A 72,089-nucleotide genomic window follows, 5' to 3' on the forward strand; every position below is an offset into this window, starting at 1 on the left:
TGGTGCAAGTAACAGGATTTCAAAAAAGTTCAAAGCTCAATGTCAAGAGAATGTTGTCAGAAAAGACCAGGTAACCTAATAGTGAAGAGTGTGGGTCCCTGGGGTCTCTGCCAGGGTTTCTCATTCTGGCCTTGCCACTCACAAGGCATGTGACCTGAAGCAGGTTACTTAGTCTGTCTGTGCCCTAATTTCCTCTGAGTCTTTTCTTTTTTTTAATATTCTTTTCTTTTGGGCCTGAAATATTACAGGTCTCTTAAATCCTTTAGGAACTTCTATATCTTCAGATGATCTCTACAACCAAAAACTTCTTCCTGTAAGTATCCCCAAAATAGGATTTTTCTCTTCATTACAAAGTTGTATCTCAGGTTCTGAATTCCCTTCTACTTTGAAACCTTACTTTTTTTTTAACAACACATGTTGAGAATTTTAATAGTCTTCTCTGACACAAATATATTTTACCTTCTTCTAGAAGCCCCATCACCTTACATAAAAAGACAATCTTCTTTTCTATGTTCACAAGGTACGTTTTCAGAAGAATCTAAAACCCTCACATTTCTTCAATGTTTCTGATCTGACTGTCCTATTCTGTTCTAGTTCTCCCTTTTCTATTCTCTTTTACTCAAAGTTTCCTTCATCCTCTTTATTCATTTCACCCAGATTAATCCAATTTCACCCACACTTTCAGCTCCACAGCTTTTCACATCAGTTTGGCTGATATTTAAGCATGGTGGATACAGAAACAATGTCCCTAAACTCACAAAGCTTGTATTTTGTCTGGGAAGGGCAGACAACAAATCAGGAAATATGTAATGCATAGGTGATAATATGCTTGTAAAGAAAATTAAGCAGGCTAAGAGGACACTATCTACAGGTAGAACTATCCAGGTAGCTTGGTTAAAGGGGTCCTTTCTGATAAAATGATATTTGAGTAGATACTTGAATAAAGGGAGGGAGTAAAAATATTAAAAATCTGATTTCTTGTTCTAGGTAAAAGCCCAGGCATCAGCGTTTTTTAAATCAGAAAAATTATTTCTATTAGCTTCAATTTCCCTCTCTGTAAAATGATGATAATAATTAGGGTTGCTGTAAACATTAGAAATAATGTTTAACAAAAGATTAGAAAAACCTGGTGCAGTAAGTGGCAGTTATTATTATCTCGCATAGTATGCAAACTTGTTGAGTGTCAAAATTTAGTAAACACACCTATTACTTTCTGAAAACCACCTAAAAAGCATTTCAGAGTTTATAGCAAATTATGTCAAGCTGATAATACATAAGGCAGCATAATACACTGAAAGGAATACAAGTTTGAAAAAAACAGAAAAATCTCTGAATCCAAGCACTGAATATTACTGGATCTAAGATCTTGGGAAAGTTATACAATCTTTCCAAGTTTCACTTTCAACTGTATAATGGGTTGTGTTAAGGATTAAATAAATTGAAATATGAAAAAGGCTTAGCATAATCGTTGACCTAAGCAAAAGCTGGTTTCTTTCTGCATACCTTCTCCTACACTTACTTAGGTAAAGTCACACCATTTGGTCATATAGTCGGATGCATAGAATTAAACATGTCACCTCTTATAAGAGAAATATTTAAAATATGATCACACGTGATCATGATAATCGTGAGGTCATAGGGGTATGAAGGGATAGCAAGGAGAACAGAAAATATAAGGGCTTATAATCAACTGCTTCTACCAAATTCCCTAAAATTCTATATAGAGAGAAGCTTTTTACAGAAATTTTTTGCTCAGTAAAGTTTTCCCAAATCAGGAGTGCTTTTTTATTTTGCCAAAAGTGAGAAAGTCCCTCTTAATGGGATTTGACTTTCCTAAGCCCCAATAATCAAAAACCCCACTTATAAAACCCCCTCCAAAGGAAAACAAAAAGGCCCTGAAGTCTAACAAATTATTGCATCAGATATTTATTTTTTTTTATTTTATTATTTTTTTTAACGTTTATTTATTTTTGAGACAGAGACAGAGCATGAATGGGGGAGGGGCAGAGAGAGAGGGAGACACAGAATCTGAAACAGGCTCCAGGCTCTGAGCCATCAGCACAGAGCCCGACTCGGGGCTGGAACTCACGGACCGCGAGATCGTGACCCGAGCTGACGTCGGACGCTTAACCGACTGAGCCACCCAGGCGCCCCGCATCAGATATTTATTAAATGTAAAAGCAAAAAGATGTTCCAAGTCAATGAAAGAGAACAACCAAAGATACCAACACAAAATAAAGTGGCATCGCTTTGAAAAATTCTTTTAAATCAGAAAGCAAGTTGTAAAACAGAAAAGACAGAATACAATCCAAATCCTGACTGGATCCCAAATCTGGACATTTGTCCCCTCACAGATGATAGACTAAAATGGTTCATTCATTTAGCAAATTTTCCTGAGAGTCTACCACGTGTCAACTGTCTTTCTAGGCAGTGGGGATGCCACAGCAGACACATATGAAAACACCTGCCCCTGGAACACACATACCAATGGGGTAACGATGACTGGTAAGTGAATATCTGGTAGGCAGATGATGATAATGAGAAGTGCTACAGAAAAAAAATAATAAAGGCAGAAAGTAGGGATACAAAATGCTGGGTCCAGGAGAGTGGGCTTCCTATTTTAAATAGGGTAGCCAGGGAAATCCTCCCCACTCTTAAGGGAATGTTAGGGGAAAGATCTCACAGACATGAAGGAGTGAGTCATAAAGACACCAGGGAGAAGAGCACTCCAGACAGAGGTAATCACAAGTGAAGAGCTTCTGAGGAAGGACTTAATAAGGATCATTAAGCAAGTGCGAGGATGTATGTGTGGCTGACATGAAGTGGGCCAGAGAGAAGAGTAGGGGACAAAACCAAGAGGTTTCTCATGGGCCAGATCCCATAGGTAGGGGGGCATTAATAGGGCTGTGGCTTTTACTGTGAGATGGGGAGCCACTGAGGAAAAGACTGAAATGAGCTGACATTAAACCACTGCTGTATTGATTGATGTAGGTATGTACTGGAATGGACAGCAGCAGGGAGACAATAATCAAGATGAATGATGACAGTGGCATGGACTGTCATCTAGACTGAGGTTTTATCCTGAAAAAACTCCCCTTTGTAAGATGGGAAGACTGAAGAAGTGGGTTTGTTTGTTTGTTTGCTTGCTGTATATGCGGGTGGAATGGAGATCAGTTTAAGGAGTCTAGTAAACATCCAAATAGCAACACCCAGTAGAGACTGCAGTTGAATATACATGTCAGAGTTCAGGGGAGTGGTCCTGGCTAAAATATAAATGGAGGATTTTTCAGAGTATGGATAGCATTACTGAGAGAAGATGAGATAAGCCTAGAGAGAGTGTGTGCAGATGATGAAGAAGAGGGGCCTGAGGACAGTCCCCCCAGGGGTTCAAGGAGATAACACACAACTATTGGAGGAGCAGAGAAGCTGTTGGTGAGTTCGGAGGACAAGAAGAGAGTCTATCTCCTAGGAGCTCCATGAAAAGAATATTTTAAGGTGGAGGGAATGATCCACAGTGGCGAGGGGGCGGGGATGTTGCCTCTGTGTCAATGAAGATCAGGGCTGAGTACTGATCATTAGCTACAGCTAATGCAACAGGGAGGTCACTAGTGAAGAGTCAGTGGAGCAAGTAGTGGGAGGGAAGAAAAGGAGGGGCAGGAATTAGTGATATCAAATAAGGACATCTCTTTGAGGGGCTTTGCTATAAAAGGAAACTGAGGAAAGACTGCAGATTGGAGAAGTGGAGTGAAGAGAGGGATTCTTTTAAAGTAGGAGGAATTACAACATCGAGAAGAAAAGTTTGATGACAAGGAGGGAGAGGAGACCACTGCTGAGGCAGCAGCCAGAGTCTGGAAGAGTGAGGGAGTCTTAGTCCCAAGCAAAGGGGCTGGTCCCAGACAGGAGTAAAGAGTGGGGTCCTGGAGAGCTGCACTCCCTAACAGGAAGACAGGGAGGGGAACATGCCCAGAGGCAAGAAAGAGGCTGATGTAGAAGAAAAATAAGTCCCCCTAACATATCAGAGGAGTTAATGCTATTGGTCTCTCAGTGAACTAAGTATGGAGAGCTATAAAGAGCCTGAAGCTGCTGCCCCAGCTGCTGATGTGAACCCAGAAGGTATAGACACGTGAGAGGCCCAGGTCATTATGGATCTTAGGGTTGCCACACAAGTAGTCTGTTTGGGATCGGGCAAGCAAGGGACGTGAAAGTGGAGGGAAGGGAGTGGAGGAAAGGCCACACACAATCTTAAATTCAATATTTCACTCCCATTAAAGATAAGCTGTTTATAAGCTTCAGTGTAGGGCACATAATTCTATGTAAAAACTCTGTGGTTCCTCTTCCCAAACATAAATCATGATCATTCCACACCCTGCTCTCTGGGAGTCCTCAAGGCAAAGAGACAAGACTCGAGGTATAGTAATAAAAATCTGGGTATTATAAAATCCACCCTGAGCTCCAAGAAGAAAAGAATAACAAGAAGAGAGCTCTGAAAAGTACTTATTTACCCAGGCACATTTCAGTATTATAAAATTTTATTAACATCCTCAGGAACCCAAACGCCCACTTTGATACCTATGGGAGATTTTTTTTTTTACTCAATTATGAATATACGTGCTTTAAGGATGAGCTATGAAGTCTTTTTAGACTAAATGCCTTGATAAAATAATGAATATTAAATACGTCTCCGAGCCACAAAAAGGACTGATCACAAGACAGTGTCTGTAGTAGCTGAGGAGTGCCCCCTACAGTCGAACGTGCACAACGCAAGCAGATGACCAGGAAACAACAGAGCCGCAGTGTTTGAGGATTCTCAGTAAGGCGGCAGTGAAAGAAAGGTAAGAAACCTCGGCTGAGAAAATGGGACTTTAAAGCCTAAGAAATATGCGGACACTATGAATGCCTATTTTTACATATTTGTGAACAGCAAGGAATGAAAAACTTTTGCATGATTTTAACTGTCACCACCTATTGCCTACACCTAAAGAAAATATAACCTGTTAGTCAAGTCTGTCTTTATTCTTTGGTTATTTTACAACAGTATTTGAATATACATGAAAATAATAGTGAAAAGAAACATTACATTTTGCTACGCAAAAGAAAATTGTATCTGGGATCAGAGATCATTTGATGTCAGTAACATAAAAAGAAAATACAACATATTTATTAAAATGAAGTTCTGGTTTGAGGTTTTATTCCTTTTTTATAAAGACTTTATAGAGAAGTATTTACTTTCTGTGAACATTATCTCTTAAAATATTAATGATTTTGAAAATAAAAATCATAAGAAGACATGAAAGACATATCCCGTGGTTATCAATATATTTTAAAATGCTATATAAGGGTATACAAAAATATCATGTCAAATATGTTACACTGATATTCAGTATTATACACTGTATAAAATATATTAAAATATTATTTGAGGTGCATAAAGTTTTATGGTATATCAACAAATCAAAGTAAATAAATTTCATATGTAATAATATACTCCAGTTGCAATTTCTAAGAAAAAGGAGAGACAAAAATATATACCAAAAACCTTTGAAATTTTTTAAGGGAAATGTTCTGAATACTACTATAGGTGCAATCTAAGTGTACCAATGTATTGGATGTTTGTAACTATTAAATTAAAACCCAGAAGTATACAAATAGTTAGCAGTGGACACAGCAATATTTATCGAAGTTAATAGCCTTCTACATGATCTTTGAATAAATACAGATCTTTGGAAAACTGTGTTAAACATAAAATGTCCATTTAAATTCAATTTCACATACATTCACGAGATATACTTAAGTATATATGATTAAATTGATAGGTTATACTTTAAGAATTTTCCTAAAGAATGTTTCTCACTCTCAGGAAGAGGCAATGGGGGCCATATGGTTTAAATACTTGTCTTTTTCTTATGAATTTAATAAAATATAATCTTACATCAATATATCATTGCTCCCTTTAAAATTTTAAATAAAATTGTGAAATGATGAAAATTACAAAATATATTATTCCCCATAGGTTATAAAAGCTCCAATATTTAAGAAAAATTGCTTGATACGTAAATCTTTCCAGGTATTCTAGTTATTGACCTAAAAACCACAATTGTCTCTTCCCACCTTGTAATAATATATATGTGATGCATTCAGATGGTAAAACACTTGTGGAAATGTCTGCTAAAAAAAATATCAGTATGCAGACCCCGCAAATGTACATTCAAATTAATTAATCTGGCTGTTTTCGTATTTAATTATTCTTTTGACTTCACTCACCCACTTATAGAATCCTTGCCAAAATACAGTTTAAAATTAAAATGATACTTTTCTAATATGAAATAATTACAATATTTCAACAGTATAATGATTTCTCAAGCTTTAATTCAAAAAAAGGGAAGAAAAAAATAAAGAAAGAAGGATAGAAAGAAAGGAAGGAATAAATAAATCCCACTGATGGATTAAATAAATTAACATTTATAAAATAACATTTATAAAATTAACAATTTCCAGAAGAAATTGAAATTAACAACTTTCAAAAATAGCACTGACCCAGAACGAAATTTAATGTCCCTAGATAACAATTATAAATAAGAAACTAAAATGCACCCCAGCTGCAAATATTATATATGTCGAGTATACAGACTGAACTTGTAGAAATGTACCAAAGAGCAATTAAGACAATTTTAAAGAAACTTTTATTCAGATTGAAAATACCACTGTAGGTTGTATATATTCTCTTGGTGTTTAGAAGATATCATAAATCCAGTCACTTCCTCATGCCCCAGAAAATTCGAACATTTTTTAGAAAGGCGATTGCTTTCATACTATTCCTACCATGAAAAATGCTACCTTTTTTGGCTAATACAAAGAAACCACAATTAACAGTGAAACCATAAATACTTTCTGTGTTAACCACAAATGGCCTTTCCCATAGAGAAATGGCTTACATGTGTTCTAAATGTGTTTGGTTTCATTTTGTATGGAAGGAGCTGTGGGTATGTTTTTATCTAAGAAAAGAACATGGCATGCACATGCACAGCTTTCTAAAATGAGAAACACTCATTGAATTTAATCGGAGTTTTGTCTGGGCCGGAAATTCAGAATTAAGCTCCATGGGTGATGATTTTGGATTCTCTGGACAGGACTTGAGGTTCTACTTGCCAAACTTTCTTGGACTCTCAGTGCAACACAAGGCAGGAGGACTTGTGCCTGTGTCATATTACCATATCTTGGGTAACTGTGGTGGATCTCACAAACGCGTAGTCTTCACACATTTCCCCTTGATTAACAGTTCAGTTTGGGTCAGTCCCACACAGCCCTGTCAACTGCTCTGGTTCAGTCCTCTGTGTGTGCCTGTATGTGTGTAGTTGTACCTATTTTTTTTTTTTTTGAGTATTTACTCATTATGTGAACATCATAAAGTCTGTGGAAATCTACGTGTGTTGATGTTAAAAATGATTTCTCTATTTAGATACATGTGCTGGGTCATTTTTTTTTAAATGTTGCCCACACTCTGAGAATACAGAGGAAAGAGGAAGGCCCTCACACAATATGACCTTTTGCTCACATCCATAACTGAGTCTCTACTTGGAAAAGGTCAAAATGGAAATTAAATCAAATTTTATTCTGTAGATTTTCAGCACTCATGTACAAAATAAAATAAGGAAATCCAATTGAAAATCAGAAATTGTTCAGAGTACTCTTTACCCAGCTGAATTTATACCTACAAAATAAACACATTTGAGCAAAAGATTTTCCCCATACAAATTATCTTTGGAAAACTTTTTGAAAAAATGTGTCCCAATAAAGATGCACCTAGTCCTCCATTTTAAGTTGATCTTAGTAACTCATGGGACTATCACAAAACATAAAAAGGCATCATTTTCCCATCATTTGGAAGCTTAAAACAGTAAACTGAACATTTGTTTTTGCATTCTGTTTAAATGTGCTAAGAGAATTATTAGTTTTAAAAGAAGGAAAGCTACAATCTTCAGGGCTCTATAAATTCTCTCATAAAAAAAAAAAATCTGAGTGTCCATTGCACTAAAACCAGCTAAAAAAGAAAAAAAATCAGTTCAGAAAATTAATAAACTCAATTGTTTAAGCATCATGAAGACAGAACTATTGATTGAGCTATCAGTTGATTGCTTTTTATAATTTTTGAGTTTGTGATTGATTTGAATATAAAATCAATTATATAAAAATCAATTATAAAAAAAGGCAGATGATCTGTGATTCAGAATTAGGATTCTGTGTTTGGTCGATTAATTTGCATGAAGATGAAGTTTAGAGAGGGTGTGGCAGGGAGTTTTTGTTGGGATGGGGGCCTCAGTCCCCCAAGGAAGAAGCAATGCAATTATCCTCAACTGTATGTCTTTATTTACCAGAATTTTAACTGTTTCCCCTTTATTTTGTGCTACTTGGTAAAATAAAATTTGGAAAGTCTTTTATTCTGCTTCCACCCATTATCTTTTTAAAAAGTGGATTCAAATATATAAAGTCAAAAACCCGTATTAATCTTTGGAATATTGAGAATTAAGCTTCTCTGTAACCAAGGCAGCTACTCCATATTTCAGATGAACCTGGTTGGCTCAGTCAGTTAAGTGTCCGACTTCCGCTCAGGTCATGATCTCAGGGCTCATGAGTTCCAGCCTCATGTCGGTCTCTGTGCTGACAGCTCAGAGCCTGAAGCCTGCTTTGGATTCTGTGTCTCCCTCTCTCTGCTCCCCTCCCCACTCATGTTCTGTCTGTCTCTCTCTCTCCTTCAAAAATAAATAGACGTTACAATTTATTTTTTAATTTTTATCAGATGTATACTATTAGAAGGGCATGTGTCATGAGAAACACTATGATTTTAATTATAAAAAAACTTCAAACAAGGTAATGAAAATAAAATACTAACCTAATGAGAAAACTTATAAATACTTTTGGTTAATCCTTTAGTGTTTCTTCAAAAAGAAATTGAAAAGCAATAAAAAAATTCCTAGAAATAATTTTAGTATAACATGGTGTTAAGAAGACAACTTTTCAGGTTGCTAATGAAAGATATAACTAATTTGTTCTATCACATAATGATTCATATCATCATTTAAGTCAAAATAGCTTTTATAAAGATGGCAGGGAGCAGGAAACAAAAGAGAAAAAAATTGATTTTAAATATTTAAAGATCTCTCCCCACACACACAAAAAAATATATTTCAAAACAGAACTATTTCTCTCCTCAATATATTTCCATCCTCAATACATTTCGATTTGCAATACCAGCAAAAGAAAACAGATATAATTGCACCACCTATAATCAAGACTATTTTTACTGCCACAAGAATGTTAAAACAATAGTATTTTACAAACAGCATCAGTCTTATAATGATGTCTTAAAAAAATACTCTCTCATCTTTTACATTCACTTATTTATGAAATGACTATGAGAAGTTTCCTTTCAAGACGATTCTCGAAATTCACCCAAGGATTGCCATTCATTTTCCAAATGCTGAAAATTCTCAGGAGAAACATATTGGGTTCTTTGCCTACCCGTATCTGATGTTTCTTAAAGTGAGACTCATGAATTACATTATAATTTATCTCTAACACTTGCTTAAAATGCAGATTGAAATAGCCCAGGTCGGGCCTGGGAATAGGCAGTTAACCATTCCTCCAGAGCTTCTGACACTCACAGAAGTTGGAAATGCCCTAGAATGGAAACCCTGGGAGCACAGGGCCTTAGTAATCTGTCTTCCCTCTGCACCTGGACCAGCGCTACTTTGACCAGACACCACTGTAAACGCATAAATGCACTGCTGCCCTAATGTCTGAGACCCACAGCAGTCCTCAGGTTCTGCCTGCAGAGGGTGGGTCCCCTCTTCCTTAAATTCCTGCAGCACACACCATGCGCCCAGTTCTTGGAACGCGTGGGAAGCCAACGCCTTGCATTGTGTTACTGAACTGAACTGCCATTCCAACTAGATTATGAATTCCTGAAGGAGAAGATTTGGATTTGGGTTTTTTCTTTTCCTTTTTCCTCATTCAACATTCACTATAGAAATATTGAGCACTTAGTCCATGCCAAATACCATGTCTAGAACTGGATATAGAAGAAAAAAGAAAACAGGTATGTTCCCACAGGTCTGGGAACTCCGTGAATGGATATCAGGAGGGATGACCCCACAACCTAGAGGGCAATGCGGACATTTTGATGGGTGCTTTGTCAGTGAACACAGTGGTGTCAGAGCATTTATAATTACATACATATTATTTCATTATATACTTCTCTTTTATATCTCCTATGTATTATAATTATGGCATAACAGATTTTTTTAAAAGACGTGTGTAAGTAGATATTATCTGTGAATTCCATTGATTACTAAATTAAGCATCACAGAATACACATTATCAAAAGGGGGCATACGTTTGAAAATCACTAACCTGGTGACCATTTTAATATTAACTTGAAGATTCCCATAATAAAAGCAGAGTGATATTTCAAAGTAATTGCTTAAGAAAAATGGATAACTTAATGGAATAAGGATTACAATTTTGCCAATGACTTGATTCTACTGTAAACTTTCCTTTAGTCAATAAGAGTTTTCACATTCTCACATTTCAGATGCATACACTACTGGTCTGTAGTTAAATACTATTCTACATGACAGCATGTGACCAAAAGATTTAAAGACACATCACCTATATTAGTTGGCTATGGTTAGCACCTACTCTATCACACTGAGGACATTCTGACCAAGTAGGTGACTATCTTTCTCTAAATGACTTTAAAAAAAAAATCAGGGGCGCCTGGGTGGCGCAGTCGGTTAAGCGTCCGACTTCAGCCAGGTCACGATCTCGCGGTCCGTGAGTTCGAGCCCCGCGTCGGGCTCTGGGCTGATGGCTCGGAGCCTGGAACCTGTTTCCGATTCTGTGTCTCCCTCTCTCTCTGCCCCTCCCCCGTTCATGCTCTGTCTCTCTCTGTCCCAAAAATAAATAAAAAACGTTGAAAAAAAAATTAAAAAAAAAAATCAAACTGTCATGGCACTGTAGCTATATAATCTAGACTCAGCCCCATCCCAAAAGAAGCAAACAAACAAACAAACAAACAAAAAGTGAGATTTATCCTGTTAGTAGGAACATTCTTAATCTTTTCTCACACTTGAAAGACAAAGAAATAAAAATTACTCAGATGCTAATAAAGAGCAATAACAATTAAAGACTTCAGGAGCTCTTTTTTTCATCTGAATGCTAAATCACAGGGACACTAAGTTCTACCTTCTTTATATGAATTGTCATGATTGTGCAAAATCTTTAAACAATTATCCCATTCTAGCATATATTGGTGATGAAATGCACCTGATACAACTCTTTGTTTGCAAATTCAAGTACAGCAAGAGAAATCAATCTTTACCATCAAGAGAAGCTCTTATCAGCAAATGAAGAGGCAAAATGACACCAAAAGGCAATTAAGTAATGACCCATAGAGTTCCAACAAGCTCTTTTATCACCACACTGTGTGAAGACCATCAATGTATAAGGAATGGCCCTACTCACCCAAGCTGCCCCCTCTAATCAAAACTGTCTCCCCTCTTAATGAGCAGTAACCACCAGGTCGCTTATAATTTGGCTTGCCAGAATGACTACAGATTTATAGGAAAGAGGTTAAAATAAACACAAATAATTTAAAATGCAGTAAGTAGGAAATGCCTCTTTGGACTAAACTATGTTGTAAATTTTACAAAAAATGTCAGAAAATATTTATAAATCTTATTTTCTCCTTTCTGCAAGAAAAAGTGACATCCATTTTTCTTAGCAGTATGAATCGTTACATGAGACTAAAAACTTTTTAAAACAGTGAATAGCTTTTATAAAACTAAAAGGTCCCTAATGTAAAAGAATTTATATAAATTGTGGTTTTTTTCTTAAAACTACTGTTTTAAGAGTTTTGATTCCCTGGGCCACAATTAATTTAATATATGCTTTAATATAAGCATTTCTTTCTATATAACCAGCAAAAAGCAGAAACAATAGATGTAACATATTAAGACACAGGCCTAGGACAGTGTGACATTTAGACCATAAACATGTCCATTTGTAAAATCAGAATTGTTTAGAAGGATGATGTAGAATATAAGACAAACTCCTATATTGTAGAGTGATGTCTAAGCCATATTATAAGTAAAGTGCTTAAGATTCTGCAGGATTAGATTGATTTTCACTTATTCCAACACCTCTTCCTATGGCTATTGTTTTGTTCTGAGCTCCAGTACAAAATAGAGCTGCAATCCAGGAGGGGTAGAGATTGCAAAGTGCTTCTGAGCCATTTATTGTAGGAATGGTGCAGAGAATTGGAAACTTTGGGAAGTCTATAAACCACAAAGAGTCCCATTTCAGCTCAGTCCACCATTCTGCCTGCTTCAGCCCAGGATTTCCAATGCTTTCCTTTCCTTCCTTCCCTGGGAGGATGATGGGAGAAAGAAGGTTAATGTATTTCCATGTACTTACACTTACGTGTCTCAAAAAGAAAAAATGAGAGCACAGGAGAAAAGAAGAGGTAGGTCACTGGCTCTATTACACCTCCAGCTTAGATTGCCCTGACCCCAGAGGCAAAATCCCACTGCTTCAATTGGGATGCAAGGACAAAAGATGGCTCATCAAGGGACTTTGTATCCTTACCCACCACAGAGCCCTGGTGAAGGGCAACCATGGCGCTTGCACAGCAGCTGGGGGTGGAGTGGCCCAGGCTACACTGTGTGTGTGAGGATGAGCTATTTCACAAAGAAGTCTCCTTCCATAAACTACATGTATTCCTACGGAGGAAAATTGTACAAAGGTAACCACCTTATCCAGGATTGAGCAAAAACATACTAGTTTTCACTGTCAGCTAGAAAGTTGCTGAGGTTTCAAGCCCCACATTTTCTTTGTCCTTAACCTTACCTCCTGCCACTTTCTTCCTCACTGTCTATAGTGGATATCTTGTGATTCTTAACTCTAGTCTTCCTTGGTACCACAACTTCAATCACTTCTCCAGGAAGCATCCCACTAAAATGGCTCCCGGGTCATAAACCCTGTGTTTCCTCTTTTATAACACTTGGTACACCTGTATTTATTCATAGTTTATCTTTCCTGATAGACTGAAAGTTCCATGAGAGCAGAGACTACATTCATGTGGATCACTGCTATATTCCCAATGCCTATTCCTTGCATGGCATAGGTGTCTAATAAAATATCAGTTCAAGGAATGAATAATTTATTAGCAACTGATGGCAAATATTTTCTGCCACGGGACTCTGTAATAAGTTCTCCAAGCAATGAGCAATATAGTCATGCATGATATGGACTGACCATAACATTGCTCTAAAGACCAAACCCTACCAAGTTCTCTGGCTTCATCTTTCACCATATTTCTCTTGCTAACTACCATCTAACGACACTACTCTTTCAGTTCTTTGCATGCGCCATGGATTCCTTTATCACTGTGGGTGTTTTAAAGGGCTATTTCTTGGGGCGCCTGGGTGGCTCAGTCGGTTGGGCGGCCGACTTTGGCTCAGGTCATGATCTCGCAGCCTGTGAGTTCGAGCCCCGCATCGGGCTCTGTGCTGACCTGCTCAGAGCCTGGAGCCTGTTTCGGATTCTGTGTCTCCCTCTCTCTCTGACCCTCCCCCGTTCATGCTCTCTCTCTGTCTCAAAAATAAATAAACGTTAAAAAAATTTAAAAAAAAAAAAAAAAAAAAAAAAAGGGCTATTTCTTTTGTTTGAAATGTTCTCCCCCACCTCCATCTTATATCCATCCTATATAGTCCTTTTCTTGGTTGAATTTTGCATTTATTTGCATAACCTTTCAACTCCCCATAGGATTATGTGTTCCATGAAACTGGGACACTATTTCCTTGTGCTCACCATTATATCCCAATGCCTAGCACAATGTAGGCACCTGATAAATATTGCTGTGTGACTGAATGAACAAATAAATGTATTTTACTGTGGCAAAATAATCCAACTGAAACTACCATGTCCTTATTGGTATTTATTGTACTATTATCTTTGGACTTCTTCTATTCCTTGTGAAGAGAAAAGAAAGATAAAAATGTGCCACCTCTTTCATAATTGTTCTTCTTTACCAAGCCAAGAATTTTCCACAGATATACATCAGATTTACCAATTCCTGGATTTCTCTGAGAGTACCCCTAGCCTATGGAAAAGGTTTGTCCTTGCCTCCGTGGCTTTGACATTATAACCTTGAATTGTGGTCTGTCATGCTCAGTGGTCCTTGATATTGGTTCTTAGCAGATATAACCTAAACCACTGCTCCTTTAAAACTGGGCCCTAAGGACTAGATCAAGACTATTTGTTTAGGCGCTGTGTCCTACCAATGCATTCAAAAATGTCCAAATTATTCACGTTGTATTGGAGGCCCACTCTCCCTCTCTTTTATGCACAGGCTCGTTGTTACCCATTGCGGGATGGATGATTGGAATTGGTATTTTGATTTCCTGCCTCAAAATGGTAAGGCCTGACATCACCCCTCATCAGAAATATCTAAAATTGATTTCTTAAAATGGAATGAAAGTGACTTTATGGATTATACAATGGAGGGCTAGACACTGAATCAGACTCAGAACAAACAGATAAAAATTTACTTGGCCTAATCTCAGGAGTCTCCTGGGTGTTAGCCACTTGATGGGATGCAGTTTGTTTGCTGGCATTCCTCTATTTTTGCTGTTTTAAACCACAGGTCATCTTAAAGTAGATATAATTAGTTAGCCAATCCAACAGCCTTTTTGCTGATCTGGGCCTGGTTGTGACAGAATACGTGGGAAGTTGACTCTGGTCACCAAACCCAAGCTATTCAAAACTGCTGATGCGCCAGATGTAGCTTTACTTATAGGCATATGTCAGAGGCACACTGCGTGCTCTGGCTCCCAAACAGAAGGGTTTTAGATTTGTTGGCTCCCTAGCTTGCAATTTAAACCCTGGAACAAAAGTATTCTTCTGGGTAGTGTGGGTGCAGTGTTTGCAAGCTTTAAGTTGTTTAAGCTGGGTTGCCCCACAAGGCAATTACTGGCACTATTTCACTATCTTTCTGTCCTTTTGATGTGGTATTCATTTTGTTTGAGGCATTTGCCTAATTTAGGAGGTACAGTGATTCTGTTAGGATTACCCCTGAACCCTCCTAGGTTTGGGGAATGGGTAGTCTCTGTGCAAACCACAGAGCCCACTGCATAAACTGAAATCTAAAAAAAAAGAGAGAAATGTGTACATCTAGAATAATGGAACCCACATCTAGGAAGGAAAGCTGACGTCTGTGAATTACATATGGGATCTTACCCCTTCTTGAGGTATCACACTTTGGCCTCCTTCTCTGGTGAAACTCATAAATAAATGTTTGGACGACAACAGCAAAACAAAACAAAACACACTCAGCTTTTAGATTGACAGCTGAAAGGGATATCAGCATCTCTCTGCCCTTGTTATTTGAACTTTACAAAGATCTCTCAGCCATGGGAAACATCAAAGTGTGAACACACAAGTCATCACTAGAAAAGAGTATACCAGGTAGGTCTCAGTGCTGCATGAGCAGCTGTAGAAGCAAGGTCTGGAGAAGGAGCCAATGTTGCCCACAGCCACAGGCCAGTGCCTGCCATCTCCATTGCTTGTAAATTACATCAGGGTTGAGCCTTGGTAAAAACCAGAAGTCCTACGGGCACAGGAAGAAGGGAAGGTTTAAGCTTCATGACAAGGAGTCTTCAACATGGAAGTGAACCACACTGATGCTCAAAAGTAGACCTGCATTCAAAGATTAATAAAGGTCATTCCTTAGATATGAATAAAGACTGGTTTGTTTTGTTCTGTTTCTCTTTTCAATGAAACTTTGTTTTTGGAAAGCCAACTGTGGACAGACAGACTTTTAATACAAGTTATAAGAAATGAACCCATTTTCTTGATCTATTTTAAAACAATCTACTTTGCTTCATTGGATTTGTACTAGTATAAAACTTCAACTTACTAATTTAAATTTTGTTAATATCCTAGTGATGAGAGCCAATATGTATACGTTAAACAATTGTGCACCCTTAAATTTGGAACATGCATATTATTTACATGATTAATAACAATGGCCCAAAACATGCAAACTTGGCTTTTCTTCACAAAATGATTTAATCATTCTCACATTGTCAGTGCTAATGATATCACTCAGAATGATCTCTTTTAAAAAAATGATGACTTTTTAAACAAGCTTTTGCCTCAAAATATCTAGTTGCTACTAATACGAATTCAGGAAGCATGGAGTTAAAGAAGTTGGCTTTTTTTTTTCTTAAATCTGAACAATTGGAATCAGCAGTTTGCATTATTTTAAAAATGAATGCTTAGAATCAGCAATTTTCTTCTTTTTTTTTTTTAAAGATCTTGAGGGTTTTTTTTATTTAAAGTGGAAAACTACATTAAGTGCAAGGCAGTCAACAAAGAAGCAGCCATAAAGCCTAAGTATTCCTAGAGTTATAAAATATGTCCATTGTGCCAATTCCACTGCCAACAATGAAGTTTTAAGCATTAATATGCCTTCATTGCAGTTTTAATGCCTTAATATTGACTCTATAGCTCTTTTGGGTAATTTTGCTTTCTCTGGTACTTGAAAGGTGATGATGTCAGCGTTCTTCGCACTGATTCATATGCAGGTTGATGAAGCTGAGTTATTTATTGAGTTCCATTATATTTTCTATAAACATTAGTTCTCAATAAACAGAGACATTTAGCCGAGGGTTTATTTATTAAATAGGTACTGTACAGATGGTTTTGCCACACATGATGTGCTGCAGAGGATATTACTCAGGAATAATCAGCTGTGTTATAGCTTGGCTAAATTAATAAGATGATAATGATGAAATTGATGCTTTTGAGCTAGGCTTGGTAAATGGTTTTTGCATAAACAAACTGATAAATTTGAGAAGCAATTACTTGCTTGTCAAAGATAAAAACACAACAGGGCCCATTTATAGTTAGGTCCTATTTATTTTTAAAGATTGTACCAGATTTTATGTTTAATATGCTGCAATTAAAAAATAATACTTAAATGAAGAAGAAGAATAAAAAAAACTAACTTTCTGAGTTCTTCAAATCTGAAGAAGCAGCGTTGCTTGATTAGACACCAAGAAAACTTTTTTGCTGCATGTGAAGGGAGAATCTATCTGACGAAAAAACGGGTGATATTCTACATACATTTTTAATCAGATGGGCGTGCTGCAGAAATAGTGGACGGACAACTCCCTCCTCCTCCTATTCATCCCCTTCCCCAGGCACACAGCACACACTTATAAGGGCCCTAAAAAGGCTTTTTAATCTTGTACCCAAATAGCAAAGGAAATGTTTAACCTAGCTTACAGTGTCCTATAAATGGTACAGAATCCATCCATTCTTTTCACCCAAAGACCATTCAAGTTTTACTTAGAACCTGAACATGAAAAGTACATGCCTACTGATAAAAATTTACTGATACAATTTCATTACATAATGCTAACTTCTTGTACTGTATAAGTCAGAAATGAAGTCCAAGGTCAGGGAAATGTTAACTCACTTCCTTCCCCAGATTTAGCAGAATTTTTTTTTAATTCTGATTAAATCACAGCCTGAGGGGCCACCCTTTAGACCTGAACATAAGCTGTATATCGAATATATAGTTTGCATCTGTTTGTGTATATGTGTATTTTAACTATGACAGAAGAAGAGAACATCTCTATACATCTGGCAGCATTTTATCAAAAGCTACTTCATGCTAAATAACAGGTTTAATTTTACTTCTTCCCAAAGAGTCTCTGATCACCAAAGATAAGTTATAGCATATTTTTACTACTCGGGTATACTTACTGATTATCAACAATAGACTAGTAGTCATACAGAAAGAGAATCATATGCAAAAAAAAATAAATATTTTAATTCTAAATGTTGGGATCCCAAACTTTTGTAATTGTAATACTCTTACAAGTTATGTAATAGGGGCAGACACTATCACTATTTAAAAGTATAGGATGAAGTCATCAGCTGTGAGATGAAATCAGATACTTGTTTCATGAAAATAAGCACCTTCTTTGTCTTTTTAAAAGAGTATTTTGATGTCCTTCATATAAAAGTATGTTAGCTTAAAATGAATTAATCTGTGACCATTAAATGCAAGCCACAGTGTTAGAATGGGTGTTTTGCATTTTATTGTTTATGTGAAATAAATGAGTTACAGCAAAATGTTTTGTACATGCATGGTAGAAATTCTATCCCTCTGGGCAGCTCAAAAACAAGATATTTATCTTCTCAAAAATTCCCAATAAAAACAAAAATAGAATGATCACAAGAATCAGCAGGATTATTTTTAAGACGCATAACAGGTTTATATCACAGAAATTTATAATATATTGGTCTGATATCAGAATGCCTAATGATTTGTTATAAAACTTCAGTTGTGATTTCCTCCTCCTGGTTAATTGGAAACAACTGCTCCCCACGACTAATTACAACTCCATCAAAAAGAAAGGCGAGCACAAAGATGTCTTAAGGGAACGTGAAAACTTTGAAGGTGAGGCCCCATAAACTGAGTTGAGGGATGAAATTTAAAACCATTCTATGAACTCTGCTTTCTAGAGACCATTGCAATGAGCATCAAGGAAATAAATCCAAAGAGATTTTCAGGGATGATATCAAGAGGCATGAGAGCATAATATATTGAGATGCTTTAGATCGTGAATCCCATTGATCAGCTGACAAACTGATTATTGTTAATAGAAATTCTATGTTGGATCTGCACTGTCATCTGCTTTACTGAGAATAATTTTTGGTAAGTGCTTAGCAGAAATTTGTGCTTCTTGAAACTATTCTGAATTATCTAAGACAGCACTAATATGCCTGTGAACTCTGCAGAAGCTATAATCTTGGTAGGAATCTTGCTTTACAAGATGTACCATTCAGCTTGCAATTGAAGATATTTTAAATTACCTATAAAATTAAAGAATGAATGAGGGCAATGGTCCATCTGTGTTTCTTGCTCTGCTATCAAAGATCGCAACATCTGAACTGATTTGCCTTGGTTTCAAATGTCTATGGTCCTATGTCACAAACCTGTATATCTGGATTTCAACATGTATAATGTTGAACTAAGGAAACACATCTCTGCAAATTACAACACAAAACTACCATATCTGTGAAGTTGTTTCTAATCAATATTCAGGTGACAGATTTTTTTCTCATAAAATTCTGTACGAAACTACCCTACTCAAAATTCACATGCAGAGAAGAAAGCGTTTTACTAGTCTAATCCTAACAAATAATTTTAAAATTTTATTAAGCCTATGTACTGTGTCATATATTTTTGTCAACATATACTAATTTATTTTCACCATTTGCTACATTTAATAGTCCTATTTAAAACATTAGTAATTTATTCAAGTGAATAATCAAAATAAGAATCAAATTAAGCTCTCTGTTTTAGACATTTTGACAGCTATTTTTAGGTTTATGATTTAAAAATACTACTTTAAAAATTTTTGTGATAAATTATATTTTGAAAAAAGCAAAACACTTGGGAACATCTACCCAGCTCTAATATATATGAGTACAACAGTTCTAACATATTTTTTTGCAGTACCAAAATATAGTCATGGTTTTTCATATTTGTGAAATTTTCCTCTTTGTCTTAAGCAATTTCAATGGTTAGGATAATCAAAATCACAGTCATTAAATTATTAATTCACATGAAATGAAGAACACTGGATTTAGCAGTGGTGAGACTATAAACTGCAACAGAGAACACAGAAATTCCCCTTATAAACATACATTAGAGAGGCTCTCTGTTACAAAGCTAAATTATACCGATTACAAAGCAATTGTATAAGATGGCTTGCATGGAATGGAACACTAAGCAACCATTCAAAATGCAAGTGTGAGAATTTCAAAGGCACCAAGTAGAATAGAATTACAAATTCCTACCACTCTGTCTCTTAAAATCTGTCTCTTTCATATTTACTCTTTATTTCACTCCTACATGTCAATATATGTCTCCAACAGGCTAAGAATGCATTCATTCATTCACTTATTGTTTCTTTTACTTATTGTTGCATTTACTTTCTGAGTACCCAATATGTGCTCTGCAGGGTACCAAGTGTGGGCAGGGGTGGGGGGATGCTAAAATGAACCAAACAAGGGCCCTATTCTCTAGGAGCTCAGAACAGTGGAGAAAATAGAACATCAGAATGTAGGAGACTTGTATCCCAATACAACTGAATTAAATATGCCATGGAAGAAAAGCCATCAATGGGTAGCCATTGAATCAATATGCTTTATGTACGTGAAAATAAAGGTATCATAAATCCAGGAAGACAAACAGTGGCACAAAGAAGTCTGAGGTTGAACTGATAAAAGAATATAATAGATACCCAAGCAGCTGTTCTTTCATATCAGAGTGAGTTGTCTGGGATAAGGAAGAGAAAGTGTGGCCAAAAGTCCAGTTCTAAAATATAAAGGGGTGTGGGAGTAGAAAGGGAAATAAGTGAATAATGATAGACAAATAACTGAAATTTCTTTCAATATTGGAAATGCTAGTTCTTTTCAAAATATTCTTCTTCTAGTAGTATTATTTTCTGCTTATATCCCAAAAGACTTCTTTATCTGAGACAGGGAAATTCCCCATCATCTGCTTTTGGAAAGGAAACTCTTGAAGGGCAGGACAATGATAATTTCTCCTCTCCCTTGACTGATTGCTCTGCTTCTCTGCTGAGACTCCCAATAGGGGTAACAGTTAGTGCCAATTGTCATGATGTTTTGAGATGTAGACACCTGTCTTCTAATAACTGGACTGAGACCACCGACTCATTTCATACAGACCATCAAACAGACATCAACTAGTAATGGCCTGTATTTACTACCAACCTGGGCTCAAGCCAAAGCCTTTTCTCATGGAACTGTGTGAGCATTCTTGATGACAAACAGTAAGTTCAAAGTGTTCACTCCCCTCCAATAAATGGACCAGTGGCTGTGGCAGTAAGTGCCACTAGACTATCATGGCTCTCTCTAATTATGTGTTACCTCCATATTTGAACTTTGTAGAGTCAGCCTCTCCTAAGTAAGTATGTTTAATACCCATTGAAGTGAAATACAGATTAAGATTCATGTACAATTTTTTAATATAGAAACTAAATTTACATATTCATGTCCCACCATAAGATGAGGAGGTAAAGAAGGCCTGCTCTATGTTAAATTCCAAGAAGAAAAATAAACAGTATCAACATCAGGGATGCATGAATTCTATATAAAGTATTTTATAACCATCTGCATATTGTAGTTCTCTAAAATAATCTTTCAAGTAACTTTAAAGTACTTAAGTAGAACTAGATTCTCCAATTCCCATATATATTTCGTACTTTAAGGGGGGGGGTTAAGTTTTTTTTCTCATATGTAAATCAAAATTATCAAAACACAAAAGAAAAAATGGCTTAGAGAAAATGATAGAATTCAAAGAAATTCTTAGATAAAGTCCTAAAGAAGTACAGGTTAAGGAGAAATTATCTTTAGCTCCAGTTGCAAGAAATAGGGCTGGGGGCGCCTGGGTGGCTCAGTTGGTTAAGCATTCAACTCTTGATTTTGGCTCAGGTCATGATCTCATGGTTTGTGAGTTCAAGCCCCATATCGGGCTCTGCACTGATAGTGTGGAGCCTGCTTGGGATTCTCTGTCTCCCTCTCTCTCTCTGCCCCTCCCACTCACTCTCTATCTCTTCCTCTTAAAATAATAAATAAATAAACATTTTTTTAATTAAGAAAAAAAAGAAATAGGGCTGAAGAAGTAAGTGGGGTCAGTCATTAGTCCTTAGAGCTCTAAAGGGTTTGTTGGGAGGGGGGTGTTTCAGGGACACCAGTCTAACACTATAAAATGTACATGTTGAAGAAACACTGGAGGCAGGAAGATGAATGACAAAGACTAGATGTTAGAAGATAATGACCATTGTCCAGGATAGTGACAAGTGTGCAAGACAGTGACAAAAGCTAGTGGGTATTTCAGAGAGATTGTTGGTTGAAAGCAAGAATTGGGAGAGAGACTGCAGATTTAAGAGTACTACAACCTGTTAATTGATTGGCAGAAGAAACAAAGAGGGGAAAAGATAAAGTTGATGTTAAGATGTACCTAGATGCCTAGAAGAAGAAGAGAAAAAAAATTTTTAAGACACAAGGGGCACAGATGCAAGGGGAAGATGAGCTAAATGGGAATAATAGGACTAGAGGAACAAGGACAAGAGGAACAAGCAAGCACACCTGTATTCCTGTCTACTTTGAGAGTCATCTGAGGAGCAGTAATGAAACAAAGGAGGTGGATGAAAATGCAAGAGACTGCAGAGCTAGAAGAAAATAAGATACAGATCCTTGGAAATACAACCTAGTCCCCACCCTCAGAACACACTGTCTGACCATGAAGAGAATTATGCATCTCCACAACAAAACCAGAAGAGAGAGGGTGTTAACATGAGGAATATGTTAGTAACACAACACTTACATATGTATGCATTTATTCTCTCTAATATATCTCTAATTTTACTACCCCAGAATTTTTGGAATTGTGAGTCATGAAAGCTGAAGGCTCTCATATCACTACAGAGCAGTGGCTCTCAACTGAGGATAGTTTTGTTCCCCAGGAGATGTTTGGTAACATCAAGGGACATTTTTATCACAACTGAAAGGTGCTACTGGCATCTAATGAGCAGAGGCCAGAGATGCTTAACCAACATCCCACAAGACACAGGGTGGCCCCCCACAACAAAGAAGTATGTGATCCAAAATACTGACAGTGGCGAGGCTGAAAAATCCTTCTATAAAGTTACTTTGACACTTTGATTAATATTATCTAAGGTACTTGAGCAGTAATGTTCACCATTGAGATGCACCTGACTTTTATTTGTGTACTTAGGACAGTCATTCAAGATACAAAGAAGACACCAGAATTTTCTAGGGTTATTTCTACCATAAAGCAATATTTATGGCAATTTGGATAAGTACCTGGTTTTAAGCATGCATTTAAAATTTCAGGTATTTAGGGGCGCCTGGGTGGCGCAGTCGGTTAAGCGTCCGACTTCAGCCAGGTCACGATCTCGCGGTCCGTGAGTTCGAGCCCCGCGTCAGGCTCTGGGCTGATGGCTTGGAGCCTGGAGCCTGTTTCCGATTCTGTGTCTCCCTCTCTCTCTGCCCCTCCCCCATTCATGCTCTGTCTCTCTCTGTCCCAAAAATAAATTTAAAACGTTGGAAAAAAAAAATTTAAAAAATAAATAAAAAATAAATAAAAAATAAATAAAATTTCAGGTATTTAAAATGTGGAGCATTTTCTGGTATAATTATGTGTTCTAAGTTTCTGTTTTCCAAAATTCCATTAACCAGCTCATTCTTCACAGTTCCAAGCTATTAAAATGTTAAGATAACTTAGTAGATACAGAAATTGACCTTGGCTGACTTCATTGCTAACTTTCCTCTTGAATACCACATAACCCTTCTAGCACTTAAATTCTGGTACACCCTGACTACTTGTTTTGTTATTTATGTCCATGGATCTCTGTGAACACTTACCCTCCTTTAATGCAGATTTTATTTTGGCAATGCTGCTGTCATTGTGTAAGAGTGCCTTCAACTAAACCCTCTCACAATGAAGTTAGTCACAGAACTATTTCATGTCTGTGATTTATTGCTTATAAAGTGCTTCCATGACATCATTTCACTCTTCGGGACAGCGTGATGAGGCATGGTACTTCCATAGCATGTGTCAGGAATTATCACCTTGCTGGGAGCAGGGCACTGTAGCTTATCAATGCTACTGAGGGCGGTTGTCAGACCTGGAATCCCAGCTGTCTTATCCTTGATCCACTCAACTGCATCACCTACCTGTCAGATGCCTCACTCAGGATACCGGGGACCTCTTGCTTTACCTCCAAGCACCATGTTCACACAGTCCATCGCTCGCTGTGTCTCCACCTCATATCACACCACTAGGGCACGCAAAACAAAATGCTTCTTGTCTGAGAAGACTGTTAAGGCTTAAATAATAGCCTCAATGAACAAGATTTTGATGACCATACTTCTTCTGGACAGAGACTTAACCTAATCATTCAGATAAGGCTAAATGACCCTGTTTTGGCCCACCCTTCATTTCCTAGCAGCACAAAACAAAATTTTAAGGAAAAAAGTTAGATTGTGGGCTTAAAATATTAAACATGACTACATTCTGTTTACATACATGGATTTCTTTGTTGTATATTCACAGAAGAGTTTGTGGGTGAGAGAGAATTCTGCCAACATTATGTCAATATTTGCTTCCACCGCTAATAAGGGAGCCCCTTGGTCATCATGTTTCCCATTTCTTTCCCTCTGTACCGCCAACAAACCCCTCTTGACATGTTGGCAAACTGACAGGTAGTGGAGTCAGTTGTCAACTTACAGCTCTAAAATGTAACGAGAGGTGACCAGACATTAGGTGGGACCCCCTCTGACTGACACAAGGAGAAGTGGGAAATGTTATTTGTAGCTGATTAGAACTCATGAAAAAATGTAAGTTAGAACCAGAGAAAGAACCTTAGAGTTCATTTGTTCCAACAAGCTCGTTTCCAACTGAGAAAACTGAGCCCCAAAGAAGGAAAACTTCAACAAATCTAAATTATGCCTGTTGGAAATATATTTAAAAATGGTGAGACTATCTCCTGTCCATTCACCTCTGAAAATGATCTTTCTTTCTACAGCACCATTTTCTCTATTTTTTTTCTGTTGTTGGTTCTTCTTTTTCAGTGCTCTACATTTCTTGTGACTCATCATTGCAATGAAGTATTTGTGTTCATTTAACACTCAGTCTACAGCTTTCTTCCTAGTGTGAAATATGTGAGCTCGGGGACTACCTGGATGTGCCTCCCACTGCCATCACGTAATAAGGGAGAGATTCTGGACTAGAGACTAAAGCTCCCTGGCCTCCATTTCCCCCTCTTTAACATGGTGTTAAAGTTGTACCTACTTCATAAACATCTGAAGAGAATAAAATGAGATTGTGTGTATATGTCCACACATACATGCTTATGCACATCAAGAGATATATGCTTAGCACTATGCCAGGCACATTGTAAATGCTCATAAATGTCAGTTATTATTTCCAAGAATAGTACCTTTAATTACCCAAATCCTCGCTATTCAATTAAATTCAACAAAGAAATATACATCACAGGGGCACCTGGGTGGCTCAGTCAGTTGGGTTTCTGCCTTCAGCTAGGGTCATGATCTCGTGGTCTGTGAGTTCAAGCCCCGCATGGGGCTCTGTGCTGACAGCTCAGAGCCAGGAGCCAGCTTCAGATTCTGTGGCTCCTTCTTTGTCTTTCCCTCCTCCCCACTCACCCTCTGTCTCTCTCTGTCTCTGAAAAGTGAATAAACATTACAAGTTTTTTTAAAAAGGCATATATATGACAAATCAAGCCACCTAGTGGGTCACTATGTCTTTGCTGGGAGTAGAAGCAACACAAACATGGTGTGTAGAATGGTAACTGTTTTTAGACTAGCGCTGGGTGCCACGCATTGTGGTCAGAACTTTTGCTGCTTTATCTCATCCACACTTTAAAACCATCCAACCCTGTTTTCCTTTTCATCTAAGAAAACGTAACTAGGTCTGAGAGAGATGAAGTGACTAGCCCAAGATCACTTGGCGATAAGATAGGAAATAAAAGGTATCTGACACCAAAACCTTTTGCACCTAAAGCACTTTGCTATTTTCCTTCTCTACAATATGTCCAGCTCTGGGGAGTGCACAATGCATAATAGAAAAAGTTGAAGCCTCCTTCTGACCCAATTATCCTCATCCAATTGCCTAAGAATTGAACCATTGGCATATGTCACTGATTGTGGTATGTGTTCCACACAGTCTGGATTTTAATTGCAGGCTTTCATGACATGTATTCTCTTGCCATTATTGTATCCTAATTTCTGTGACATTTCACTAAAAATGATTCAAAACAATAGCAGTCAAAGCTTACTATAGGTAAACTCAAGAAATGTTTGGTTGTGTGTGTGTTTTTCTTTTTTTGAAGTTCACCAATTTTATGCTATCCACACAAAAGAAAATTAAGAAATTTTCTTGGTGGCTCATTACTTCCAAAAAAATTATCTCTCTGTGACATTAGTAGATGCTAAATAAGAACATTTACACAAATAGCAATGCTCCAATAAATAATTTTTATTACCTCTCTTCTGGTTAGGAATATTACACACACACACACACACACACACGCACGCACTACACATGTGTGTGTGTGTAGTGCGTGTGTGTGTGTGTGTGTGTGTTTGCTTTTTATATAGCCTCTAAATAAAATTGGAGAGTATCCAATCCAGGAAGCTCTAATGTCAATCTTTATTTTACAAGCGCCAAAATGTATATCACAAGAAATTGTCATTCATCATGACACTTCACATGTACTGCATCGTTTTAATAGAAAAATCTAAAGTTTCATTATGTTAATGTCGAGCAATGAAAATAAAACATCATAAAAAAATAAGCACTTTTTGGTGATTGGCTATAGCAATTTTCTGTCAGCTTCTAGCACAATAAAAGTACACTGAATGGAAATAGAGCAAATGCTAGGAATCTAGTAGCACCAAAAATGTTTTACTGGATCCTGGGAAATCTAGTGTTATTAAGTGTCATCCCAAATAAAATACAACTTACCCAGTAAATTATGTAATAATTTAATTGTCCCAGAGAAGAATTTATAGAGTCTTCCTATACATCAATGCTAAAAGCAATTTATCCAAATAACATCTCTCATTCAAAGTGATAGAGTGACTTGCTTAAAATTTAATAACTGATTTAGGTCAAGTTAAAAATGGAGGAATACTACTCTGCTACTCTAGAGGAGAAAACACAACACAGAAGCTCATCAATAACTTTGCTGATTTTTCTCTTTTGTAGGCAACACAAATATAGAATTGATATACTAACAGAAGATCCATCTAGCACACGATCATTGTGCAGGAAAAAAAAATGCCACCTATACAATACTGTCAATAAGTCTAAGTATTTTTTGTGTCTAGACACATATTTACTGGGGAATTAACTAAACATATAGATTGATATAAGCAGTAGGTGTAGAATTGGCTTAATAGAAAATATGTTAATCTTCGGAAATAAACTATTTCTCCTTAGGTGTCAAAACTTCCACATGTAGAAGAGTTTGCTTCACTCGTATTTTTTCTCTCCCCTTTTTTTCTTAAAACTCCTCTATTACAGCAATTTTCTTTGCAATGAAACAAAAATTTGTCATTCAGTGTAGTGGGCTAATCAATATATATCATATGATAAACCTATAAGCGATCAATAAATATCAAATTACATTTAGTACTTTTATAAAAATCTCCCAGAGAAGACCACTCTATAAAAAAACTGCATACCCCTACAATGTGCTAATGCTCAAAATATTCATCTACAAATCACTTGAAAGAAAGGACATACAATACAGACTGGGTATCAAGCCAAGAGATGTCTTCATTTTTCAACAGATTATTCAGGTAATGATTTATAAAACATTTTTTTAGGAGATGATTAAAGATGCTTTAATTTGTCTTTCCTGAATCAAGCAAGTACACTGTTCTTGACTACATTCCATTCCTTGATGAAAAATATCTTGGAATACTGGTCAATTTCACTAAATTTTGTCTATTTTGCGTCAAAGACTTTAGATCTTGCCCAAACCCTGACTTTGTGGAACTGTGATTTTCCTCTACTATTCTAATTCTTTTATATCCTAGAACAGTAACTATCCAACAAAAGCAAAATCTGAAATGATCACCCAAACTAGCTTCATATCACTTCTTTTTGTATATCTGGGAGGGTTTTGTTTTTTGTTTTTTGGTTTTTTTTGCCTTTTGTTAGTAGCTGACAAGCATTTTGCCAAAGACTTGAATAAATAAACATCTAATTCTAATTAGAATTAGTTCAAAATGAAGAACCCTAAATAGAATTAGAGGTTTATAGGTAAAAGGGATCTGTAACATGTTCTATACACTTTACAATACACTGAATTGCAAGATAGCTGTATTTTCACAATCTTTTGAAAGTATCTGTGCTATTACAGACTTCAGTGCCTGAGTAATCCTGACTGGTTCTCTCACATTTATTTTCTAGAAATTGGTACTTTCCACCTCCAAGAGGGCAAGCATTACCTACCATATGTCATGTGACTGCTTCTCAAGAGTTCATATACCCTCTCCAGGGGAGTGGGGGGTGGGAGCGGGGAATGAGTGTCCACCTTGCAAGAGTCCTAGAATTTCTTCTGGTTTTTCAGGACCCCTGGATCTTCCCAGTCCCAATCCTCCTGCTTCTCTGATAGGAGCAGTCTATGGCCACTCCACTGCCACTGCCCAAGCCCTTGGCCACACACTCTGCTTGAGTCCACGTAGGACTCTCTTTGTTCTGTTGTCTGCACCGACCAGTCACTCGACTGTTTGGGAAAAGTGCTAGACTGGAGCTGTGTGCACATAAGAGAAATACTGTTGAGTAGTGCCTAAGGAGATAGAAGAACATTATTTTAAATTATCTCGATCATAAAATCCAAGTGAAGATTTGGCAATATAGCAGCAAAAAAAAAAATCTCAAAACCAGTTATTCCTTTTAAATAAAAACAAAAATGAGAAACAGTAACTATTAGAAATCCCACCTGGTGCTTTTCCTGTGTTAATGATGCTTCTTAAATTGCATGTGGGTAAATGGTAATTTTGTCTCACACCATTAAAAACTAATGGAACCCTTGATGATAAGAAATGCCATAGCTAGCTTGTTGGAAAACGTTTAATTAATAAAGTAATAAAATTATTGTAAACTAGTGCAGTTTCAGGGAGAATTCAATGGGATATAAAACAGATAAAGCATTCTAGAGAGTTTGTATAGGAAATAAACATTACTATATAAAATACCATATAAAGTTAAGGGGGTTTGTGTGACATAGAATTAAAATTAGCTATTACACTAATAAAAAAGAATTATTCTTTCAGGGAAAAAAATGCTAGAGAACACAACTTATAAAAATCTATTTTTAAATCATCCAAGAAAATATCTCAATTACAACAAAAAAAGGGAATGTTATTGTATTATCCCATAAATTGGAACTCAAAATTTAGGCATAAGTTTATGTTTACTAGCTTAACCTTAAAACAATCAAACAACTGGTTCCAATGAAAACATTAAGTCATTCTGGTTTTTTTTAATGGAGGTTAATTCTTTAGATTATCTCTTACACTTTTCCCAGTACAGTTTACATTTTTGTCAGACCTTGGGATTTGCTTAAGAATCCCAAATGAAAAAGATTCCAAAATGTCTTTTGTCATTCATTTGAGGGTAAATCATGAAATAATGAATATTCTAATGTCAGCCCACTTTTAACTTGCCAGCCCACTTGTAATGCAGTGTTGATTCTTTTTTAATTCTCTTATGTTCCTTAGGGTTATATTACTCAAAGACTAAAACTATAGTTTATAAAGGACACAAATGTAATGTATTAACAGACATTAGTAAAATTTGGGACCTTGAGCCAAGAAAAAAAATCTCAATAAACAAATGAGTTTTAAAGCTTAAATTACCAGTTTCCCAATGATAGTGAAAGTTGACATTGTAATGGTGTTCTCTCTCTTCTCAGTGTTTATAGAAATAATATTGATTTGTAGATATTCCCCAATTCAAGTTTTCATGATGTATTCATGTCAGCTTAGATGCATGCATTCCTTAATTAATTCCAAAAAATTATTAAGCAACTTCTGTGTACCAAGCATTGCTATAGGGGACACAGCCGTGAATAAAACAGATTCCCCTACTCTCACACAATTTGTATCCTAGTCCTTATTTCCATTTTATTGTGAAATTAAACAAGTTTCTCCTTTTATTAAAGACCATCTCACAGTCTTTTCCAGTTGCCTGTTTCCCATTAATAAACTCCGTAATTATTTTTTTAATTTTTCACTGGATCCTTATCTCTAGGTTTTTTTTGTTGTTGTTGTTTTCATTAAAATTTACCCTACTTATAATCTTGAGGAAGGGGAAGCCTGTCTTATCAAATCTCCAAATCATAAGTTGTAAGAAAAAGTTTGACTTTAACATGTGAAGAGCTTTTCATATGTTAGATATGTAGATAACACCACATACTATCATATGTAGATAACACTACAGAAAATTTGGCAAATAACTTTCACAAGTAAGAGAAGATGAAAAAGAACAATAAACATCAGATAAACAGCATCATTAAAGAGAAAGGATATCCAAATTAAAAGAGTTATAAGTTTTGTTCGGTTTTGCTTTTCCTACATTATAAAGAAAAATCAAAAGTTGATTATACCAAGGTAGGTAACAGCATGAGGAGTACAATTTAAGGTGTTAATTTGAAAATACTTACCAAAACTTAAAATAAAATATATGTAACCTTTGACTCAATAGTTCTACTTTAGAAATGTATTCAAATGAAGGAACAGAAAAAATAATAAATTATTAAGTACAAGGACACTCATAGCAACACTGTTTGTTAGTTGAAAATTTAGGGGAAAAAAACTAAGAAGGAACTAGGTGAAGAAATTATACATATGTAAAATAAAAACACAATTAAAGGATAGCTTCTTATGGGGTACCTGGTGGCTCAGTTGATTAGGCATCTGACTCTTGTTCTGAGCCCAGTCTTGATCTTAGGGTCATGAGTTCAAGCACCATGTTCGGCTCCACACTGGGCATAGAGCCTAAATTAAAAAAATTAAATTAAATTAAATTAAAAAGGATAGTTACTTATAAACTTACATAGAAACATATTCATGACATTGCTAATTGAGAAAGGAAGATTACAGAAAAGTATGCATAATGTGATAGCATTAAAAAATATATGCAAAAATATCTGTAAGATACACCCTAAACTTTAACCATTGTTTCTAGTGATAGAACTATGGTAGATTGTACAGCACTTTCGATTTCTATTTTATACATTTCTCTTTTGTTTCTCTATTGTTTGCAATGAGAATTTATGACGTTTACAAACAAAAAAGGTAAATATTTTCCCCTCTAAAAAATTTAAAAGCTATTCTATTCTCAAAGCCAAAGACTAAATATAACTGTCCGGTTCAGTTTTCAGGATGCCAAAGTCAATTGGCTATTGTCAAAAATGTGAGGTTCTTTGGCTTTTTTGGTGAGTTTGAAATAATCACATTGTCAGAACTTATGAAAACTTGCAAATTTCTAGGATCAAATATAATGCCTGGAAAAAGAAAGGCAATGTCTGGCATTTATCTCAACTTCATACACTTTCTGTAACATGGGGAGAAGTGTCCTTGAGAATTTAAAGCGCTGTTTCTCCAGACAGAATCATAAGAAAATTCATTTCAGAATCGCATTAACATTTGTATATGGTTAGTTTGATATATTATCAAAGTTTTAAAAAAAAAACCTTAAAAAAATAACATTAGAAAGTATAAAGGTTGGGGTGCTGGGTGGCTCAGCTGGTTAAGCATCTGACTCTTGATTTCAACTCAGGCCATGATCTCATGGTCATGAGACTGAGCCCCACATTAGGCTTCACACTGAGCATGAAGCCTGCTTGAGATTCTCTCTCTCTCTCTCTCTCTCTCTCTCTCTCTCTCTCTCTCTCCCCCCCCACCTTGCCCCTCTCCCCCGCTCATGTGCTCTCTCTCTCTCAAAATAAATAAATAAATAAATTTTAAAAAGAAGGAATAAAGTTCAATGGATACATAAAAAAAAAATTATTTGCATATGGTTAATCACTGGTCATAGAATATAAATGGAGGCCTAGGATTTTTTAATTCAGGTACCCAGCAGTGCTAAAGATGTGATTTAATAACACTCATAGTCATTTGGAAATTTTGCATATACTATACTTAAGAAATTTTAGGTGGACACTGTCGTTAACTGAACACTGTCATGCAACTGGACACTGTCATTCAGAAATTCTTGAATCCTTCCATATGTATAAACCAGCTATTCAGATTACCCCAAAGCACATCCCAGCACCATTAGCTCTAGGAATTCACAATAGGAATTACTGAGAAGCCAGTGTGACCATTCACAAGGCTTCTCCTCCACGTTACACCAAATTGATCATGAAGCTCAGGTGATTCAATCTCAATCTAATTGTCTTTCTTATCTCCCCTCCTATCATCCACACCCATAATCTTAGTTCAGGGCAGAGTCTCTCACCTGGTTTTCTGGTCTCATGACCCCAGTCACCCTTCTAATTCAGTGTTGGTATTCCTAAAAGACTGATTGCATTACATGGCTCTTATGCTCGAAAACCATTTGTGAATTCCCAAAATATTTCTAAAATCCTTAAAAACAAGGCCTTTGAGAATCTGGATACCACTCACCGCCCCAGCACTACCACTTGCCAACGTTTCCACATGTACCCTTAACTCCAAACATATTACATGCTCACTCTTCCTATGATGCACCAGGTTCTCTGCTTGCTCATGGCTCTATGCCTTTGCACACATTTTTCCTTCTGCCTGGCAGCCTTCTTTGCCCTGTCGCTCTCCTTCTTACTCATCCTCTAAGTTCGAGTGCCACTATCTCTAGAAAGCATATTTTGAATGGATTCTCCAACAAGATGAAATCCAGAGAATACCCCATTATTCACAGTGAAATCAACCTGCTCTTTATGATATGATATTCTAATAATATGTTGATTCATCTGTCTCTTACAAAACTGAGACCACCTCCAACCCTTGAAAGCACAATGCATCTGGCATAGTACTTGAAAAATAGTAGACCCCGAAGAATTTTTTGTAGATTGACTGAACGAGTAAATTATTGAGGAATGTATTACCCTCACCCAGGAAACCTGCACAGAGCCAAACATTCTCAATGACAATGCAGACCTGAAAAACATCACTTACTTTTGCTACCCATTTAATAAACCAATCTTTGGAGCTCTGGTTGATCAAAGTTATTTAAAAAAAGTGAAATGAGAAGTATACACACCCCTAGTGAGATTTGCAGGTAGAGTCTGACACTAAAAGATCATTAATATCCAAGTTAAACTCCAGTTACATAAAATGGTTTTGTTATCTATCCTGATGTATGGCTCTAAGTCCACATGTTGTTTAAGATAATGGTGTTCCTAGTGACAGTCATACAAAAATACGTCCTCAAAATAGGTTACTAGACTGGAGGGAATCTCTTTCCATTGCAAAATGTCTGGATCTGTGTATGATGTGGATAGTAAGAGCAGCTTTATGGTGTAATGAAGTTAGTCAACACATGATATAGCTGTGGATTTGAAGGAAATGATAGCAGCAGGCAGATGGACAAATAAGCCTGGCCAAAAAAAAAGTAAGAATAGAGGAGTTTCTTAACAGCAAAGATCAACCAAGAAGCAAAGGGAAATTCAAAGGGCAACTGCAAAAGGTAGCAAGGGCTCTGGACTAGGAGTAGGGGGCATGTTTGAGTCTTGGCTAGAATCTGTAAATTGGGCATTTCCTCCTCTAAACTGCCAGTTTCCAACATGTATATGTATGTGTGTAGTCAAAGTAAGATAACTCTTTTAACAGTCATTTAATCATTGTACGGTACAATATATAGGAAAATATTATCATTAAGTTATAATACAATTGTTGAAGAGATGATTGGAAAATATTGCTGGTCACATGCAGATTTTCAATTTACATCTTCACCTAGAAACACGCTAAAGTCTTTCTTGTCTCAAAAACAAACAAAAAACCTGAACTTAATTTTTTAGCCACATCTCTTAACTGCCTTCTCTCTCCTTTACTTCAGAACCAAGCTCCTCAAGTCAAAGTTACTTGTTATTTCCCATTGCATTGAGGACTTGGACCCCAATACTCTGGCAGCCACTGCTAGAGGCCTTTTAGTCTTCCTCTTATGTTATTTCTCGTTGGCTTTTGACATTTTTTTTTACCCTCTCCTTCTTCCTGACACTCTTTCCATTGTCTTCCATTTTCTCCTGGTTTTCCTCCTACATCCATTCCTCCTCAGCCCCTTCCACTAGCCCTCTTCTTCTGTTTGTCCTTTAAGATTAGTGCCCTACCATACACACACACACACACACACACACACACACACACACACACAGCAACCTATGAAAAGAGACTCCCTGTCTTGCTTTTCCTACTGTTCTTGGAATGATTATCTGAGGTATATGAACACAGTAATAGGAGATTTATACTTATTAAAATTTGGGTATGGGGTGTCTGGGTGGCTCAGTTGGTTGAGCGTCCGTCCAACTCTTGATTTCAGCTCAGATCATGATCTCATAGTTCATGGGAGCTCCACGCTGAGTATGGAGCCTGCTTAAGATTTTCTGTCTCTTTCTCCCTCTTCCCCTCTCACCAGCTCGCTCTCTCTCTCTCTCTCTCTCTCTCTGTCTAAAATTAAAAAAAGGGTATGGATTAATAATACAGACAAAAATGTAAACACTAAATCTAAGAAGGTCTTGGCAAGGGTGCTGTTGGTAGGGGAGGATGTAAAGGTGCTAAATTCCTATCTTTCATACAAAGAAATTAGTAGATAATATTCAAAACTGGAAAATAAGGACTCTGTAATAGAAGTTTTTTACACATGGAAATAAACACCAGGAAAAAAGACAAGTCAGCTAGGAGAGTTGACCGTGCTCTTTTGAAGAATGAGAACCGCAGGAAGTCAGAGGCTGAGGACTGAAGGCAGAGGACTGCTGTTTCTCACATAACATTCTAATACTATTTGCCTTTTTCAACTTTGTGCACATCCATATGGAAGACGACAGGGATACTATTCAAAAGCCACCAGTTTCCTCATGTATAAAATCAGCATTTCGATGTAAACTTTGCCTAAATGAAAAAAGATAACTGGCACCATTCCAAAACAGACCTCCAAGAATGGAGCAATAAAACGGGGAAAAATGCTCACATGGCAGTTGAAGGAGGAGACGAAGCCATAACTGCTGTCTGAAATGATAAAGAATTAACTGCATACCCCTTTTCTATTAAGCACAAAGCCGTATCATGACAAGCAACTCCTAAGTCTTCATATGTCTGTTGCGAACAGCCCCATGCTTGCCAATGAGAGTCTCCCAGGTAAAATTCTATGTGCCAATTCTTGTTTCTGATGTTAAATCTGTTCTGATTCTTAATTTACATGTTGGAACAAATACCATACCCTTCTCTTTTAGGTCACTTATGATATCTCTTTAACTCTATACACTAAGTATAAGAAAATTCAAGTACAAAATCCTTGACAATATATCAAGGGTTTCATATTTATATGACATATATATCTTGTGTAAAATATGTTATAAAAGAAGTGAACACAGCACTTTGCACAGGGTCATATATATTCCATGTTATAGGATACATATTGTGAAGCCCCAGTGGAACACCTGATAGAAGCCTTTGGGCCTTTGCAAGTGTTATTGGATTCCAGTCCCAATAATTGGTCTGATCTACCTTGTTTACAGGCATTTCTGATTAAAAACCATAGAGGAACAAGGTGGGGAGGGGAGTCGGGGATGAGGAAGGAACATTCATTAGCAATCTCAAACTAAAAGGTAGTCATAATCCATAAACTATTGACCCAATAACAAAAAGTTCCCTTTGTTTTAAATCAATTAACATTTATACATGAGCCATTAAAAAGCCATCATGCTTATAAGCCATTACAGTGTGTACCTACTATATTGATTAGCATGCAGTCAGTTATTAATTAATGACATCATCACTCTCAAACCTCTTAAAGGTTTTAGGGCCTTAAAGAAACCCACCACCCACCAGAACCAAGTACTCTACACTTGCCATGCTTTATAGCCTTGAGCAGAAAAATATGTTTTTACAGATCCTCTGTTGTCCTTCTAATGCATCAGTCAGCCCATGATATTGCATGGTGTGTCCTCCAAAATATCCCATCGCGTTGTATAAGTAAACCATATAAATCTCCAATGATATCATAGTTTTAACATTATTTGTATTACAGCAGTATATTAACTTCTCAGTGCACACCTCAGATGAAAAAAGTAATTTACAATGTATGTACAATGGCTGCCATCTAAATAAACTCAGCGCCCCTCTCATCATGAACACCCTCTTACCCCGTTCCTACCGTACCTAACAAAGTGAGGCCTAAAGCTGTAGGAAAACAAGCTCTACAAATGCCATAATCTCAAATGTCCTTCCTTTAATGTAATACAAGCCAAATAATATCTTTTAAATATCTTTTCCTCTCTTTATTATCATTTACAAGATGATCATCTCTTTGGAAAATAAAGATGTCTTGAAAACTTTGAGAATGAAAATTTTGGTTCAAATTTCTGCATCGATTCAAAAGAACCAGATTAAGACCCTAAATCATACTGTAAAACAGAATCACTGCTGTTTACTTAAATGCCGCAGTCTGTTAAGGGATTACTCACTGACACCATGACAAAAGTCATATTAAGTGCACAATAGGGTTATAAAGTAAAAGCTACCCCAGGGAATCTGAAATCTACTAAAGAGTGTTAACATCATCTTCCTATCTAAATCAAATTAACCTCCGAAGAAGATAGACATACCACAAAATAACTAATTATGATTCACCCCATCCCCCTTACTCCTAATCATGAATAAGCTAGTTATTTGGTGTTCTCCATAAAACTGTTTAAATAATACAGAAATTTAATTAACATTTCTTCGTTTTTCAATTGTATTTTGTGGTATAAAGAAGCTTCCCGATAGAGTTTCATTAAATAAGCGCAAGAATGAGACCAAGCCACCTGAATTAAAATTCTTTATTTTCCCACTGTCTTCTCCTCTGGGGTCTTAGCAAATTATTCATCGTTCTCATTCAGAGTCATTGCAAAAAGAAGGTTGGACAAGTTTATGTTAATTAAGCCTGTTGAGGATGAAATAATGCACGGCCACATTAAGTGTGCAGTATTATCTCCTTGTCTAACATTGTTATGGTCTCATTGCTCAGTCTGGAAGAAGGAAGGAAAGCACCCTTGTAAGATGATATTATTATTATTATCATTACCTTTATCATTATTTTGTCACAAAAGATCTCTCTCTCATTAGGTTAGAGACCATCCTGAAATGATTACCAACATGAGAGGGTAGGACAAGAAGCTGGGTTAAATGAGACCCCCATGTTGGGGGCTCACAATAGAAATCAGGTGTATTTGCTTTTATGGAAGATTTTGGTTCATGGAGCAGTTTTTGGGTGATTTTTTTAAGCCACAACCAAGATAAGCTTATTTCTTCCATAAAGGAAGACATCTTTTTTTTTTAATAAAATTGGCAGTGAGGGTATGTGTAAGGCAAATTGTGACTGAGCCAATAATCTGTCATTCTTACCATCCAGAATGTTCACATGAAGATATAAACAGAAAAAGAAGCCACTTCATATGTAAAGAAAAAGGAAGATGCTTCCTCAAGATCTCAAAAGCTCGGATTCACACTCCTCATCCTCCCAGAGAAGAGTGAGGTAAGCAACAGGGCAGGTATGAAGGGGAAGAGAGAGGAAATACTAACCATTAATACCAATTGTGCGTGAGTTCACAGTAGAGACGCTGAAGTCTAAATAAGCACTTTTGGTAGGTCTGGTAATGCTAATCATAACATACTATGTAGTTCAGATGCAGGTACAAGCAGGCTTTTCTTTAGAAAAAAAAATAACAAAACCTCTAACTCAGGGCCATGAGATTATTAATGGATTATTAATGGGCTCATGGCAAATTCTCCCCTTGGCCTCCACTCCATCTGTCCCTTGAATTCCCTGGGTTTAAATGAGTCTCTCTCCATTAAGGGAAAATCCATGGCAGTCAGAAGCTACCATTCAAGTGCTTTGGGTACATCTCACTGTCTCAGATAATTATAGAAAGGTTGAGTAATTTAAAAAGAATACATTTGCTGACAAAAAAAAAAAACCACACATATATATGTATATACATACTAGCTATTTGGAATAGATCATTTTACTGGCACTCCTCTTAGATGTCACAGCCAGACAGTCAGCTTCTGTGGGTCCAAAAACCTATTCACTAATGATCTTAGTTAACCTTTAAAAAAAAACAGATTGAAGAAAGATTATATAGGGTCTCTTACTATTCTGCGATCACAACGAAAAAGGGAACTCAAAGGAACGAAATGTATTAAGCAACCATTGTGTGTCAAGTGATAAAATAAATGATTTACACATTGATCTCTCACCATAGCATCCCTGTTTGAGAGATAAGGATCCTGAGGCCTAGGCAAAACCACAGCTTGTAAGTGCTAAAGGCTGGATTTGAACCCAGATTGTGCTGATGCTGAAGCACACTTCCTCTCCACTCCACCAGTCCCCCTTAATTGCCTTCAGTCAAGATACACCTATAACAGTTACCACAGAGCTTAGTACCTAATTAAGAAATTGCAAAGCAAAGGCTCCCATGTTTAGTGTTGTCATTGTTAACACTGCTTTGAAGCATGGGTCAGAAGGCAGGTAGATGTTGTGAACCACCTGCTATGCATCATCTAGCATAAGGACTTCCTGGCATACAGTAGGTGCTTACTACTTACCAAGTTTTCTCAACAAATGCAGAGAACGACAGCCCAGGAGAAATGGGTCACCCATACACCATAGTTTCTCCCAACAGTAAGGAACTTAACTTTTTCACTAAGAATTTGATACAGCTTTTAAAAAAAAATCAGTCACGATGAAATTGAAAGCAATTATTTATGCCTCTTCAAAAACCTCAAACCTATAATTTAAAAACAACAAAAATGGCAAAATTAAAATTGATAGCAGCATGAATTTTCATGTACACAAACACACCATATAGCCATGTGCGCTTTAAGGGAAATGTTCCCTGTCTTATGAAAGAGAGGCAACTTGTTATGATTTGTGCACACTTTCATGAAATACCAAAGAGGGGAGAAAACCTCCTGTCACTTGTCAGCTAGTTCAGTCACTGCTGCTGTAGAGGTACCATAACATATGCACATCCCCTTCTGAAAATGTATCAGAAGGGGCTTTGGTAAACTCCTGTACAAGCATATCATATGTGCTGAAGCCAAAATGACTTAAATTCTATTCCCTGATGGATCTGCACATCAGATGCATAACTGATTAGTGACAACTGACACAGAAACAGTGAAAATGCTCACTGTTAGGACAAACCCACAATTCATGCAGGAGTGCCATCAGGATGGCTTACTATACTTTTTATATGTACAGAGAGTATGTTCCTCTCCTAAGGGAAAATTCTAGTCGAAGAACTTTGCCTGTTCAGTACGAACCCCTCAAACTGACTTGGAGATATTTCTTTAAGAATGCTTATCAATTTAATGTGTTCATCATTAAAAGTATCATAAACATTCTACTCTCCAGTTAAAAATAATTCATTCGCAAACATTTCTCACTTACTCTGTGCCGTGTCTATTTCACTAAAGCATAAGTGATAAGGGAAAAATTAGCTGGGGGCATAAAGTAGTTAAAATGTAAGTTGATCAGATCACACACATTAAATACACTGAACAATTCTCAAAGATCTCAAAGGGCAGTACTGGTCCTCCAAGGAAGAATAACTTACACCAAGAAAGAGTTCAAGCATCAGAGAAAAAGATAATATTCACCCTATATGTGAAAGACAAATCTACAAAACACTGAATTCCTCAACTTGTTAGCTTTTAATCTGTCCTTCAGGAAAGTTACCATAAACATTTCACTGATATATGGAAAACTATGTCATAGCATTAAGAATAATAAAGAATTTAAGCATGAAGCAGACTGAGAACTATTTTCTTCTGTCAGAAAAAGCAAAACTATATTAAAAGAGTAATTTCTAGAAGTCTCATCGTGGCAAAAATGGCAGGTACCCTTGGCCTTAAATTTCATTTGATTTTTTAAAAATATATATTTTTTCCTTTTCAGGAAGTCTTTCTCTCCCTGGATGAATCTCTTGGATTCATTTGAGATGTCCTTCCCACACTTCTCAAGGTTTTTGGTACGCGATGAGAAAAGTTGTGTCTAAGTTCTGTGACTGTCAAAGAAAAGACAATCCTAGATTGTACCCCCCCCCCATATTTCTTATTCTGAATAGACACAACATGTGTGTTGTTTAGTCTCTTCCCCTACAAGCTTACCTCTTGACCCCACCCCCCCAAAATCTGGTTTCAAGCTCATCAGAAGGAAGGCCTCCCTCCACTATTATCTCTGCTCCTTCAAATCCCGTGTAAAGACTTCAGTGAAAAAGCACATGAAATCAGCAGCTTGAAACAAGTGCCTTCTTGGCTCCAACCAAAGGGCTGTGATAACTGGCCACCTCCCAGAGGCGTGAAATACTACTGAGAGGGGACAAGGCCATTCCTGCCACATCTTAGCAGAGCCAGTTAGAGGGCTGCAGACCCCAGAGAACATACTAACTGCTAACTACGGCACATGGTGGTCGACTGGGATCCTTTCTTACTTCCACATTGGAAAACCCTTCTTGATCCTTTCCCTTTCTCCTTCCCACTTCAGGTAGTGTTTGCACAGAAAGCTGCCGTGGATGCACCCTCTCTGAACTGGTGGCGGGCCTGTCCTGCCTGAGGGTGCTATGCCCTGCACACTTTGCCTTGAAGAGCTCTGCAGCCCACAGCTCAGGCCCCCATGCCAATGCCACATTCTGACTTCTGTGCAGAAGCCAGCCCCTCCAGAAGGCTATGTATTTAAAGTTTTCCATCCCAGAAGAACGGCGGCTAGATGAAGATGCATTTCATCAACGCTGCAAGAAACAAATAGCAAAACAAAACCCTGGCGCAAGAGAATCACTTTCTCCAAGTGAGTACCCAAAAGGCCAAAATTCTAGGCTTTTATATTGTCCATTCCTTGCATTCTCTTTTACAAGAAGTTGCTTTTGCCTTCTTCTTTTACAGAAGGAAGAATAAGAGTGCCTGGGTGGCTCAATCAGTTGAGCTTCTGACTTCAGCTCAGGTCATGATCTCATAGCTCGTGTGTTCAAGCCCTGCGTGAGTCTCTGTGCTGATAGCTCTGAGCCTGGAACCTACTTCAGATTCTGTGTGTCTATCTCTCTCTCTGTCCCTCCCTGCTCTCTCTCTCTCTCTCTCTCAAAAATAAACATTAAAAATTTTTTTTAAAAAGGAAAGAATAAAATCATGTCCATTTTATTTTTTAAAAAAATTCTCTTAAGTTCACTTTTTTGTTGCTCTAGCCATTGGCACCAATGCCCTTGGTATTTTTCTCCAAGCTCTCTTGCCTGATGTGTCTTTAGCAAGTCTTCATACCCTCTTCTCGGTACTCTAACATGTAATGAAGGTTTGCAGTCTCTGCGTACATTATTTGCCAGAGATGGTTTACAGGAAACATAGCCAACCTATATGGAATATAACATCTGGGGAATATCTCAAACTTCTGAGAAAGAAGCTGACAAGAGAGTTATTGCTATTTTTTTAAACTAAATCGACCCAAATGCCAGTTAACGGTTTACCAGAATGTTACCTCCTTGCCTCAATTGGCTGTCTTCTGCACCAGTTCCTGATGTTAGTGGGGGTGATAAAGAAACCACAAATATAAAAGAATAATATTATAACCCAACCTGTTGCTATTTTGAACAAGAAAGCTTCTTATACTTCTCTAAGTTAAACACCAGCTATCATATAATATTTCGGGTGATATTCTAATGCACGAAGGAAGGCGCTTAAGGTTTTAATTCTGATCCATTCACTTCTGATAATTTTTATGATCCGAAGTAGTTCTCCCTCTCATATAAAACCTGTCTCCAACTACCTACTAGTTATGAAAGCCATGAAGTTCTTGCAGATTGAAGGTGGAAAAATAAATTGTGTGTATTTTAGACCCTGAATGATCTTCCTATAGCAATTTTAGAACAAACTATGAAGAATTCTGCAATTTTAATCTCCTCAGTAGCTTCCCATTACTAAACAAGCAGAACGCCACGGTACAAATGTAGACGTTACATGTCATCTTGATCTGCTGCTTTTTTCTTTCATTAAAGCTTTAATGCAGCAATTATGGCTACGTTGCCCTATAAAAAAAGGAAAAGGCAGTTTACTTTAAAAAGTGAAATTGCATAGCCTACTATTTAATTATACACAAATGTAAATGGCCTATTTTTCCATAACTGGTTATTACAGCACTGTTTTACTTTCTGAGTTTTGACAATCTCTAAAACCTACAAAGCTTCCTGCTATATAATTGTTTTGTTACATTATTGTTTTCATCTTATTTTTTCTTTTAATGTGAGTGCAGCGGGATAAATCTTGGTTTTAAGCCAGCCACTACTTCATCTACTTAAGCTTTTATAGATGAAGATTGCTGTAATTATCAGAATACCCGCTTATTTCTGAAGTATTATCCTGGCAACCTGCTGGCATTTACAACCAATTAACAAGCTTTGCCATTAGTTGCATAAGGGGTATCGCGGAGTAAACCCATTGTGTGCTAATTTTCTATTTTAGATAATCAGTTTGGCTGTCCAGAATGGAAAGAAGAAGAAAAGGAAAGGTTTGACACTCAGTGGTAGACATGTAAAAATTACTGCGTGCCCCCTAGAGACAAAGGTATCCTGCAACTCAATGATTGCTTTGTGGCCGTCACTATTGGTTCTTAAGTATTTCCCTTTGTCTCTTTTGGAAGAGAAAAAAAAGTGGGGATTCAGCAAAGTAATCATGTCCTGTCTCACAGGCTCTGTGTCTTTTCAAGCTGACTAGCTTCTCTCGCTGCCCTGCCCATAATTTGACCAAATTGTACAAGTGTTAAACACCTACAAAAAAAGATAGAAAGAAATTGAGCATGAGTTCTTTGGTTTTTTTTTTTTTAAACAATTCCCTTCAACCTCTTTTCCCCTCTCCTCCCCGCCTTGCTATTAGAGTAAATTAATGCATGGGCTTCCTCCAACCAGGCTGCCTTAAAATTAGCCTGCAAGCTGGGCTTAGTTAAAGTAGTATGTTGTCATTTTATTGCTCTGTTTAAACAGTCTCTGATATTAATACGTCCCGAAGTTTGGTCTAAAGCAAGACGAGAAGCTGCAGTGTTGTTTTGCTCTTAAAGCTTAGGCTTCACTCCAAGAGAGGGAATGGCATCATCAGCCTGACAATGTCAGCGTGGGGCACAGGAGACATCCTGGGCTTGTGTGTAGAAATAATCTGACTGCCTCAGTCTTGGGAAGCACTAATAATTATTTCATCTCAATTCTCTCTGCTTCTACCTGAAAAGCGCTCCTAATCAAAAAGCTGCCTCCTCTCTCCCATCCCCAGATGATTCCTAATGAAATGCAACTCTCCTGTCTATTGAGAAAAGGTCACTGACATTTTGAAAGTGCCAGTATTGACCGGTACCCATGCTTGGTATATGTAAAGCTCTTTGGCCACAGAGCTTCCTAAATTCCCTTGTCTAGACGCATTTTAAAATCATAGCTTTCAGCACTTCTACCTTGAGTCGGTAGGTTTCTCTATTTGCAGTCCTTAGATCACATCAGCGTCCCACTTGCTTTGCTCCCTCTCACCAGACTTGGTTAGGATCGCAGAGTAGTAAAGAGCCCATCTCCAAGGACCTAGAGCTGTTTTACCCTGGATTAATTAACACTCTCTCTCTCTCTCTCTCTCTCTCTCACACACACACACACACACCACATCCACGAGGAGACACCCACTATCCCACACTTCAGGTTAAAACTTCTAATAATTTCCTTTTGTCCAATAGTTTGGTCACAGATGCAGGTAATAACTGTGCCTAGAGGCACAGCCATAGTATCAAGGCTTGACACCACTATAATAAACTTTTCTATCTTCGTAACCAAATTCACAACTCATTATGGCATTATATTTCAACATGTCTTTCCAGCAAATGAAGACATTATTATGCTTCTCACAAATTCGGCTTATTGAAATCAGGAGGAGACAGTTTTCAAGGTTTGTTATATTCTTATACTATTGTAAAATTCTTAAGAAGAAAATCCTAGCTAACTTTATACTTTCACAGCACATGGACCTAAATGCTTTACACACAGAACTATCCGATCACACACACACACACACACACACACACACACACACACAATTTAGTTAAAAAGTTAAAAGCTTGGAAAGATAGAGAGGAGTCCAGAAAAAATGCTGGTATTTCCTTTGTTGTTATGACTATTCCAGGTGACTATGTTGGTTAGTCTAATAAAATAAATGTATATAGTTATCGAGTCAGCTATTATTATTGTATTTGTTTCCTAGTAAAGAAATTGCTGATTTCAAAGTTTCGTGAGTTGGAGTTAAACCTTGCTTCGGCTGTTGGAACTGTAGTAAAAGCAGACAGAAAGAAACAACCCTAAAATGCCTTTTTAGAGATCCTGGGATTAATAGGATCAACAGGTAAATAAGAGGAGGCTTCCTCTTCTCAACAAGAAAGAGGCCACAGCTATACCATTTTTGCTTCTGAGAGACATTTATTTATTTCATTTGCCTTATCTATATTTCTGTATTTCAGAAGTTCCAGAACTATAATAATGGGGCTTTCCCCAATAAATGTTTAATCTTGGTAACTGAAAATCATCTCTGCAGGGCAAGCCTTTCTACCATTTTTTGTAACTTTGTGATCTTGGTCAAGTTACCTCTGTGGGCTCAGTTTTCTTTTCTGTAAAATGTGAGAGTAACTACCTCATAGAGTTGTAAAAATTAAATGCAATAGGGCATGTCAAATGCTTAACACAGTGCAAAGCACATAGTAACACAAATGTGACTTATCGTTATGTAATTTTATCTGTGTACTAAGCATTATGCTAATAGCTATGGGGCTACTAAGATTCATCAGAGCAGGAGTCCTTCCCACATAGAGTTTACATAACAAAGTAGAAGACACTGGAAGCAGCCAAAGAGGAAGGATTTGAGAATATTTCACCAGGTCCTCCTAAAGGTAATACCTATGGCTCTGATTTCATTTGTTATACAAGTTATACGGTACAAAAAGATCGGAGCAAAGGAGAGCTAATCTCAGATATGACATACCAACAAGCATGCGTATGATGTTTTAAAATAATCTGTTAACTTTCAAAAAAGAATTCTAGTAAATAAAATAAATAGTAGTGTATGTCTATGACCAGGCAGTATTTGGCATTTTAATAATATGCCACAGCTTGATATCAGCTAGAGTTTATCTTATGGTAAGATTTCTTTTTTTTTTTTCTTCAGAAATTAGCACTCTTAGACTCAATGGAAAATGTTGCCCTCAAAAGGAGGAGGTTTAGTTTCATTGCCTGTAAACCCCATGACAGCAAAGACTTTTCTCACTGCTTCATCTCCAGGACTTGGCCAATGTTTTACACAATAATCATGTAGACAGTGCATGAGGGAATTTTCTTGTTTTCTGTTACATTATTTCTATCAAACATCAGGCTTTAATGAAATATTAAGTCAATAAGTATTAAGCATCTTGAGCTGTATTAAATTATAGAGCTAAAAATACAAAGAAATTGAGAAGGAAGGATTTTGTCTCGGAATAGTTTAGTAAATAGTTTTAGGATCTCTTTAGAGGCCACACAGTAAGGTTGCTAAGTTCGAAACAGTATCACGCTCTGCTGCAAACTGCAACAGCATTCTCAGCCTGCAATTGTTGTATAAACAGCAAATTGAAACTTTCCATTTCATGAAGAATGAAGCAAGACTGAACAAATAAATACTCATCAAAACCCAAAAGTCGGGCAAAGAACCCCAAATTTTCTTCCTTCAAGGAATGATTTACAATTTTGTACGATTATTAGGCCGGGTCTCGTTGATCTAGTAATCCCTCATAAAAGCTAGAAAAGAAAAACTAGCATCTGCATCACAGTTCACAATTATTAAACAAAGGAGAATTTAAAGCCGAATATGAACCGTTTTCTAAAATAAGTTGACAGTTTTTAATTTTAGAATGGAACCAGAACGTATCTCACAACTTGAAAACCTCTGTGACACATTTCCTTTGCTGTCAAAGAGGTGAAAAAGAAATTGACTTCACCTCTCTATAGGGCCCTCAAAGTTTTCCAAATTGCAGCCTTTAGATGTTGAGTGTTAAGTTTCAATTATATTTCAGATGACTTTTCTCGTGTGTTTTTTAAATGGCCAGAGTTCAGGAAAGACTGAACTCTTTTATATCACTTTTATATCACAGAATTTCCTTTTACATTAGTGAAAAGGAATAAAACCTTGGAGATCATCTCCTATCAATTTTGAGTTCATATTTTTCTCCATGATGTTAAATTAACTAATATCATATCTAGCATGGGACACTTTTAGAATAAAATTACTGCAGTTTAGATTAAAGGTAGTAAAATCTACTTTTATAAAATGCATCTTACAAGATATCTGTAGCTCCTAAGGAAAAAGCAAGTAAAGATAATTATAACATATGTATGTTTCTAGCCCAATAATTAAGAATACATTTCAATTGTCATTGTTTTTCAATGTTAACTTAAAACATATTTACAAGGGAATGTTGGACCACAAAAGGATGTAAAGTTGTCTGTACTTCTCCCAGGTTCTTCATGTATCACTGTACAAAATCACAAGAAATTCTCAGTTCAGCTCGAATATCACCATTACAGATTTCATCTATGGCACAAAAAATTCAAGTCAATTCTGTCATTATGACCAAACTTGTCACTGTCTTCATAACATACCCTCCTAAATTGTGGAATGGCATTTTTAATAAATCTGAAAAAGCTACAGAAGATATGAAAGTGTTTATAAGATATCTATACATCCTTTTTCTCTAGAGTATAATAATTTCAAAAACATGTACTTAATTTCCTTTTTTTTTCTTTCAATTTATGGCAGAGAGCTTTTCGTGTTGCAAACACATGCATACATACACACACACACACACACACACACACACACACACACACCTGTTTATCACTTTTTAACAACTTTCCTCAAAAGCATTTTAAAACAGTCACATATGTAGACACTGTTTTCAAGATATTTGTGAAAGGAGCCTAAATCAGAACGAAAAAAATAAATAAAAGCGCAGAGACTCAGGAATATGCTTACCATGTTACTACTTTTGAAAGGGAAAGGAACAAAGGTCAAGAAAAGCAGCTGCTCAGCACAACAATCTGGCAAGAAGAGAAGTGTTGTCTCTAATGATATAAAAGCCATCCACACAGATGAAGCATTGTGGGGTTGGAGAAGGGTAGCTGTCTGAAATCATTGCTGCATGTGGTGTCAGGGTAGTATCGCTGAGGGCCTCTCTTCCTGATTCTATGGTATATTAATAGCAGCCCAAGCTGTCCCATTCTCAGGGGCTCACTCCTGTGCTGGGGAGGGGAGCTGGCAGACCAGATGCCATACTCTAATCCAGCGGCAAGGCCACCACACCTGCTCCAGCTTGTTGTCTTTCTGATCTCGGCCAACAGCCCCAGCCCCAGCCCCAGCCCTGACCACAGACCCTCGTTTTCAACTTCACCGGAGGGCAAAGAGTAGGAGAAGGAATGACCAATAGCTGTAGTACAAACTAAAGCATAGGAATCTAGAGACTATTCATTTCTAGGGCAATATTAAAGTATAAGAGAGCTCTAGGCCTTGAGTTCAAATCCTCTCTGTCATTTCCAGCGGTGTGATCTTAAGAGAGTTACATAAGCTCTCTGTGTGTTCCTCTACTTCAGTTTCGTGCTCTGTAAAATGGAGATGATGGTAGCACCTTCCTCAGAAACTTGTTTTGAGTATTAAATGAGTGCTGAGTCTCTGTGCGATGTTCTTGGCACAGTGCCCAGCACATAACTGGTTCTCTGTAAGTATCAGCCATTATTACCATTATTGCAATATGAACAGTGTCTCTCCCCTGACCACCGGCACTGTCCCATCTCTCTTCCTGATGTTGACCCAAAGTACCAGACACTGACAAAATAAGTTTGTGACTATGGATACATAGGAACATTTAGAGAGCTTGAGAGAGTAGAGTATAATTTTAATTATTGAACCACTGCCAGTTTGGGAACCCTTTGGCCTTGCATAAGGGACTAACCAGGGATGACGAGAGGCCAGTGGCCACGATGAATGGGTAACGCTATGGAAGTTCTAAGAGAGGTGGTCAGACAGATCTGACTTGGAATGCCTTCTCTACTATGTATGGTCTATATATATCTGTAATTTGGGAAAGTTCAATAATCTTTCTAAGCAACAGTTCCTTATCTTGAAATTGGAAAAAATAATAACAATAACTTGCATGCAGGGTTGTGGGAATCTAGAAAGTTATAGACATAGAGTTTTTATCTAGCACACAGAAAATACTCAATATGTAGTAGCATAATTATTAAGATTCAGTAAAAAGTAGATTGTGGACCCAGGGGACCTGAGGTAGTCCCCTGATAACGATTTCCCAAAGATGTCCATGCTCTAATCCCTGGAACCTGTGAACATTACATTTCACAGCAAAGGAGACTTTGCAGATATAAATAACGTTACAAACCTTAAAATAGAGAAATTATCCTAGATTACCTAAGTAAACCCAATCTAATCATAGGAGCCCTTAAAAGCAGAGAAGTTTTTCCAGCTAGAGGAAGAAGATGAGGTAGAAGGGGAAACATCTATGAGATTCCAAGCAGGACAAACACTTGACTCACTGGTTCTGGGATGTAGGAGCTCATGGGCAGAGGTAAGGGAAAGCCCTTGAGTTGCTAAGGGCAGTCCCCAGCTGACAACCAGCAAGGAAATGAGAACTTGAGTCTTAAAACTGCAAGGAACTGGATCAGCCAACATCTGAGTGAGCTTGGATGCACATTCTTTCCAGAGCCTCCAAGAAGAATCAGCTGGTCATCATCTTGATTTCAGCCTCGTGAAACTAGGAGCATTGAAACCAGCCAAATCAACCCAGACCCCTGGCCTATGGAACTGTGACATAACACATTTGTGTCATTGTAAGCACTGAGTTTTGGAAAATCTGTTATGGCACTAATAAAAACATAATACAGGAATTATTTGTGTAAATGGTTTTTACTACTAGGTTGTGCTATCCTCCGTTGGAGTAAGAGCTGTGGGAAGATAGGGGTGTGACCAGCTAACAATAGCTAATGTTTTTGATCATTTGCTCAGTAGGGCACCATGCCAAGTGCTTTACATGTGTCATCTCCTTTTATCTTCACAAAACTCATACTTAGATGCTATTACAATTGCTATTTTATAAATGAAGGGATAACGAAACTAAAGCGCAGGAAGACTTGAGGATAATCACCCACAGCAGAACCAGGATTCAAACTCGGGCAGTGATTCCAGAGCACATGCTGTGAATCACAATATTATGCTTCGCTCGGCACAGTTCGGGAATTGACATGTACTCTACACCGATATTTTGTCAAGCACTTGAACAAATTAGTAAAAGAATGCAAAGAAATAGTTTATCTCTTCTGACTTACCCAGACTTCTCATAGTCTTTTCATAATGCTAGAACCTAAAGATTGAGCTATCCAAGGCAGCATTAAAATATTTCACTAGTCAGCTAAGCTAGGCTATACTATGGTAACAAATAGCCCCACAATCTCAGTGGCTCAGCACGACCAAGGCTTATTACCCATTTATGCAAAGTCTATTCTAAGTTCAGGCAGTGCTCTAGGGCAACTGTCTTCCCTGCAGTTACTTGGAGAATCTAGGCCACTTCAATTTTATGTCTTCCCAATAGGAGGCTCTAGGAATCGCTAAGACAGAGGAATGCCTGGAGACATCATACCCACTCTTCCAGGATTTGGCCTGAAGGTGACATCACTTACACTCACAACCCATTGGCCAGAACTAGTCACATGTCACCCCCAGTGACAAGGAGCCTAAGACATGCAGTCTTCCATGTACCAGGGAAAAGAATCAGATGTTGATGAGCACTAGCAATATCAATGAAAATTATTAAATCCCAGTCTCTACTGAAGAAACACCTTGACTTATTAAAAAATAATAATAGCTCCAACTTCCTCTATCAATTGTCTCAAGAAACCCTCCTTCAGCCAAGTCTACTCAACATCCTCCTTTCTTTTTTTAAAAAAATTTTATTTATTAATTCTCTTTTAATAAGCAATATATGCGTTTTTGCAGGAATGGAATTCAGTGATTGTTTACTTACATAGAATACCCAGGGGTCATCCCAACCAGTGTCTTCCTTAATGCCCCTCACCCCTTCAGCCCTTCCCCCTACCCAACACCCTGCCAACAACCCTCAGTTTTTTCTCTGCATTTAGGAGTCTCTCATGGTTTATCTCCCTCTCTATTTTTATATTATTTTTCCTTCCCTTTCCTTATGTTCATCTGTTTTGTATCTTAAATTCCACATATAAGTAAAATCATATGTCTTTCTCTATCTGACTTATTTCACTTAGCATAATACACTTAAGTTCCATCCACTTTGTTGCAAATGGCAAGATTTAATTCTTTTACATCACCGAGCAATATTCCATCATATATGTATCCCACATCTTCTTTATTCATTCATCCATCAGTGTACATTTGGGCTCTTCCCATACTTTGGCTATTGTTGATAGTGCTGCTATAAAAACTGGGATGCATGTGCCCCTTCGAATCAGCATTTTTATCTCCTTTGGATAAATACCTAGTAGTGCAATTGCTGCATCATAGGGTAGTTCTATTTTTAATTTTTTTTAGGAACCTCCATACTATTTTGCAGAGTGGCTGCACCAGTTTGCCTTCCCATCAGCAAGGCAAATTGGCTCCCCTTTCTCTGCAGCCTTTCCAACATCTGTTGTTGTCTGAGTTGTTAATATTAGTCATTCTGACTACTGTGAGGTGGTATCTCATAGTGGTTTTGATTTGTATTTCCTTGATGATGAGTGATTGAACATCCTCATTTCTGATCTACACTTCAAATCCTTCATGACAAAAGGTACCTATTCTCACACTGGAAAGGCTTTACCTCCTTTCTCTGACTGCACTTGACCAACAATGGAGTATTAATTTAGATAGTCTAGATGTCTTCTAAAGCTCTGAGGAGCTTTACTTGGGACTCTCAAATCACAGATCTGTCTTCACCCTACCCCAAAACATGAGGGTCTTCACACTTCATGTGAACCACCATTAATCAGATATTTACTCATCCTCAGGAGCCAAGGGAGTTCAAGTATCAGAAAAGGTAAATTGAAATTTGGTTTCATCTTTATTTTCAATTAAAAACCTACCCCTGATTATTATCTCAAAGTTACAGAAATTTCAAACAAGGTTTTATGAGAATCTCATTCAGATTTTTACACTCTCTTTCCCTAGGTTTATTGGTAAGGACCTTGTTTTGAATTAATGAAGATGTGAGAGAAATCAAGAAAATTTCCCTAAAATGAAGGAACTTTTGAAGTTAATGTACATTTATGTCCACAAAGTCTTGCTATCAGCACATATCAGTATGTGTAAAATCACAAACCCAAAAAATTCTGCCTAACCTATAGAGATATTGGTGTTTGTTTTGGAGAGACAGACCATCTATATCTTATTTTCATGTCAATGTGCAAAATAATACAATTTCACATTTTTGGAAAGTTTACAAAAATAGACTTTGCCCCATGTTTTGACAATGCTCTGAGGAAGACTGCTATTTATTTAGAATAGTGGTTCTCAAACTTGAAATGTGCAGAAGGCTGACTTCCAGAGCTTATTAAAAATGAAGATTCCTAGTGATGCTCCCTCTTAAATGCCTGCTTCAGTAGGTGTTCTATGTGGTCCCCAAACCACATCTTAACAAGCAACCCAGGTGACACTGTCTCAACCAGTACTACTCAAAGTAGTTACATACAAAGTGTTTGTTTTCAGTTTACTATGAAATGAGGAACTCATGTCAGACCATAAATCCATAGTTTTCTTCATCAATAAAATCTTGCTACAGATAATTAAAAAGTGTGAGTTGAACTTCACAGTGTGTTTGGTGAAGATAATTCGCATTCTAGAACAAGCTTCTTGTCTTGGGCAGACAACAAACAGTTGACAGACCAGAACACTCATGCACATTCCACCCTCTGAGGGGTGACACATGAAAAAACTCAGCTCTAAGAACACTGAGATGAGGGCTATGAGTATAAAAACAACTATAAAATCAACTTTAAAAATATAAAATCAACTCCTGTCCCTCTAGTGAGTCACTATAAAGTCAGACTCTTAAGAATACAGATCCTGAGAATATTGTCCACCCTTGTCCTAATTGTTGGTTCCTATGATATACTAGATGTAGAAACACAGCTACAATTCTCCTTAAATAATTTTTGTGGCACTCAGCCCAATTTCTAGGTTTAATCATTTATCAATATTTTATGAATGACCATACTGTGCATGGTTATTTGTTGAATAAAATAAGCATGTAGTATAAAATCCAAAATACTATATCTACTTTCAATAGAATCAATTAAAATCAGAATGTTGATTAAATATAGTAAAACTTTAATTATCCCTGATTATGGAGGTAATAGGTCAACTCTAATCCAACCACCAGACATCACAGAATATGTACATTTTGAATCAATTTTAGTATATTTAGCATTACATTACACGCATGTTTGAGCAGAAGCCAGTGTTAAAGTCAGGATTCAAACTGGGGTGCCTGGGTGGCTCAGTCAGTTAAGTGTCCAACTTCAGTTCAGGTCATGATCTCACCATTCATGAGTTTGAGCCCTGTGTCGGGCTCTGTGCTGACAGCTCAGAGCCTGGATCCTGCCTCTCATTCTGTGTCTCCCTCTCTCTCTGTCCCTTTCTCACTCGCACTCTGACTCTTTCTCTCAAAAATAAAAGTCAGGGTTCAAATTTATTGCACAAACTTATTGTACAATACTGTAACATCTAAGCCACGAAAAAAAAAGTGGTGGGAGGTATGTAGAGGAATTAATTTAAATATGAATTTCTTATTTTATCCTTTCTTTACTGTGAAATTACAAACTTATTAAAGGTAAAAGGGCAAAAGACATGATTTACTCATCTTCATATTGTTCATTGTGACTTAGTAGGGCTCATTGAATCAAATGAACTTAACAGTTAATTTAATCAAATATAATAATTGCCTAACATGTGCTTAATATTGCAAAGTTTAACTTTTTTTTTTCAGTCCAACCCATAACTGTTTACTGAATACCGACCAGTTACTTACTGAGACGGACACAAAATCAACTTGGACAGAGTGCTCATGTTCCAGTCTGTGAGACTGACAAACTAACAAGTAGTTACTATATCATATGATAGGGCCAGACGAGTGATGATAAGAATGGCCACTATTCCAGTGGTTACTTGGAATCAAGTAGTGTTGAGGTACTTTTCCTGTATTTACTTGCTATTTTTCAGAAGCACAGATGTACTTGTTCAATCTGGAGTCTTGGATGCAAGCAACAGAAACCAACTCTAATTACTTTAGGCAAAAAAGAATCTATTGGAAGATTTTGTGGAGCTCATGAAATGAATAGGAAACTGGAAGATTAGCAATAGGGCTGGATCCAAGTTTCCTCCAAAGGACCAAGAAGAAGGAAGCAGAAATCACAGCACCTATTTTATGGTTGGAATTGCTGGTCAGAATACCACCACCATTACAGCAGCCTCGTCTGCCTCTGCTGCTGTTATGAAAGTCTCTAATCATGCCCCAGACCTTGTCATTTCCTCAAGACTTGATGTTCCCAAAGTGGGTGTCTAATTAGCCAAAATTGACAGTCATTCACCCTCTGGCTGAACTAAGAAGGAGGAAAGACAGAATCTAGTTCCTTGGATGAAAATTCAACATCACCCCAGGACTACTTACAGTTGTGGAAACATAATTCCTGGAAAGGAGGGGAAAGTGCTTAAAGAAATAGTAAAGATTCAGGGTAGCTAAAATTTGACAAATGTTAGAATCAATGTAAATAAGATAGGGGCTACATTTATTGTAAGGAAAGAATGCAAAAACAAAGATGTTTTGAAATACATTAAGGTTAGGGAGTTTCCAAGTGTTAATCAGTGTATAAAAATTTGAATATTTAAAGATATACCTGAAATATTTCTTTCCACAGTCTGACCCACCCAAACTTTCAAAACCTGTCTACTGATCCAGAAAGAATAAAGCCAGTTAAGTGTCATTAAGGGAAATGTATTCATTCATTTAATGAAAACTCATTCAGAGTCACTCTTGAGGTGGATAGCTGTCACACACAAAGTGGCATATATAAGGGCACACTTCTTTGGCCTTTCAGGTTCAAGAGTTTTTTTTTTCTTTTTTTTCCCCCAGGTTCAAGAGTTTAAAAGCAAATTTAATCATAACATAACTTATGTCCTATATTCCTTTCCATAGTCATAATGCCTTGCACTGAAACAACATCTTTTAACTCAGGATATTTCCCTGCCTCTAAAACCTCACATACCTCTATGCCCTAAACAGTATTATCCTTTTCACTTTAGAAAATTAAGTCACTTGTCTGCAGTCACAGCAGTTATTTAGAGTGGGAATTACCAGATCATTCATGCTTATCTCTAAAAGTTACATTAGTTTTCAAAGTCTAACTTTCATTCCAACACTCCTATCACTTTAATAGAGAGCTGTAGATGGATATAATGGATAACCTATGCTCCGGGATTTCCTCATTCGAATTTTATAGTATCTGAAAATATTGGACGACAAAGTGCAAAGTGACAGTGAGTCAAGGCTTGAAGTGTTTATAGAACTAATTTTTTCAGTGGTGACAGCAAGTCCTGGAGGGAAGGAAAGTCTAAACCACACCTATAAATGGCAGATGAATCAGGCTGTGGCTCCAGAGTCTTCTCTTTTTTGTTGTCTTCACGCAGGATATGGACTACCACAACAAAAATAATTAGTGGCAATCAACATCCAGCACTCCTAGAGTTGATGAGAACAAACTGATTATGTTACTGTCATTTATTTCACACAGAAAAGCCTGCCTTGAGTGGGGGAAAAACACTTTTTGAGTTAAAGATCATCTTTCACAACTAAGGACTACTAGATTATTGTAAAGGTTAAGTGAAATAACATATATGAAAATGCTTTGTAAACTGTAAGAAGATTCAGATGTGTGCTAGACCAGGGAGAAGTGCAATACAATATCTGAAGGACAAGTTCACAAACTTTTTAATAAGTAGCAAAGAATCCAATGGCTGAAAAAGATTGAAAATAGCCTCCGTTCTGAAAAATGTTCGGTTTTGCTAACATCTTTCCATGGTAAAATGAATGCCCTTCACTTCTGCAATGCTACTGCTGACACTAGAATATTTTTTGAAAACACACATTGGAGACATATGGAAAAAACAGGGTTAGTACATGAACTTTTGAAGACATTGAGCTCTACTTTCCACCACTTTCTTATTTCTGACTGCCTTGCTCTAACCTGTCCCCAGTTTTGGGTGTCTATTTTCTAACACTCTCATTTCCCCCATCAAAATCTTAATGGGGCAGCAAATCATAAGCCACTAATTTTCCTTCCCAACAAAGTGTGAAACACTGAAAACAGTTAAGGGCTTTACCTCTCCCAAGAAAATGTATGTGTACTTTAGTGAAATCATTGCAACTGACACGTCCAAGGGGTAAAGTAACAATGGCACAACTTCAGGCATCAGACAAATGAGAAATAAAAAGACTGTTTGACATTGAAGAACTCCTGAGAAACCTGGAACTAAACTCCTCTGGTTATCACCTACTTGAAAGAAAGTGAGGCCAAACAAGAGTAAATTTGAAGGATAATCTAGTATTGTCAAATTCCAATTGCTGATGAGTATCCAATCTATAATAATCACAAGCCAGCATGATACACTAGAGTCCTCAGAAAGGTCAGATTTCTTTGCTCTCTGAAGCCACTCACCCTGCAGTCAGTTTGATGTTGCTTTTATCCACCAGAGTTCATGTCCCTGCCATGGGGGACCCAGAATCTAGTGGCAGTTTGACTCATGGTTTCCTCTTATTTATCTCAGGCTCTCTTAGAAGATATATCATTGACTGTAAAATGATCAATGGCAGAGGAAAGGTATGTACCAAAGCCTTGAAGGTTACCCCAAATTTCTTTCAGAATCTTTCCAACATCCTTGAGATTTGGGAACAAAAGAAGATACTCATTTGTACTACTGAATTATTTGTAAAATGTTCGGTAGAAGATACAAGTAAAATGCTATCCATTTACCAAATATGAATGAACCACCTACTATGTGTCACCTACACTGTTCTAGGTAGGCATTTTATTTTTTTTAATTTTTTTTAATGTTTATTTATTTTTGACAGAGAAAGAAAGATAGAGTATGAGTGGGGGAGGAACAAAGAGAGAGGGAGACACAGAATCCAAAGCAGGCTCCAGGCTCTGTGCTGACAGCTCAGAGCCTGACACAGGGCTCGAACCCACGAACCGTGAGATCATGACCTGAGCTGAAGTAGCATGCTCACCAGACTGAGGCATCCAGGTGCCCCTAGGTAGGCATTTTATGTAAAAGTAGACATGAACCAGGAAACAAAATTAATTAATTAAAGTGGAAAATGTTGGGAGTACTTTTTAATTGAATCTGTAGTAAAAATTGAGAAAGACATTGAAATAAATCAAAGGATCAGTAAGTGTCCTGTCCAGCATCTTTCCAGATTCTCTTCCTTTCATTGTTTTTGAGCTACTTTACATCTCTGTGGGTTGTAGAAAATTAATAATAATACAAATCATTCTTGTCCATAGAAACAGAAACGTTGTGACCCCTAGAATACAATTGATTATTGCCCTGTAAATACTGACCACATTTGCATCTACTTGTCAATTTGTGTCAGTGTTTTTATCTACCTAGATGTGTGGGGGTGCAGACTTGAATTCTCCTTCAAGAACGTTATAATGCCCTACTGCTTCTCTCATTAATGAATTAATGAATAAAATCTTTAAACACATGTTAATTTTGCATTTATATGAAAATCATAATGATTCATTTTTAAAAACTATATCCTCTAATGGTTCATAATAAATGCTTGTGATGGGACCACCTACCTCAAAAGAAAATGTTTAGAAAGAAATAGCAAATGAATTCTAAAGCTTCAAGAGCAAAGCTTTAAATGCAGGGAAATGGTATCTTCTTAATACACTTGTGACTTTAAAGCACGTTTGATAAGGCCTCTGAGGGCCCTCACTTTGCTGATCCCAGAGAAAGGAATAGAGCTGAGCTGTGGGTTCAAAAAAGAAAAGAAAAAGAAAGAAATAAAAAGAAGAGAATATAAGATCCCCTCTTATTTTTTGCTTTAAAGAAGTAATAAACTGCATTGTTGTAAGTCAGTGTAAGTGGCTTCGAGTAAGGCAATAGAGATGGATGCCAGAAGCTACTCACATCGTTCTTTAAAATGGAAATTTACCGTCTGCTGCATCACATGGACAAAATACAGAACTATTTTTCACAGCTTGTTCACTGAACAGATTATTGTAGAAAAAAAAACTTTTACATTTTCTGCAGATTCCCAAATCTCAGTCAAAAAACTCTTGGCAATTTTTAGCAGTGAAACAGATTTCACTTTCAGATTGAGATACTCCATTTAGCAGTAGTCAGATGATCTTCCAAATAAATATAGACTCGTTTCACTCTTGATTTTATTTAAAAAAAAATGTTTTCATGAGGTGTCTTGGAGGAAACTTGCACTTATTTGGTTTTCCCAAGCTAAAGCAAAGAAAAACTCGAAGGTCTAAAAATCAGAGTTAAATAAAAAAAGGAATGTTAGACTAAAAATGTTATTACAAATAATGCATGTTCATCACACTACCAATAAATAAATAACCCTATAAAATTTTAGAATTAGTTGCAAAGATGCTCTAGTCTTTTCTGCCCTAAATCTCAGCTCCCCAAAATATTACTAAACAGAAGTACATGTGTTCGGTACAATATAACAGACAGCAATATGTTGAGATACTTCACACAAAGAGGTCTCTGGGCCATTTTTCTTTTTCTAGATTAGTTTTATCACTTAGGTACGAGACAACTGCACTTGGGATTTTATTTCCAGGACCATTTTTTTTTTCCTTGCCTACCAGTGTTTAATGCCACAGACAATAATGGGATGGGTTAAATTTAATAAAAAAGTTAAATCCATGAGGAAATACTAAAATGAGAATAACGATATTCACATAATCCTATACCCAAAACCCAGTTTGACAGACTCTACTGTCTCCTCCCCAAATTCCTATACTAAATTTTCCCCATGCTTTTTCAATCCATGAAAGGAAATTATATGGTAAATATGAATAAAACCAGCAATAGTGATTATGTCCTACTTTTATATTTTTAAAAACATATATGAATACCACAAGATGCCCATTAAATTTCACAAATTTTGTTGCTATTTTTAACAAGGCTTTATGGATATGTTAAAAGTTCATCTCCGTGACATTCAAGATGATCTCAATCATAAGCAAAGCAAACTGAATTTAAAACAGAAGCTTTACCAAGTAAAGAAAACAGGAAATAGTTCATGCTATTAAAACCATTTTCTTATTCTTCTAATGACAAATTTACTAGTTGAAAAGGATCCATGGTATCCAATTCCAAAAGCCACATTTCAATGGTTAATTTGATATAGGAGAATAGGTTAGTTTTTGAACCCACTATGAATCATTACCACGTTTCAAAGAAAAAAAAAAGCTAAATTTTTCACACCCTAATTATGATTCTACAAGCATTTGGATAATGTGAAAGAAGAAAAGTATTCTTTTCATGAGGAGTCCTTAATTAAAAAAAATTAAACTAATATAAGATGTGTGAAAAACTGAATAAAGCTATGTTATAATGATTAAGTATTAAGTTTTATAAAATTTCCATGATAAACACTAAACTGTTTGGTTCCAAAGGACTACAGCATGAGACAAAGTTACTGTGCTTTTGGATTTAAATGCTGGTTTCGTTTTTGGGTCAATAACGGAGGAGGAGGGATGATAGGGCAGAGGACAAAACACAAAATCTTCATGTTCACCCACTGTTCAATCTGAGAAAAAATATTTGAAATGTTTCTAAAGACTTTTTGAAATTATAATTTAGACATGTGGGAAATTTAGACCTATTTACAAAAATGTTAGGGCCCCAAATAATATTATTTTCTTTCCTTTCATAAAGTTAATCAAACTGCTGTGCTTGCTTTTAAAAGACTCATGGGAATAAAATATACTCTGAACCTCAAATTGATGAACAACTTAGACAACCAACAATTTAGACAACCAAGGAGAACAACTTGGCAATGTGAGGAAAAGTGAACACCAACCTCCCAGATGCATACGGCCAATCGGCATACCTGTTGCACGTGGTCAGTAACAAGCCAGTGACTTTGGGACTGAGAAGGGCCTAGAGGAGCGGCAGAGAAAGAGACAGGGACAGACGGAGACCCTTCTCCCAATTTTTTTCTAAGCATCATGACGTTTAAGCAAATACACAAAAATAACCCAAGAATTATACATTTAAATATTCTTACATAACTCAGAAATTAACCCCCAATTCTGATCTTTTTTTATATTAAAGACAACAAGCCCAAAGTGGAGTCACTCATGCTAAGCCCCCTATCACTACACAGTTTCAGCTCCCCCAGAAATAGACTCTTATCAAGTCAGTCAGGAATCACTTGATCATTATTAGTGAGATAATCTGCCTGATAAATCCCTTGCTATCCCCTATAAAGAAAGTCAACTTGCAATAATCCATTAGCTTTTTGTCCTAGTACAGCTCCCTTGTGCCGGCTCCCTTCTGCCTATAAAATCTCTCGCCTTATACAGACAGCTCTTTGGAGGTCCTTTCTATCTGCCAGATTGGGTGCTGCTCGATTCATGAATTGCTGAATAAAGCCAATAAGATCTTTAAAATTTACTCAGTTGAATTTTGTTTTTTAACACTTACAACAACTATCTGTGAGTCTAATATATCAAGAGAAATAAATACTAACCTAAATAATAGTAATAATACTAATAACAACATCCACTGTTCCCAAAAATAAAGGATTCTTCCTGGGCCCTACATTTAATTTTTGAGTTAGCATCTAGTAGGAATATATGTTGATGCTGGCTACTAGCCCATGGTGCTGAAGCCTACTGCAGTCTAGAGAACCCAGACTTATACACAGTTCAAGGCCATCTTTCTTACTGGTCAGGTCCGCCACCTTCCTGATTAAGTGCTTTGGGTATCAACCTTGCATGGCACCCTTATCAGATGTCTGAATTAAGACTTTTGTTAGAGCATCTTTCCTTGGAAAATCAGTGAAAACTGGACACCGAGAATTTTAGTCCAAGTTCACAGGCTTGTAAGAAATCCTCCCCTGTGATAAAGATTTAAGCCAATTCTATCACGGTTAGATTTCAGCTAAAATAATCCACCATAGCGCTTGGTTGACATCTGATGTTTTCTGGCAAACAAAAATAATAACATAAGCTGATGGTGAGGGTCTACTCACGTCTAGCTGCCTGTCAGACACTAGTAGCCAACGACATAGCACCACAGGTCTTAAGAGTCTAAAGTGCTGGGTATAGAAGTTAGTTGGAATTTTCCTAAGCGGCTGGTGCCTCCCCAGAAAAATAACAACTATGAGATTGAAAAAGGTTTCATTTAGTGGCTGTGGCTGAGATATATATCTATATATCTATATATCTATATCTATATATCTATATATCTATCTATATATATATTTTTTATGTTAAAGAGGACTAAAGGCAAAGAGGGTTAAGGTTACTGCTAAGAAGGTTAAGGTGGTGAATTATTCATCAAGTAATTTCTATCACATGGCCCTTTGCCCTGCTCACCTTTTACTTTCCTTACCACTTAACTTCCTCCTAACATTCTCAGTTAGCCACTTTATTTGACATTTCCCTGACCTAACAAGTGGCATGCATACTTATTCAAACTCATTTTGAGCCATTACAATTTTTTAATTTAAAAAAGTTTGTTTTCAAACTCACTGCCTTGCCATTTTAATAATGTGCACACATTTTTAGTGAATACATAATAGTATTCAAGAGATTAAAATTCCCCTGATGCAAAACAGAACACCCGTGGTAAATTTCCCATGCAAGGACAGCTAGCACACATTTCATGCTCTCTCACTCTCTCTCTTCTCTTCTTGTTCTTTGGCCCTTTTTTGATAGTGGGGAGGGGAGAAATATTTTACCTACCTTGGACTCTTTGTTCAGTGTGAGATGGCTTCTCAACATTTATGTATTTCTGTGCTAATACATATACGTTTACATTTACATTGACATAATACCTATACATTTCCTTCCAGTAATTCCATTGCTCCCAGCAGTCATTTTACTATTCATTTTACTCTTCATTCTCTACATGACCTTTAATTGACTTTTTTGTTTGTGCATGCCAAAGTACATTTTCTAACTCATTTTACAAAGGTGGGCATATAACATAATAAGGTAGTATAGTATCAATCAACTGAGAAATATAAGTAGCACTTTTTAAATGAAAAGAAAAATCAAATGGTATTTTCATTATAATTTCAAAAGTCATAGAGTTATAAAGCTTGTTCAGACCCAAGAAATCCCCTAACCCAAAGTCCTCATTCTACATCTGAGGAAATTAGGACACAGAGAGCTTGGTCAGACTGAGAACTCCTGGGCTTTGAAAATATGTTGCATTACTCTACTCGACCTATGGCTTATTTTTACCTGGAACTTTGATTTCACTCTATCTCAACAAATTAAGAAGTAAATATTTACCACATTGCATCTGTACTGACTGCACTTGGGAGGACTTCCTTATGAAATTCCTGACACCATAAAATAAAGCATCTGAAATTATTATGCATTTGTTTTATGGCCCAACTGTTCATGAGGACAATACAATATATTGTCATCCACTGGTAAGTATTTGTAGTCACCTACTATGACCCACACATCAACCTCTTTTGGGTTGATAATTTACAAGAATTTGGGTGTAAATGCATATTTATTTTGCTATTTAGATTTTTATGGTTTCTTCTGCTCCAAAGACTTCTTTTTACATGAGTTTTTATCCCAGGAATGAATGCTGTGATTACCTTTCACCACTGACCCATCTGACTAAATCCCAGTTCTTCTCTAGTGTGAAGCAGCCTTTTTTTCTTTTTCTTCTTTTTTTTTAGCTATAAGTTTTGGTTAATTCACAGCCTCTGAGGAAACTGTTGAGCATTTGAGTGCCATCCTAATTGGACCTTGCTCACAAGCAATGGTAGATTGTAAAAGAAATATTTTACTAAGTAAACTAAAAAATATAACACATCCATCTGAAACTCTAGGGGAAAAAATTAAGCTAAATGTCACTGTTGTTACCACATAAAGCTTAGAGTAACATGAGCCTCAGACTTTGCAGGCAACCTGGGATTTTGGCAGATACGCACTTGGAAGGAGGTCTCAGGTCATTCTGTTCATATCAACTCTATCAAAATTAGCAGAGATGAAAGCACTGAATGTCTTGACAGCCCTGATTTTTATTAAAAGCTTCCCTTGACTCCTGGCTGGATGTGGTGTTCTCAACAGATCCAGGTGGCACCAACGGGTCAGATTCTATAACCTGGCCTTTTTAATTAACCTGAGTATTGAAACCATGTCGTGACTGTGGAGACATAATTTGTGTCGGTGCCGCCCATGATGAAAAGAAAATTAATAACTAAGCTTTAGAAAGACTATTCTTTTTGTCAGGTTTAACAATTTGTATGGAATTTCCTCTTAATTCCATTTAAAGAGTCAAAGGACATCTCAGTGCATACATACAAAAACAAACCAAAAAACCCCAAAAAACTATGAGCATGAAAAAAGTAAGAAATTTGAGCAGTGAATAATTATCCATTGGCTATTAAATGTTTTTTTTCCATAATCACTCAGTGACTCAGAGTCCTCACCCACGAATGATTCCCTGGCCACAAAAGAAGGCTCAACAGTGTGATAAAACATATCAAATAAAATCGCTGTATCGAATAAACAAAAATTCCATCTCTTCTTCTCCGTGTTTGAGAGAAATCTACTTTCTTAAATCAGGAATATTATTTACTTTCTCATTTAGAGAAAAACTGAATATTTACACTGTGCACTACAACTTAACAATTTGGGTCACAAAATATGTTTTCCTTCTGTATTTGCCAGTAAATGCTGAGCTTCGATCTTACGATCTTCTCAAAGGCTGAGGCTCTGCTCTTTATTTTTCTTGCTATCTGTTCCATCTAACTCTAACTAAGCTACACTTTTCCTTTTAAAATACCTTTTCCTGCCGTCTCCTACCCAGGCTGCAGATAACATATCCATGAATTTACAATTGTGAAGAATTCCATTTACCGAAGAGCAAGAAACAAGTCGTCTTGAATGCTTCGGCTTTTTATAATTATACAGCACATTTTTATTTTACTTTTGGAAAAAAAAGAAAATAATACAGTACCTTAACATTCAGATTGTGCCATGCAACAAGAGTAATTCCTAACTTTTTCTCATGTTCAACCAAGTTTTCTATTAGAACTTCTTCCTGGCCATTTAAACATGTTTAAACTAATGGTTTTCGGTAATTTGTCTTTTTCCTTTGGAAACATACTGTGCCATTGTCAGCTTTTAAAAAGAAGCAATTTTCTGACTTTTGAGATTGAGCAGGGTCAAGGAAAAATTACTACTGTTGAAAACCTGTAATTAAATAGAAAATGCAGCTGCACTTATGAGAAACTAAAATTAAGTTTATTCTATTAATACTTGATTCTGAAATGCTATTTGAATTTTTGGTTAAGGTTACATTTAGAGTCATGTCTTATCTATATGCTGTCTTTGCTGATTACTTTTAATAAGTAACATGTAGGAACATGATAGTCGTATTCTTACGGAGAGATCATTCTGATCACTTTCTTTTCTCCCTTAAAATATCATTTTCAGAAGTACTTTTAAATGACCTAATGAAATATTCTTTGCCAACTGACAATTCTTTTTATTATAATTATTCTGAATAAATATATATTTCCCAAACATTGCAACTGCATATTCAAGAAATACATTTTAAACACTAATCCTTATGATGACTCTCGAAAAATGCTGCCATTTAGAAAATAAAATAATCTAAGCTTTCTTTTTTGATTTATTTTCATTTTCATCAATTTCTCTAAATGCGATATACACCATTTTATTGCTTTAAACAATACTCATAAAGGAGGGTTTACTAAGAAATCAAACTGACTGTTGAATTTATAAGATTACCAGACTCATTTCCTGATTACAGCTCCTGTATGAACAATTCATCAAAGTAGGTTATATTTAAAGAGTTAAAATATTTTGTATAAACACAAGTCTAATAAACAAATACAGCCATTTAGGACAATTTAAAAAGTCATAATATTTGTCACTGCTTAATTTTAATGGTGCGTTTTAACAAATCAAGATAAACACCCTTTAACCTCTCCTACAAAACTCTTGGATTGAAATCTGAATAACATTTACATAAAATTAGGTATAATGTGAATGCTTTATTAAAGCAAGTGTATGATACTATGAAATTATTTATGTATTGAAACAGTAGTAATCTCTATTTGAAGGCTTAAGTTGAGTGTCAGAGTGTACATAAGTTTTGTTACATCTTTAATCATAAAGCGTATATTTTTATAAGGGTATTTTTAGTGGCACAGTAATGTAAAAAAAATAGTAATTATTTAATAGCAAATATATCTAAAATCTTAAGCTTTGAAACTCATTTCTACTTTGGGGGAAAAAAAACTTTTTGTCTGGGAAAGAATGTTCTGGTTTTGTTTTTGCCTGTGTTTAGATTTGTTTCAAACATATCTTCAGCCAAAGTGTGGATTTCTTCACTGTGGCTACAGACCTATGTGATACTTTAAAACTGCATTACGATGGCTGGGCGACAGAAACACACACACAAAATATACTTTCCAGTTACAACAGATTTATGGAAAGAGAATTAGTAGGAAGTGATAAAAGTACATGGTTTGAGGGGGGAAATATGAGAATAAAACTAGGGCTTTAAATGAACACATCCCTCTTCGACATTGCCGTTCAATCCTGTTACCTGTTTTGTTTGGTCATTTCTGTTCATTTGTTAATGTGCTAAGGCTCTTGGAATTCTATTTTCCAGATGCTTATATTCCACAGAGGAAAGGAAAACTGATCCATGAAGTTGCTATTTGCATAAAACGCAGAAGCATCTGTCACGGGCTCCTTCCTGGTGGAGTTTGGCATCTAGGGATCTTGCAGCTGGTCTGCTTCAGCATTAGGTTCCCATGAAAGCAAGGAAAGTCCCCCCCGAGGACAGCATCCGGGGGCAGGGGGCGAACTCCCTCAGTTCACGATCGGCATATTGACAATTATATTTTGATAGGATGATGACACAGCCGGCTCTGTCACACACATACATGCACACCTCACACAAACTAGCTCAGGTTCAGCCTGAGAACCATGGTAATTGATAACACTTCCCCGTAAATATGTTTCTTATCAAGGTCATGATGAATTAATCATAATCCTGTTGCATTTCGTTAGGTAGCACAGAGGGTGGGAATTTTAAGGCAAGGTTAGGGTTATTCACAGGGTTTTATTTTAGTGGGGATTTTTGCTTTGTTTGGTTTTGTTTTGTCTTGTTCTTTCTTACATCTAATTAAAATCCTATGAGTGTGGATATCTTTGTGCCCACTTCACATGCACACAGAAGAGAACATTACTTCTGTCGCTACAGTAAATTATAAAATCAGGATGGCTCAAATAAACTTTAAAGAGGTATATTTCAGTTTCATTCTTTCCCACACTTATTCCTGCCTGACACGCCAACCGACAATTCTAAGTGTCAAGGCCAGGGACCAGAAATATCTGTAAAATGTCTATAAACGTCCTTTAGTGGGTCACTGCAGAAAACTAGATACAGTTTTCCACACAGATGAATACAGACCAATTCAAATCCAAAATTATTTTCAGTATTTTCTAACGTGCATTTTAAATCTATCTCAATGTCTGGTGTACTAATGCTCCTTAGAAATACTTTTTATTAGTAGTCTACTTTAAGTTTTCAGCGCCGATACATTCGCTCTTCCTCGTTTCCTATGGATAGAGTTAAAACAATCTGTCTGACAAGGTCTTTGTGAGCAAATGGCACAGAGAAGCAGGCATAGTAACCAGTTAACAAATTCAGACTTTATAATAATAACAGTTCTTTATAACAAACTTGTATAATTGGTCTAAAAGTTTCTCTGATGCAAGTTCATCAGTAAGCAGTAATCAGATAGGAGGCTTCTTTGAAACTTTTCTGATTCATAAATAATATAGTAGTTTACAAAGAGGAAGTTTGTGGGAAGCAGCAGTAAACAGTCTCGCAATCCATCTGTTATTATGGAATCCAGAAGAGCTGAATCAGGATCCACGTTGTTTATGATATAAAAGATGCTTGGGAAATGTTGCTGAAATAATTATTAACCAAAAATGTCATGTTTTTACTTTTGAGAAGTCTGAGTCATATGGATTGGAATGAAATGTACCCACCTGTGTGAATAAATGCAGGAAGTTTACCTGGATTAATTATTTAGTCGAACACCAAATATGGTTTTGAAAAACTGACATTCCATGGCAGAATATATCCTTATCCTTTAATTATTGGTTAATTTTAAAAGTTATATTCAAATATGTTCTTTTTCAAGCATTAGTGACTATTAATAATATAGCTTTAAAGTACCATACAGAATGTGATTAAATTCAGTATTTGGCACATGAAATTAAAATAGCCAAAGCCAGAATGTCTTTCCACTCACCCATCCTGTCCTTCACCTCACCCCAATTTTCCTTTTCACTGTGTTCCCAACACACACACACACACACACAAATGAAAGGAAAATTTTAGTGTGAGAGTTTCATTCTTGTTGCCCTTTTAGGTCCTGGAATTATTCCTCAATTCTAACTTGCTTGATTCTCATGTAATTTTTTTTTTTAATTTTGTAAAGAATAAACCAAGAAATGTGTTAACGCAAGGGAATTTCAGTGAGGCATGCTTTGTTTCAGATATACTCTAGATGAGATCAAAATGTTTGTCCTCATGCAGCTTTCTGTCCAAGGCACGGTGATAAGACAGTCTACCACAAGAAGGTAAGCAACCACCGGGGGAAGACATGGTCATATCCAACCGGAGCACAAGTTTTTTACATCCTAAAATAATAGCAATACAAGTGTTTCTATAGATTTCCAATAATGCCGAAAAGTGTAATACTATTAGTCCTATCATGTGTCCTTAATCAGCTAGAAATAATGGAAAAATTTTTACCCTTAATGGAAAAAATGAACTCAAAACCTCACCACACTGAATGCCCGTGGGAAGACGGAACTACACCCTGCAAGGAAGGTAGTAGGCACATGGATCTAAAACATCTCCCTCGTTTCACCTTCCTTGTTTCAAACTGCTTTGGAATATTTTGTCGTACTTTACAGAAAACCCAGGTAACAAAAACCTACACATAATCGTGCCTGAAGTACATTCTGTTGGGCAGAACCATACAGAAACCAGCTTGACACATTTTGTTCCTTATCGGTTCTCCAGACCTGGGTGGCCATTTCCTCTGCAAACATTGACAATAGTGCCATCTCCTGGCTCCGCAAGTAAAATAACTCCTATGTTCTACTTTTGTCAAACTGCTGAAGTTCATTCGTTATCTGGATAATAAATCCTCTTCAGCTACATTTTCAAGCACGGTACCTTCTATTAGTAAGGGTAACGCTGTGCCTTTGTAACTTAAATCCTCTCTTTTCTTTTGATGTATACACCTGTGTCAGTAGAAGATCTTTTTGATTGTCTCCAGCGGCTGAATTATTTTAATTTCCTCTTCCCCCCTCTCCCATTTCTTATCTTTAATTTCTGAGATTTTACCTTAACCTTAACCTATACCTACCTACTCTTTTTAGCGTAAGAATTGTTTCTCTGTGCATAGCTCTATATATGCATCTTTGCCATTTGGTTGTATTTGATCTCCCCAAGGACTAGAGTGACATTTATGTGGAATTCATTTCGTATTTTAATTCTCACTCTCCTTTTCTAGTATTTCTTTATTCCTAACGATCTTTTCATGGCTCCTCATTTAAACCCCCGTTATATTTTTCTAACGTCGCCCAAATTAGTAAAATTTAACAATCAGTAAAATGTACATGAATAGCTATAATTGCTTTAAAAATCTCCATAGCCATAAAATGCTAGCTGCTGTTGATGAACGTTGGAAGAAAAAGCTACATCTTTTCATGTACATTCGGCAATAGATAAATAACCAAAATAGTAATGTCTCTTTCAACCTTTCAATATGTTCAGTAGAGCTAAACACCAAATGGAGTAATGGTAACATGCAAGGAAAATTCTGTATCTTCTTAAGGATTTAAAAACTACCATGGAGAGAGGAATGGCAGTGCTCTGGACAGGGTGCTCAACAGATACTGGCTGAAAAATAATTAGGTGACCAGGTCCAAACAGGAGGACAGGAAATGGCACCAGGGAACAGAATATCATTTTATAGACAGGAGGGCAGAGCATGTGTAAATTTCCTAACCAAATGAGTGCACAAAAGACACTTGAGCTTTTCTTATTCTTTAAAAAGAAAGTTGTTTTTTTAAGTACTGAGCTTGTCAAATTTTAATCAGGGAGATAGATGAGTGACAGATGAGGAGTAAATGATGAGAAAATGTAAGTGGGCAAAAAGAAATGAGTGAGAATAGAGAACAAAAGCTCACCCAGGGAAGCAAAGTCAGGGGGTTGGGGGGGGGGGGCGGAACACAGGGAAGGTTGCAGAGAGTGAAGCCTCAGAAACCCAGGCTGAGGCTCTATTTAACCCTGTCCTAGGAGGAAAGGGACCCAGGCACCAACTGCTCCTGTGGCTCTGGGAATCAAAGTGTGCATGTGATCCAGACCAAAGTGCAGGACACAAGCAACCAGCAGGCCTGAGGGTCCGCTGACCTGATTTCAATGGCCAAGGAAGTATGGAGGGTCTGTGGATGACGTCCTGCGCCCCGCTCCTGCTGCACATCCAGTGCCTGACAGCTCCACTCCCCAGCTAAGCCCAGTGGCTTCCAAACTTGGGCTGTGCATTACAGTCACTTGGGGAGTCACTCTCGACGTCCAGGTCACGCTCCACGCTAACCTCTTACAGGACTCTCTGGGATCTGGCAGGCATTGGTATGTATTACAGATCCCCAGGTCCTTCTGGTGTGCACCAGAGTGTGGGAGCCACCGACACAGGTTAAACATTCTCCAGGGGCAGTTTGAGTCCTTTTTGCTGAGCTGGGGGTATTCGGTAGCTACCAAGACACCTCTCTTAAGTGAAAGTAACAAACATTAGCGTCTTGACTTTCCACCTTTGTGTATGTTTCAGATTCATGGATTTTCATTCCAAACCCATTTCCCTTCGCCTGGGCTACAGAGTCCGTTTTTCCACTTCTTAATCCTATGACCCGGGACGAGCTACCCCACCCCCTCCGCTTCAGTCTTCTCAGTCGTGAAGTGGGCTTTATCGTAAAGCCGTTGAGAGGATCAAGGAAGATAACTCCAGCAAGTCCCTCGGCTCAGCGCCTGCCAAATACCGCTCCAAAAATGTCAGCCGCTATTATTATCCATTTATTCATGAGTTAATTCCCTGCCAGCATAAAGGATTTTTTTAAGTCTTTTGTAAAAGAAAGTATCAAGAACTTCATCATAGTAGCCTGTAAAGGGGAAGTTCAAGAGACAAGAGGAAGAAGCAACCTCATTTCAAAGGTTAGTGCAACGTGAAAGAGGAGGTGTTCTTTTCAGATCCAAAGGCAACCACACACCTTACATTTTAGCTCACAGTCTCCACTTAAAGAACATGAGATTTAGAAACTCAACAAATAATCCATCCACTGTTTGGAGAAACAGAAATGTGCTTCAACAGAGGGAATGTTATTACAAGCTGTGACCAAGTGTGCCCCAACCAGCCCTTTACGAGCCGAACCTTTCCTGCCCACTGCCAGTGGATCTCAGGGAAATGGCCCCCACGTGGCAATGTACATAGTGGCTGCCCTGGGAGGCCTGGGGTCACTGGTCCTCATTCTGCCTGGGTCCATGTGGCTAGAAATTCTTCCTGAAATAACGGAGCGCCTCCTGAAAAGAAGAGTCCCCTATCTCTGCCCTTGGTGACCTCTCCCTTGAGTTTTGGACATCCTAAGTTGTCCAATTGCAAAGAACTCCATTACTGCACCTCAAGTTAGGGGTGGGCACAGCAGCAGGAGTGGGGGGAGGCCTTCCCCAGGGAGAAGCAACTGCTCTGTGAATAAGACGGATGCTTATAATTGAGTTAAGTGTATTATCTTTAAGCAGGTGAAGTCTGAAAGGCAAATTAACCTAAGAGGCCCTCGGTAAGCATTATGGAGGGGTAAAAAGCCCATCGTGCTGGGTAGGAAGGGTTTCATCAAAGGCCAGGAAACCTAGATGATTGCCCATTATGTGTAAATTGGAATCTGTTTTCACCATAATCAACTTTTTAATTTTTCATGAAATTATTTCAAAGAAATTTTAGCATTTCCTGAACTCTCTTTATTTGCCTCTATCCTTTTCTTTCACCAGATGGACATAATGTCAATGTTTAAAAGGAAGTATTTATGCCTTTCTTTCAGCAGTTAATTGCTACCTGTCAGGCAGATGAAGATCTCAGGCAAGCCTGAGCAGAGTAAAATGTGTAGCCCTTTCAAGGCAGAAATTCACGCATCCAACAAGTGCATATTGGCCATCTGATGTATGTAGGGTCCTCTGGTGATTTAACTCAAAACTGGTCAGTAAACACTCAGACACAAAGACCACTACCCCCTCCATATTAAACCTACACAAATAAGAAACCAAGTTGTTATGGGCTCAACTGTATCCTTCCAAATTTATAGGTTGAAGCCCTAACCTCCAATACATCAGAATGTGATTTTATTTGGAGACGGGGCCTTTAAAGAGGTGGCGAAGTTCAAAGAAGGCCATTAGGGTGGGCCATAATCCAATCTGATCCATGTCATCATAAGAAAAGGAAATGTGGACACACACAGAGACGCTGCATGCACACAGAGAAAAGGCCGTGTGAGGACACGGAAGGAGAAAGCTACCTGCAAGCCATGGAGAGAGGTCCCAGGAGACACCAACCCTTCCCACACCATAGTTCTGACCTCCAGAACTATGCAACAATAAATTTCTGTTGTTTAGGCTGCCCTGTCTGTGGTATTTTGGTGTGGCAGCCCCAAAAAACTGATACACAAACCAAATCCTTACCGGGCAAAAATGCCTTAGTGTTCTCCAGCGCCTACAACAAACTCCAGTTCTCTCAGGTACTATTTTGTGTCCTCTTTCTTCCAGAAATTTCAGCCCTAAATTAGTCCCTGAACCCCCTGGACCAAGATTAACTACTCTTTGCCTCCTGACAAAGGAGATGTAATGAGTGTGTGTGTGTGTGTGTGTGTGTGTGTGTGGTAAATAGCCCATGGCCAAGAACTATTTCTTAATGAGTTACAGAGAAAAAAATGCTTGAAAAAGTACGTGACAACTTGTTACATTCTCTTAATTTGCTCTAGAGTGAGTACAATAAAGTAAAACTTCATTATAACACGGCATATAATTTGTACAAAATACTACTACTACTTGCGTGTTGAAAGATTAGTTCTGCCTGGATCCAGCACACGTGTCATATTTCTGGAAAGTCATTTGACACGAATCAGTCTAAAAAATAAAACAAGCAGGTGCATAATATATTACCCAGAATAAAATAAACATGGCTTCATTTTTAAGTGCCAGAGTTTATTCCGTCCATTAAATCTCCATCAGCTACCGCATGTTTGGCATAGAGGCTTGGCGCCCTCTTGTGCTCACTTTGCGACAGGTTTGTTCATGGAACCTTTGAGCAATTCAGCCCATAGCATCTCTTTCAATCCCTAAAAATTGCAATAGAACACTCAATAGAAATCAAACTCCCCTTCCCAACATGAGTTATGCCAATTATGAAAATATGACTCAGTTACAAGATACAGTTTTATAAATTATCAAATTTTAAATAAGTATTTCTGTGCCCATGTGACTGAGTATTTGAGCTGTCTTCTCTCTAGGTTATTATGGACAAAAGGTTTTTCATTTGCTTTTATAGTTAGTGAGTATTCATATTGATTTGTTAATCCTTCAAAATTTTAGTTCTAAATCTAATTTCAGTTCTCCAAGAACCCTCTAAAAGTTATTAATTTTACTCAGATTTCTACTGAAAAATATTAGGCAAAATATTTTTATAAATGAAACCA

General features: G+C 37.1%; 1 long non-coding RNA gene across 1 annotated transcript; it reads left to right on the forward strand.

The window, feature by feature from the left end:
- Nucleotides 1-14,405: 14,405 nt before the first annotated feature.
- LOC131492875 (uncharacterized) lies at nucleotides 14,406-41,025 on the forward strand. The gene is made up of 5 exons (XR_009252322.1): nucleotides 14,406-14,472; nucleotides 37,313-37,435; nucleotides 39,863-39,935; nucleotides 40,451-40,750; nucleotides 40,846-41,025. It is a non-coding gene; the product is annotated as an uncharacterized LOC131492875 (long non-coding RNA).
- The last annotated feature ends 31,064 nt before the right edge of the window (nucleotides 41,026-72,089 follow it).

The sequence above is a fragment of the Neofelis nebulosa genome, chromosome 2 (genome assembly GCF_028018385.1).
Source record: "Neofelis nebulosa isolate mNeoNeb1 chromosome 2, mNeoNeb1.pri, whole genome shotgun sequence".
In the NCBI taxonomy this organism is placed as follows: Eukaryota; Metazoa; Chordata; class Mammalia; order Carnivora; family Felidae; genus Neofelis; species Neofelis nebulosa.